Below are 70,942 nucleotides of genomic sequence, written 5' to 3'. Positions count from 1 at the left end.
ATAGTGTCCTGACCCTGGGGGTGAAAGAAAAGAAGAAAAAGCAACTAATACGACGAAAAGAGCTGCATCTCACATGTTAGGCAATGTTTGAAAGCACTGTCCTGGGCTGACCTGTGAGGCTTTTTTGTATTATTGCAAAACAGCACCAAGAACAGGCTTACAAATATTGCCTAACTTTTCATTTGAACCAGACGCTGTGGGGGATATGGATCTTTTGGACAGACCACATGCACTAACTCTCATAAGATCGTCTTTTTGCAGGGTGGGCTGGAAAATGAATCTGTTGAACACAAAGATTCATTCTGCTCAATCCAGTGGGGATGTTTTTGCGTTTGGTAGAAATGAAAGGAGCTGAACTATTTTGAAACTTTCTGTTCCTAAATAGCTCCAATGGATCATACTTACCATTCTAAGTCAACTTTAACAGTGAACAGATTCCTCAGACAGAGCAAAAGATACATCAACCATAAAACAGCAGCATCCAAGCAGAACTGAAAGATATCTCAGTGGTGGCTGCGGTGCTGGTGAAGGACACAGTTGAGTGACACTGGTAAAAGACAAATGTGAGGGGAATCGTGATGAGAAAGGAGGATTATTTCAGGAAAGAGGATGAAGAGGGAGCAAGTTAGGACGCAGGAAAAACCGAGAGGAAAGAGTTTAATGGGTGAGGAAGGGGTTAAAGTAGGGGGAGGGGTGTTCAACCGTGGCTCAGGGATGTTATGAACCCCGTCGTGAATGTGTCCTCTGTTCAGGATCCACAAGTGAAGGAGTGTTCCTCCCTCCTCCTGCTTCATATATCAGCCGCATGTTGGTCAGTGAACCTGATACTATGAGCACATCTCGCATCCCGTTCCCCATTCCTCATCACGGCTCTTCTGTCAGTTTAATGAAAGCTGTCTGGGACCAAAATGCCGCGAGCCATCTAATACACACACACAACAGGCTCTGAGGTTTTAGCAGTCGGATCACACAGCATGGATTGTACAGAGCAAACCCACATACTGAGTGAGTCAGATTTAGCTGTCTAAAGGGAAAACTTTCCTGTCAGCTCCTGAGTGAGGGGAAGTAGGCAGGCAGAGGAAGGTGTGGAAAACTAATTACAGGTGTGTGTGTTTGTTTGTTTGTTTGTGTTTGTGTTTGTGTGTGTGTGTGTGTGTGTGTGTGTGTGTGTGTGTGCGTGTGTGTGTGTGTGTGTGTGTCCCCTTCAAAGTGAAAATTAGTTAGAGTCACATGCATCAGAAAAATGATCACCTCTTTAACAACCTGCAGCCATTACAGGCCAACAGAATACAAACATTTACACCATGGCTACTGGGAGTTACTCATTTCTGATTCACTTGCAGGTGTTACCACAAACAATGACTAACCAGTTCTCTCTTCTTCAGAAAGAAAATCAGCTCATGGAATTGAGTTTTAAAATTATAATCCTTAAGATTTTCATGACATTTTTTATACTTTTCATTGCTGTTTTTCAGGCAGAGCCATTTATACTCTATATTTACATCTATATGCACATTATTCCTGTCCCACCATGATACCTTGAGCAAAATATGGGTGCAAATTACTTCCAGTCACCTAACTGGAACTGGCATTTTCCATGGTAACAGGACGCTAACCGGTGTTCTTAGAGGATTGGTACGGCGTTTTATTCATAGATGACGATATAAATTAACAACTTTATCGAGTGAATACTACAAACACAACTATCATTGTCTATCATTGTGTTGCCCACTTGGCTAAATGTGGCTGGTGTGCGAGTTATCATGATGCTTTGTTCCTTACATAATTTCTGCACAGCACCAGAAGTATCACCCATAATCGTTTCCACAGTAGCCTCCCCAGTGATCTCCCCAAGAAACTCGTGGATACAGAAGTTTGGTGGTGGAGTCCGCCATTCACGCTCTAGATTAAAGATTGAGTCTATATATGCACGAGGGATTCACAGGGAACAGTGCAGGCACATATATATAGTCCTCATATTTGTACGTCAATGATAAAAGCCTCACTGTTTACTGTTCATTCTCTATTCTAACGATTATTTCCATTATCAATTATTTTGGCGATTATATTCAAAATCAAGTGATTAATCGTTGATTGTGTAAAAAGTCTCCTAGAAATTGTGAAAACTGCTCATCAAAATTTTACCAGAGCCCAAAGTGACGTTGCAGCAAAAACGCAGCAAACTGGCAAAACACTGGATGGCGTATACACAAAAAAAGTGTCTGTTTTTTTGTCAGTTTTAATTTTTCAAGGGTGTAATGGAGCCAAAAGTAGCAGCCACAGTGAGCTGTTAGATGAAGAGTTGCAGGCGACAGGCTGCACACCTCTAACTATTTGGCAAGGTAACAACTTCACTGTGTCCTGCTGCTGGATTGAAAATTACTCTCTGGGTGCAGCTTGGAATCAGGTCACGGTTGCTCGTGGCAAAATGAAACAATGATTTTCTTTATTAAAACAACATGAGTGTGTTTGGCTGCGCTGTAATCAGTATTTCTCGCGAAGCAGACGCTCATGGAGTGTTTGCTGTAGTATTAAACCTCACCTGCTGTTACAAGTAGTAACCAACGGTGTCACCAAATCGACCAGTACTTAAAAGGATTACAACTTTAACTCAGTCATTCACATTCAGCAGGCTACAGATTTACCACAAGGCGACGCTGTTGGGTCGTCTACACACAGGCTGCACCACCACACCACCATTAGGACACAGTAGCAGAAGCAGCAGTTTACACCTGTATTTGCCTCCTACAGGCAACATGCTGCAGTTTTGATTACTAGCACCACTTACAAGGAATGAATGTCAGAGCAGCAGTTTCTTTCTCTTTTAAAGCTGCTGTTTCCTCTATGAGTGAAGCTGCGTGTTTTCTTAGTCCTACTTTTTAATGCCTATACCACCTGTCCACCTAGATTTTTACTGGAAGACAAACACACTGCCATATAACTGTCACATATTCCATAAATAGTTTCTAACGAGCCAAGAAAAAGGAGAAAAATAACAGCCCTGTAATAACCATTTCACCTCACCAGACTGTACGACCTGAGAGGCTCATATCCACAATAAACACTCAACAAGTAATACAACAAAAATCTTATGGCGGCTACAGATAAAGAGAAACAGCTGAGCAACCCACATTACAGGATGAAATAAAACATCATCCATATCAATACTTCCCTTTAAGGAGTGGGGATGTGTCCTGTTATTTAATTTCAGTTCACTCAGATAAAGTAGTCAACTGTAGGTGGTGACAAAATATATACCATCCATGAGGAATGATAATCCTACCACAGGCACAGGAGACAAATACAATCCCAATGATTTGGTTTCTCTCCACCGTCGCCGCCCTGCATGCGTCTGGCACATGTTCTGGTGGGTTTTGCAGGTGAGGACTGTTGTTGTAAAGTGCCCTTCTGTCGTCTGGGGACTCTTCTTTTTGTTTTTGCATTTATTACGTTTGTTCCCGATTGACTGGTGAAATATTATTCAATTTTAAATAAATAATTTAAATTTGACAATATGGCCTTAGTGCAGTACATTCCCCCCCCCAAAATATGGTCGTTGTATTGCCTGTATAAAACGTCAATCTAATACAAATCTTCTTGTTTTAAGTGTTGAGCCTGAGATATGTGAACAATGGTACAATCACATACACGACAGAACTAAACACAGAACATTTATTATTAATTCTCTTGAATAGTTGTTGCACTTCTTCCATCTCTAAAAATAACTAAGGAGAACAGAGGACATACGAGGACACTCAGAGCAGTGTGTGAACATTTTGCAGAGCCAAGCCTCTTGTGGTGTGTGAAGTCATCTTTTCAATAAAATAGCCTGCAGGGTGTGAGAAGGTGACATTATCATGCATGTGTTGTGCACGTTAGGTGACCAACCAGGAATAAAAACACTTTTCTGGCGTATGCTCTGGTTGTTACATTAACAGATAAAATGGCTATATCCATTTCTTCATCTTCAGCCGCCTATCTTAAGTGATGCTGCTGTTTCCATTCTTGCCAATAGGTGGCGCAGGCTGGACTGGCCATGCAGGCCTGAACCTGCAGACACTGCAGCTCAGCATTAGATGTAATTGGCTGGCCTTGATTTTGTCCTTTAATATTTGATCCGACTCCTCTGCATTTATATCTAACAAGTGTGTCAACACGAAAAGGTGAGTTCAGCAGTCAGCATCATGCTCCTGCTCGTCTCTCCCACTTCAAAGACGCTCACAGCGAGAAAGATGCCAAAATGTTAATAGTGCAGGAAGTGTAGACGCTTGGCTTCCTCACAAACCTCTGGGAGTAAATCAGCTTTAAATTTCAGAGCCTGATATTCCAATTAGCTTTCCTCTGCAGGCCTGTAATACAAACTGTCATTATGTGGCAGCTCACTCTCTGTAAACATTGAAGTGTAGCTACAGGCTAACAGAGCTGAAGAAAGCAGAAAATAAAATGGGATGTCATTTCTTTATCGCTCAGTTCAACACACCAAGATTACCAGGTTACATAAATCCTTTTGGAGCACTAATGATTTCCGTCCCATTTAAACTGTACACCAACACGTCTGCTGCTGGTTCCTTAATCACATCAGCAGTTTATGACCCTGAGGAACAAACTGCTGTGTTGTTTCCACATTAACACGTTATAGTGAGGCACAAATGCCAAGTAGTTACAGTTATGGACCCATAACGGGCCACAATAAATGGCATCACATATATTATCATTATATATTAACTAATAATCCGACCAGCACCTTGTGTATCTGTTTAACAAACATTTAAATGATAATGGCTGTTCAATATAAACAACATTCATTAGTAAATGAGTTTGAAATCTTTTTACTGTCCCTGGTTTGTGTCATTCATTTGCTAAGTATTTCCTGTCAGTTGCGTAGCAGGAAGAACTACATAACCTAAGAGACACTAACATGAATAACAGTTGTTAGCAGCAGAGTTAATTGGGAATGATTCATTTAGAAAGTGATCAGAATGCTGATTCACAGTTTAAAACTCATCATTACACACTGCTTTATTGGTATAGCATTTATTATCCTGTTGTTAACGCTGCCTTAATCCATATTTTAGTATTAACAGTGGACCAAATGACGATGTGTAATGTGAAAGATGAACCCACAGTGAATTACACCTGACTCAGCAGTGACCCTCAGCTCAACATACTATGTATTCTAGAATCTTTTAGCTCATTGTTTTGGTTTTCCAGCTCACACACTGAACTTACTGTATGCTACCTGATCAGCGCCAAACATCATACAGACACAGTTAACAACTAGCTGGTGAAATCCACAAGTTTTCTCAAGGTAACGCCATGTTTCATTTGGTCGCCAAGAGTGAGGAAGGAAGTCGATGTATGAGACTAAGCATTAAGTGAATAAAACATGACCTCGTGAGCATGAGTCACGTCAGATACATTTTCATGAGCAATGGACGTTGTTTAGTGGTGTGTTCACCATCTGCAAAACTTCACCCTCATTAGTTACACAAATTTGACTGTGGGATCATTTGTGTTTATTCATGTCACTGCTTATTCCCCCTGAATGTCCAGATTACTTTACTGTCCACTAGCCACAAGCTAGCGAGCAACTGAATGCACAGAGGACGTGTCTGTGTGTCTAGATTCAGGTCAACTCTCACTAAACTCAGAACTCACCAGAGACTGGTTCTCCCTCTTCTTTTTCCCCTCTCCTCTCTGTAACGTTGTGGAAAAACAGCCTCAAAAACCATGATGATGGTACAGTGTATTGTAACAGGGTGAATGGTGTCTCTATCTCTTGTTTCTGCACTATGTAACTTCAGTGAGAGGGTAGGATCACAGTGTTACATACATGTTTACTTCAACACATAACATTGTTATGACGTAATGAGTTTTGCTTGTAGTCGGCACCTACATTACGTCTGACAAATTGCGGCAAATCACACAAAATGGCAATTTCTACATAATATTGCTTTAACATTTTTGCCTCTTGTTAGTGTCTCTATAACCACTTGGATGCCTGTTTTCTGAGCTCATTTACCCGGTTAGACTGAGCACTTCAGAGCAGTAACTACTTCATCAGGGACAGTTACAACCTGATTTGTTCCTTCAGCTTTCCTTTGCAACTCTTCAGGATTTACCTTTAGTTGTTGAGTGTTGCTCCCTTTTCTGGCAGAGAGACAACTGAGCACTCACTAGAGTGACTATTCTCCAGTGATGTTGCCTGCTGGCATTTCCCAAACTTGCTCCCTGTGTGTGGAGGATGAATCTGCCCCAGACTTACATCAGCACAAGAATCATCATGGAAAGTATGATCAGGCTTTTACGATGACTTCCTGTAGACGGGTTTAACTCTAAGCACACAAGCTTAAAGATTTCAAAAGAGGCTGAACGGTGCAAAAGTAGTTTCTTTAAAAATTCATTCATTCTGGCGCACTGAGAGCCATGTTGAGGCATGCACACCCAGCTGATAAATGGGCTAATTGACCACCAGAACAAACATAAACACTCCCCTGTAAAATAAACTCCTCAAAAATGAACACACACACACACACACACACACACGTACAGACCAGAGTCCTGACTGTCAGCTCAACAGGCAGTTTTTAGTCTGTCAGTGTAAATCTGCTCTGCTCGCATTCATGTTTCAGCCTGTATGATCATACAGCAGCTGTGGTGAGCCACTCTCTAACCATCTACAGGCACATAGCCACTGTGACTGCACACACACATACAAAGCTCCATCCAGTCTTGAGCTTTGAAGTCATTTCAGCTCCACACTGCAGGCTACAGGCCCCGATTCATATGAGTGGAGAGTCAGATGTTGGACCTCAGATGCAACAAATCATTCTTTTTATTGTTTTGGGCTTAAAGATGAGAACATTTGGAAAATATTTACCCAAAATCTTAGGTGATTCACCATTAAATGTCTTGTCTTTTCAAACCAAAAGTCCAAAACCCCAAAATACTCTATTTATAATGTTTTAAACAAAGCAAAAGCAGCAAACTCTCACAAGCTGGATCCAGAGAAAGTCGAAAAATCGACCAGACTCATCAGTTAATCGACTAATCACTGCAGCTCAACTCAAGTGTGTGTTTGTGTGTGTGGGTCCATCTGTGTTTACTCAACACCAGTGTAGAAACTCATCAGTAAAGTCCTGTAAATACCTCCAGACAGAGCAGCACTAACAAGATGTGAAAGCTCTCTGCAGCAGTTTAATTCAAAGAGTTGATAGATAAGTCGCTCTTAGAAGAGAAAGAAATTAAAGTCAGAGTTGCAGGGCTTTCATTCGTGCCACAGACCCAGCTCTGTGCAGAAAGACGTCCCCAGATGCACACTGCACTCCCCCCGCTTTCCTCCCCCTCCACGTAAACACACCCGCGGTTCACCAGAAACCAGCGGTGAGGATAAGAGACCTCAAACGCATCATGCACATGAAAGTCAGCAAAACTTCTCCTCTCATCTAAATCCAGCCTCAATCCGCTGCTGTCCTTTACTTTTCCACCACTCCAAAGATAAGCTGCTCGATTATCTCATCGTCCTGGATCCATCACAGTGAATCCAGTCAAAGAGGAGGTGAATGAGGGCCTTTGTCAGTGCTTACCTTCATACCCGGAGCACAAGCAGAGCTGGACGCACAGGAGCAGCAGCGGCCACATGTCCATGTCGAGGCGCGGGACGGACGCTCTTCAACATGTGAAGGGGAGCTCGCAGGAAAACTTCCAGCGCATTCCTGCTCTCCAAAGGCCCGCCTCTTGCTCCAGAAACAAGGGAGGATTCTCCTAATACAGTCAGGCCACCGAGCGGCGTGAGGCGAGGCAGATAGAAAGAGGAGGCTGTGCCAACCCCTGTGGGTCAACATGACATGGACTCAATTATCACTGCGACAGAGTGAAGCAATAAAAATCAACCCAAACCCCCTCAGAAAAGTCTCTGACATGCATTTACTCAGTTACATAAGCAACCTACAAAACTGGGGTACTTTTCATTAATAGCCAATCTGTACAATCCAGAGTGAAGTGCTTGTAAAATGCTGTGCAATGTTAAAGGAGCACTATGTAGTTTTGGAGAAGAAATTCAAACTAACAAACTAATGAAGCAATAATACAAACTCAGAAATATTTATGAATAAACAAATTGTTCTCAGAGGAAAATAAGGTCCCCAGAACACTGCTTGAAGCTAGAAAGGTGGCAGGGTCCGCCAAATATGAACAAAGTATGAAACTATGTTGTCCTTTAAGATCACTTTGTTTAGACCTTTCTCCTCTGATAAAAGGGTCGCAGAAAGGGCCTGACCAATACTCTATGTTGGGGGGGCTGATGCTGTTACCGATATAAGAAGCAATAAGGAAGCTATTTGCAATGATATCACGTGAAATCTGTGCAACAGAGGCAGGATACTTAAAAATAAAAAATATAAAAATGCGACACTAGTGCACTGAGACGTAAGGTACTGGGAATTGAATAACTCAAATTTATCCAAAGCGTATGATTGTCGCTAAAAACAGGACTTTTCATATCAGTGCATAAAGGGCTATATATACCCGTTACATCTGCGATAGGCCAATATCAGCCAACTGATAGGTCGCGCTCTAGCTGCAAGATAAATCGAAGGGGTCAGGAAATGAATAATTGCATCGGATGGATTTAGTAATGTTTTCTGGTGGCAGGGTCCGCAAAATATAAACAAAGTAAGACAGTATGAAATTGTGTTGTCCTTTAAGATCAGTTTGTTTTGAAAACAAAGATAGTTTGTTTATTTAGTTTGTTTAGGCATAAAAATTCAGTCAATGAAGATCTTTCTCTACCGATAAAAAAAAAAAATCTTCCCCGAAACTACATAGTGCACCTTTAACCTTGAAGTAGCATTGATACATTTTTCGCCACTAGGGGGCTTAACTGTAAAATACACTCGACGAATGTGACGTGTACATTGATTGCATTGAAAATCATAGTAGCAAGCGACCCAAGTTTATGTTACTAAGATATCACAGATATAAACTGTTCCTTTTCGTGCACGTCTCTCATTTGTTTCTGCTTGATGAGCATCATTTCATTTCTTTAAAAAAAAGAAAAGTGAATGCATTTTGTTGACCTGAATCTTAACAGCTTCTCAGAGCACTTTTGTTTCTTTGCTGTTCTCGGCTGAATCAGATTCAAAGCTCTTTTTCGGAGCAGACATTTTGACAAGGCACTGGCTGAACAGCAATTATTGCAATGAATGCGAATTATATAATCGTATTAGTTACAAAAAGGCCTATTTTCTATGGGGACATGTCGTATCACGTAAACACAAAAGACCTTAACAATCTGCATTTTGTTGTTTAATCTCTCATAATCCGGATCAAATCAAACACATTATCCAGTCTCACAAAAATGTGATTTGGCATGAAATAATTGTTCTGGTCATTATGAACAATTGAAACCACAACACATTGTACATCCAGCACTAAACAGTACAGTACCACTCTGCACCTACCAGCTCATCGCTGGAACTGTGTTCTTTAATAACTGTGTATCCAAGAAACTGTTCAATATCTTTCTGTTTCTCTCTCTCTCACACACACACACACATATACTCTCACACACACACCATCATCAATAAAAAGCATTAATAACACAGTGCAAAGATTTTTCAGTTTGGGTTAAAAGTTTACTCCCAGTTTCACATTTTCCTAACAATAAGAACATGAAGTCAAGTTGCAACCCCATTCTAATGAAATGCTCGATAGCACCCATATTGTTATTAATTGTTTCCATTTATTGGTCTGTTATGGTGCAGCGAGAGTTATGGCTTGACATTTGCATAGCTGTCTTCTATAGCTTATTATTATTCTGCTTCATAAGATCTTGACACATTACACACAAACACACACAGCAGGAGAGCCGCGGCGAGAGAACAGAGCTGTTGAAAGCCTAATCACTATTTAATTTTCCTCTCCACAAGCCTGAGGTCTGGCGGTAGACCCTGTGTGAGGGGGCGAGTCCACACACGAAGGTGCTGAAGTGTTCTTTATCTTGACAGGAAGCAGAAAAGGGAGGCGTGCAGCGAAGCGACTGCGAGACGATCTCCTGAGCTGTAATTACATGTGGGTTCAGCCGAGCGTTACGACTGCTCCATCTGATGTGTTTCTCGCAAGTCGGGTTAAGAAAGGGTTAACTGACTCCATCTTTCTCACCTGGCTCTGGGGGATTGGAGGATACTTTGATGTGGTGTCACAGCCAATGATTTTGGATTATCTCTGGGTTTTGTTTTCTTTAACTGTTGTTTACACAAACTTACACTTAGCTGGTGTTCTCGCTGAGAATTATTTAAGGTTTCAGCATTTATAATCAATGTTTATGATCCAGCTCAAAGACTCCCTCCTACCCAAACATACATTGTATTTAAACAGTATGCAATTACTGCAGGGACCTGAACATTTGACTGCCATGGTTCATTTAAGGTCTCACGAGGTGTATAGTCATATCATCCAAAAATGTAACAGTATGTGTGCAGAAACAAGGAGCCCCTCGGCAATACAAATATTTATATATTTATGAGCCCATGAAGAAGAAAATCAAGAAGAAATCAAACAAACACAATGTCATAAATATGTTATGAAAAGACCAAAACCAACAACCATATTTTCCCCACTAACAAGTAAAGCCTGTTCAGCCAAAACATCACATACGGTAGTTCATTTCCTCTGAGCCATACCACTCCACTGATGTCTATTAAAAGACAAGTGTGCTGAATTCACACATTAAAGTTTGTTTACAGGTCTTGGGAAGTACTACTGCATATGTGAACATAGTTGTATGAAGGCGTTTTGTAGCTCCAGAGGGAACCATGTGAAAGCTGGAAACAACAAATTCAAAAATAAAAAACATTTTAAAAAGTGTGGGGGTGTAGAGTTAGAAAGAAGTGAGTTTACCAGACCCTCATCTCTGCTTCAGGCTTACAGCTCAAGGCTACATTAGCCACTGTTAGCATTACACGCCCACACCTCTGGCCTAGGTGGAGTTCAAGGCTCATTTATTTCATTCTACAACACAGGGTTGTAAATGAAGCTGCTCTGTAGTCTGGTGGTATGGCAGATACTTATGTATGTTTTGCCAGACAGCTGCAGGGTGAACAAACTGTGACTGTGCTGAATTGCATTGTGGGCAATCCTGGCTTTTGACAAGGTAGAAGTACATGTGGAATAAAAAAGATGATATCTCTGGTTCTGCTTCATCAATTTTGGTCCTTTCTTTTTAAAACCGTCCATCATGAGTCCATCATATAGTACGATGTTAAATCTGTGGAGTGCTCACCTAAAAACAAATAAATGAGCCTCTCTGTTGCACTGAGTGACAGGTTCCTATAAATTATGAATATGGGCACTGTAGTTGATTTCGAGCAAGAATTTATTATAGACCTGGATACGACATCACCACTCAGCCTGGCTTACAATTTTGCCCAGTGGCTACTCGCAGTGTTGGAGCGAAACATTTCCACTGCAGCCCAAAAAGCATTTTTTCCCATAGTGCACCATTAACAGAGAGAAGTCTGTAAAACTGTCGACAGGACACCTTGAACTGCGAACATGGTCGATTATGATTCTTTCTGTTATCCAGTTTTGATCCATGGAGATTTGTTATTTGTAAAACCTTCCTTTAGCCGAGAAAAGCTATTTAAAAATTTGACATCAGCACAATGTAAATCTAGGGTGTGAGAAACACTTCTGCACATATTCATTAGGCTGCATACCCAGGAAGTAAACCCTGACGCTCAAATCTTTTCATTTTTTCTTTGGTATATGTGCCAGGAAAGCAATTCTTACTGGACTGAATAGGCGCCATCTTTGCATCCAGTATCTAGTTCTATTGTACAGCTATGATTTTGAGTCATTCCCACATGAACCAATCTGCTGCTGTAAACTGTCCAGTGCACCAAATGAGTTTTAATCAACAACTGAAAACAAATTCACTATTTTCTCTATAGCTTGAGTCAAGTTTGTCAAAAACTACAGTGCCCAGCTGATTAGTGAATCAAAAGAACGGTAAATATCAGTTTTAAAATGAATGTCTTTAGAAGGAATAACTGGACTTGGGGCTGACTGAGGGTCACAGGCAGGGTGGGGAAGTCATTATATATTGAGAGGCAGGGTAATGCACTGTTGGTTTTGGTCTTTTACTGTAATGGAATTTGTTGATAATAACTTTTAGCTTGACACTTGAGTCTGACTCTCAGTGAGCAGGTCTCACTGCATGACACTTTGGCAGCTGATTGCTGTTGGATCTGAAGTTGTCTGTCCTCTCAGTTACAAACTATTTAATAAGCTCACTGCAGGTCGAGATATTGAGGTAGAACATCATTCCAGAACTGCAGAGGGTCGTCTGGTTACTTCTCCGTCTGCTTCGTCTGCTTCGTCCTCGGAGCTGGTTTGGGAGTCTGCTTCTGTTGTTTGTCTTGTCTACCTGAGGAAGAAACTTCAGCAGGCAGCTTCTGTCCGTCCATTTTTTTTGTTTTTGTTGATTTGACCTTTTCCTCCTCTTCCTCTTCTTCTTCCTCCTCCTCCTCTTCTTCTTCCTCTTCCTCTTCTTCTTCTTCCTCTTCCTCCTCATCTCCTTCTTCTTCCTCCTCCACGTTTTCCTCTTTTTCCTTCTCACTATTTTTGACATCTGCAGCCTTTCCTTTATCCTCACTCTCCTCCTCTTCTCCCTCCTCTTCCTCATCTCCCTCTTCCTCTTCATCCTCATCCCCCTCCTCCTCCTCATCATTGCTCTTTACCATCACCTTTTTATTGGCCTCCATACTTTTCTTTTTTCGATTTATTTTTTCTTCCTTCTCACCTTCACTCTCCTCCTCTTCATCTTCTCCTTCTTCCTCTGCTACCTCCTCCTCCTCCTCCTCCTCCTCTTCTTCAGCTCCTTGCTCATCCTCTTCCTCGTCATGTTTTTCTTCCTCCTCTTCAGTCTCGTCCTCAGCTTCCCCCTCATCTAAAGATGCTTCTTCCTCCTCTGTAACCTCCTTACGCTCCTCTCCCTCCTCATCACCTTCTTCTTCTTCCTCTGCAGACTCATCCTCCTCCTCCTCCTCATCCTCTGTAACCTCCTTACTCGCTGCTCCTTCCTCATCACCTTCTTCTTCTTCCTCTGCAGTCTCCTCCTCTTCCTCCTCCTCCTCTGTAACCTCCTTAATCTCTTCTCCCTCCTCATCCCCTTCTTCTTCTTCCTTTGCAGTCTCATTCTCCTCCTCCTCCTCCTCTGTAACCTCCTTACTCCCCTCTCCCTCCTCATCACCTTCTTCTTCCTCTGCAGTCTCATCCTCCTCCTCCTCCTCCTCCGTAACCTCCTTACTCTCCTCTCCCTCCTCATCACCTTCTCCTTCTTCCACTGCAGTCTCATCCTCCTCCTCCTTCTCCTCATCTGTGACCTCCTTACTCTCCTCTCCCTCCTCATCACCTTCTCCTTCTTCCTCTGCAGTCTCATCCTCCTCCTCCTCTGTAACCTCCTTACTCTCCTCTTCCTCCTCGCCACCTTCTTCTTCTTCCTCTGCAGTCTCATCCTCCTCCTCCTCCTCTGTAACCTCCTTTCTCTCTTCTCCCTCCTCATCACCTTCTTCTTCTTCTTCCTCTGCAGTCTCATCCTCCTCCTCCTCTGTAACCTCCTTACTCTCTTCTCCCTCCTCATAACCTTCTTCTTCTTCCTCTGCAGTCTCATCCTCCTCCTCCTCTGTAACCTCCTTACTCTCTTCTCCCTCCTCCTCACCTTCTTCCTCTGCAGTCTCATCCTCCTCCTCCTCCTCCTCCTCTGTAACCTCCTTACTCTCGTCTCCCTCCTCATCACCTTCTTCTTCTTCCTCTGCAGTCTCATCCTCCTCCTCCTCCTCCTCTGTAACCTCCTTACTTTCTTCTCCCTCCTCATCACCTTCTTCTTCTTCCTCTGCAGTCTCATCCTCCTCCTCCTCCTCCTCTGTAACCTCCTTACTTTCTTCTCCCTCCTCCTCACCTTCTTCTTCTTCTTCTGCAGTCTCTTCCCCAACTCCTCCCTCATCCTCATCCTCCTCCTCTGTACCCTCTGCACTTTCTTCTTCCTCACCCTCTTCTTCTTCTTTCTCCTCTGCAGTCTCGTCTTCAGCTTCCCCCTCATCCAAACCACTTGTTTCACTTTGCTCTTCCTCCTCTACATTAGCCTCACTGTCTTCATCCTCTTTCTCATCTTCCTCTCCCTTGGTCTCATCTGATTCTTCATCTTCTTCTGAGTCTTTCTCCTCAATCTCACTTTCAGTGGAATCTTTTTGTTCCTCAGTTCCTTCTTCTTCTTCTTCTTCTTCTTCCTCTTCGTCAACCTCATTTTCTTTTTCTTCAGCTTGAGACTCTGTTGTGTCACTTCCCTCTCTTTCCTCCTCTTCCTCCTCCTCATCCGACTCTTTGCTCTTGCTGCTGGCACTCCCCGATTCTTCACTACATTCATCTTCTTCATCCTCAGTCACCTCACTCTCTTCCTCTTCTTCTTTATTCTCTTCATCACTAGACTCTTCACTTTCACCATCCTCCTCCTCTGCAGTTTCACTTACCTCAGAGTCACTTCCTCCTTCACCTGTTTCCTCACTGCTTTCTTCTTCCTCCTTCTCAGCCTCTGTAGCATCACTCTTCTCGCTGCTGGAGCCTGTTTCCTCCTCATCGTCTTCCTCTGCACTTTCTTGCTCTTCCTCACCCTCTCCAGAAACACTCTCTTTTTTCTCTTCTACATCATCACTACTTTCACTTCCCTCCTCCTCTTCCTCTTCCCCTACCACATTGCTTCCACTCTCTCCCTCTTCATCTCCATGATCTGTTTCGTCTCCCTCGTCATCCTCTGCTGAAGGTTTGTAGGTTGTCTCATCGTCTGTGTCTGAGACACTTTTCTCCACCTCTGTTTGGGAAATGTCTTCACTGCCGATCTGTTCGGACGTGTCACTTTTCACCTGGGACTGATCACGACTGCTCTCTTTACTTTCTTCTTGTGTGTTTCTGGACTCTGACACAACACTCGCCTCAACATCTTTTCCTTCTTCTGGTGGATTTGATGCTTCTGTTGAAGAAAAATGTGACAGTGTTGAGGAAAAGGAAGGTTGCATGACTGCACTCTGCTTTGTGAATTGCTTCATTTTACTGGGTGTTGAGGGAACGGTGTCACTGTCAGACTGGACAAGCCTGAAGCTGGTCACTGCATCACTAAGGACTCCCATAGATGCGCCAGCTATCCCAACAGCAGGGAGAAGAGAGGCTGCGGTACTGAGAATTTCCCCCCACCTGGGTTTGTCTTCAGTATCCTGAGTATCCTGAGTATCCTCTTTGTTTCTGTCAGAAAGAAGGAGATTCCTATCAGCAGGTTCAGGGCCTTGCAGGGATTTGGCACCACTGACGGAAACTGCCTCTCTTCTCTGGGGGCTTTGTGAGGAAATGGGGTTACACACCACTTCAGTAGGTGTATCCTGCTGTGATAACAGCGGGCTGGAAGCTTCAGTGTGCTGACTCGCCGGCTTGGCCCTGGTATTATCCTTAGAGTCTCCATCAGTTTCTCCTTTAACTTCCTCTCCTTCTCGTCCCCTTTGCTTCGTCTTTGCCTTCAATTTAGTTTCTTTTGACTTGTTTTTGTCTGTAAGTTTAGAGCTGTCAACATCCGGTGTCTTCAGCTTATCTGCGGTTCTACCTTTCAGTTTTTGAGCTGAAAACTCCTTTTCAACAACCTCTTCTTTACCTTTAGTATTTTCTTCACGTTTACTTTGATTTTTGACCTTTTGCAGTTTCCCTTTAACTTTCACAGGTGTAGATTTCACACTTGGGGATTTCTTAGTATCAGCCAGCGCAGGTGTGCTTTCTCTCTTCACAGGTGGTGATTTTGCATGCAGTGCTTTACTTTTACCTTTCCCAGGTGCTGATTTAACCTTGTCCAAATCTTTTGTTGGAGTCGATTTGACTCGCTGTGTCTCCACTTCAAGAGGTTTGACGTCAGAGGTTTCTGTGTCTTCCTGTGCAGTGTTTTCTATGGATGTTGAACTACCTTTTCGGTCGGACATGCTAGTTATTTCATTTTCTTTACTAACCATGATGACAGGAGAAGCTGTGTCTAAAGCTGGTGATTTATTTTTCTCCTTTTTTGGTGTCCTTATCAAGTCTTTTTTCAAAGTGCTGGCTCTAATATCCTCTTGGTTTGAATTAGTTTCTTTTAAATTTCTATTGCTCCTGGCATTTTCCTTCACTTCAGTCAGCCTCTGCTGTGCTTCAGTCAGTGTCTTCCAGACAGACTGTGGACTTTTGTCGCTCTTACCACCTGGTGATTTAAAATGGGAGGGTTCCTTTTGAGCTTGTCTTGTCATCTTATTTGACTGGTTGGTAATATTCTCTTTGCCTTTGGATGTGACTCTGGGCTTTTTTAGACTCTTTGAGCTCTTCAGTGGAGACACTTCTTTCCCTACAGGGCTGGAGCCTTTCAGGATCTCTGTGGGTAAGGCCTTGTGGGAATTTTGATCTGCTTTCTCGTTAGACTGGAGCTGTTCAGCAGACTCCTTCGCCTCTTTCACAGCTCTTCTAAGAGCTCTGCCCTTCTTCTTTCCCTATAATAAATCATAGAGAAAATAGGGATTTAGTCAGATGTAAAAATAGAAAAAAAAACAGGCATAAAAAGGTCATATGCCCAACAATACTGTGTTATAAAAAAGTCACAGCAACAGACCTGCAATCAACGTGACTGCACATGCCGTTGTGGCATTTGATGTTTTATGTGGTGTGCTTTACTGCCAAATGCATGTTATCTCTAGTTTGGGGAAGTGGTTTCTTGTTCAATAATACGCTATGATAACACTCATGGAGGCAAGTTAATATTTTACCAAAACAGGATCAGAACAAAGAAACTTGTCTGTAGTTTCAGTAGTTTTTGCAGGCATGGATTTGTTCATTTAAAATCTTTTGAATAAAATGACAAACATACGTTGGCATATCAGTATGTTGGCAACAAACTATATTGCCAGTGTTCAGTATATCATCATCTACAAATAGACTTTGGAACATTTTTCTCTGGTATTTTTGCAGTATCATAGGACATATGTGCATGGTGGGCACACGTAACGAATCAGTCATCAACAAATCAATCATCAGGTCGAATTACAGTTGTGGGTGGGAGGTAAAGAGAGCCACAGTTAGAGTATGTGAAATCCTCATTCTCCTCTGGACCATCTGCACCGGAGAGAAACAGACGGTGGTTAACTGGGGGTCAGCGAGGTGTGATGTGAGAACAGCCTCATTTAATCCAAGTCCAATTCTCTTCTTTCTTTTCTTTAGAGTATGCCAACTATTAATCTTTGTCACAGATTAAAGCCCACGCGTGAGTGCACACAAACAGTGGTGATGAGTACTTCACTTCAGTATTTCATGCTTTATACTTCTACTCCACTACATTTCAGAGGAAAACATTATAGTTTATAGTTACTTAACTACATTTTTCTGACACCTAAAGTTACCAGATATTTTGCTAACTAAGATTTCACTTTCAAAACAAAGTTTTTAAAATATGTCGCACAACATCAGCTTATTGAGTATTTTCAGTCCGTAAAAGACCAGTGTGTAGGATTTAGTGACATCTAGCACTGCTAAAAACAGCGTCAGTGTGTGGTTTGTCTGTTTTGGGCTACTGTAGAAACACTGCTGACTCTGTGGAAGAGGACTCGCTCCCTCTGTAGATAAAAAAGACTCATTCTCAGAATTCTCATTCTAAGGTAAAAAAAAAAAAAAATTCTTACTTTCAGGTGATTATAAACTCAACAAAAAATAGTTATGAATATTCCATTACTGCTTCTGAATCCCACACACTGGACCTTTAACCGAGTCTTCAGGTTAGTCAAATTTTGTTTTTCACTATCAAATCTACCAGTGCTTTAAGAAATAAGCCTGTTTTTATTACCAATGTTCTTCTTGCAAATATTTTCTAAAAATATGTTTTATCATTCTGCTGTAGCAAACTGTCTTTCTTCAAGCCACAGAAATGTCTTTCTAGAGCATTTTTTAACATGCAGTATTGATTTCAAGTTAAATACAAACATATCCTTACTGTGACAACATATATGATTTACAGTATATCAGTGGCTTTCAAACTGTTTGTACCCAAGGAACACCAAAGGGCAAGCCAAAATTTCAAGGCACACCTGTATTCATATCCATGCAAAATAGATTTGATTCTATAAGGTGGTATCTAACTATTCTTTTCACATTTATTTGTGGTTCCCTGGAAGGTTTTAAGGATTTCAGGGTATAAAACCTCCACTGCATTAGGACAGAATGTGTACAAAGGAGTGATATGGTCAATTAAAAACTCATTTCAATTCATTACCTTGCCTTACAGCTGTACACTGCAATAATAATCTATGGTCATAACAAAATCCCACGGTACACCTCAGCCTGCCTCACTGATATATATAATAACACACCATTAAATAAGCCACTTTTTTCCTCAAGAGAATCTTTACTTTCCATACAATTAGTTGATTATACTTCAGTACTTTTAATTGAGTAGGGTTAGGGTTAGGTGTTTCTATATATATATGTGTGTCTTAGTATTTTACAGTGTAGGCATTACCCCCCTCTCTCCCTAGCGTTTCCAAGTGGTATTATTATTAGACCCGTTGTCGCAAAGACAACTGGGATGCTTTCCGTTTTTCTTCAGAGCAGCAACTACCAACAACACAGAACAAAACAGAGTTAATTCATTCATTTAGTCTATAATAGAGATGTGAAAGAAGACAGAAATGGTGCCAGGCTGCCAGCCATGACTGGAATCGCCAGCCGTCCCCAGTGGCAGACAAAACTCCATACTGAAAGTGAACTTTATAGGGAACCAATCTAAAAGCTGATGGTGCAGTTATTCCACAGCCAATACATTCATAATGATAAGTTCTGAATACAGCACATGAATGCACCTACAGACACAAGCCCAGTTAACATTACAGCTTGGACGGGAAAGAGTTACTGAGCACCACAAGATGCACTGTGACACATAACAACGTAGGAGACTCCTTCACAGCTTGCTTCATCACTGGCTGTGGAAACAGTGATGAGATGTGGCAAGATTCCTGCCAACTTTTCCAAAGCATTGTATGTGTATTTCTGTGTGTGTGTGTGTGTGTGTGTTTGTGTATCTGAGGCTGGAGCCAGAACACATTTGTGTATTGGCAGAAGTTTTGCTAATCTGCTTTGATTCATCACACACATTCTTAGAAAAACAAATAAATGCGTCCAAAACACTAAATTCAATTTCCTATTTTCCCGCATTGTTACACAAGGTAGAACATGTCTCCAAGGACACATACAAATGTGTGCTTGCAAGAACACACACCCACACACACACACACACACACACACACACACACACACAGACACACACATACAGTATGTATGCTGAGCTACGCACATTTCCTGGAAAAGTCAGTGAGTGTTCAAAGTCGCTGCTTCCTGCCCTGGAGTGCACATAATCTAGACCACAACCAAGAAGCCTGAAGAGGAAAATAACTTTCGACTGAGTCTGTGTTTGTGACTCAGTGGATGATATTTTGTATTCTGTTCAATCAGAAATAAAACAGTTGCACAAGGAAATATCACTTCTCTCACCGTACTGGGCAACAAGTCAGAGTCAGCTCCTTTCTCAGAGACGTTCTCCTCCACATCTTCTATGACAATTTCTCCCGGGACGGTTTCTCCCTCTGAAAAAGCAGACAATGACTAGAATACACAGGTGTACAGTAGTGTCTAGTGGATTAACTAATGTTATATATTAATGGATTTGCAAGGTAAATGTAAGCTCAGCACTGGATAAAAGAGTCATTCCAGCCAGTTGTTCAAATTATAGGCAGAAAATACCTGTTTGTGGTGAAGCAGGAAGCTCTTCCTCACTGGGTTGATTATTGGAAATATAACTGGAGGGTCTTGTGGGGCTACAGGATTCTTTAGGTGATAGAGGAGATGACTGGTTTTCAATTAAAACCTTTTTAGCAGCTGTCACTCCATACAGTCTTTTTTTCACAGTCTTTTTAGGAGAAACTGGGATGTAAGGGCTAGGTTTAGTTATAGATTTTGGTGAGAGAAAGGGAGAAGGCAACTCTTTGGATTTAGACTTAGAGGAAACCGCGGTTGAGGATTTACTATGAAAACTGTGTGATGAATGAGAATGTGGACTTGACAGCCTCGAGGATTGTCTGGAGGATAACAGTGGACTCTGAGGGGATTTGGACAGGGATCTGGGGGAGAGAGGTAGGCTCGGTGTTACTTCTGATAGTGGTTTAGGGGATGATGAAGGCGTGCTAATGTCCTTTGCGAGCGTTTTAGGGGTTGGGATATTTCTGGATGTTTGCCAGGAGGTGTTGAGGAAGTCAGAATTTAGATGTGGGAGGTTCTGAAACATCTCCCCAAACAGCTCCGCAGAGCTCCCCTGAAAGACAAGAGGAGGAAAAACAGCAAAAACATTACTGAGTGAAAGGTCTGAACCATGTCTATGGAGCTCCCCCAACCAGCTAGTTAGTGGCATTACAGCAGAGCTACACTGTGGTGCAACACTGTCCCCTGATGGATATATACGTTCATTGCAACTATGAACAACTACTAATTTAAGGCCTTTTAATATTACATAGAAGCACCATGAAATGAATGGATGGATTAACCGATGTGAAATGACTATTAAAAGTACATTGTAGCGCTGCAATGATGAGTTAATGAATTGATTAGGCCAGTGATTCCCAAACAGTGATAATGCAGGTGGGCTATGAGAGATCGTTAACAATAAATAAATAAACGTTTTTCAATTTTCAATCGTGTAATTAAGTTTGAAATTACCATGAAATATTTTCATGATAAATATTTACATTTAAAAAGTAATCAGAACTGATAAAACAAGGGAGTTAAAGCAGTATTATGTTAAAAAAAAAAGGCATTTGTTCAATTGGGTTCAAACGGGAGAATATGCTGCCTGTCTTGGGCTTAAATTAGAGTAAACTGAACATTTAGGGGTTTGGACTATTAATAAAATAAAACATTTAAAGACATCACCATGTGCTTTAAAATGATGTGCTCGGCATTTCTCACTATTTTCAGTTTTGTTTATTTCAATTTTTACTGAACAAGTAATCAAGAATAAAAATGTATTCATGGATTAATGGAAAGGTTTTGCAAGCCTTATTTTGTTTGGTAAATAAGCACCATGGTGTAGTTTCTTACTTTTTCTCTGTGGCGGACTCGAGCAGAGAGCGCTGACAGTGGGACCAGTAGATAAGGATCAATCGAAGTGTCCAACAGGAGAATTTCTGAGTAACTTGACTCCAAAGAGTCTGTAATTGTGACATCCTTCTCTAGCAGCACTTCTTTGCTCTCTGGTGGTCTGGGTACAGCCAGTATCAGCATGTGGTTACCACCACAGGACACCTAAACATAAGAAAACACAACTGTAGTCAATGTAGTTTGTCACTGTGTACTGTGTATTTCCTCTTAATCTGATCATCCACTTTACAATCATGTAACAGACATACAGGAGGTGGACTGCACTTACACAGTGTTTTAAACCAAAGAGATGGGGGTTTCTTGTTTTGCTAAAGGACATTTGACATGCAGACGGGTGAAGCAAGGGATGACACACCCACCCTCAGACAACACGCTCCACCACCCTGAGCCCTATCCTCACATTCACTTACTAGTCGAACATTGTTCTTGAGAAAACGTGTGCAGAGTGTCGGGCTAAACTGGTTGATGAAGTCCTCCTCCCCCAAGCCCAGTTTTCCATGACGACCGTCACCAAATGTGTAGAGATGCCCGCTGTCTGTGGAGGAGGAAGACATCCCTAGACATTATTGCAACTAATTCAGCAGCCTCTTGCAAAGAAAGAAAACATCCTTCTGGGCAGTTCGTGCAATGGAAATGAATGTTTTATTTAGATGATCAGGAACACACATACAGTAGAATCTCAAAGTTAACAGGCAGTTACTATTTTTATACACTATCGTGATGACTAGAATGAGCTCAAAGGTTGCTTACTTGTGATCACAGCGGTGTGGTTCTCTCCACAGGCGATATGCTTGATGCTGCTGTTACTAAAGTGCTCCAGTGGTTTTGGCAAATCGATCTCGAACAGAAACGTACCATGGCCCAGCTGACCGTACTGACCCCTGCCAAACGTGTACACGCTCTCCTCTGGCACAGCAAAACAGTCGAGATGAAACAGACCACTTTGATTAACAGCAGTGGTGGACAGTAACTAAGTACATTTACTTGCACTTTACTGGAGTATTCTAATTTAGATTTCAGAGAGACATATTGTACTTTTACTCCAGTGCATTTAACTGCTTACTTGAGTTACTTTGTGGTTCAACATTCATTGAAAACTGCTAAAATCTTCATCTTACCAATTAATTTCTGTCTATCATTTAGTCCTTAATGATTATTTTGTTAAAACAAGAGAGGAAATTTCAACCTGTTTTGCTAGAAGTCAACGAGTTTTATGAATTTCGTACAGTAAGGTGACATTTTCTTGAAGCTAAAGAAGCGACCCATTCTGTCTTCTTTTCTTTTCTAAAAGCTAGATACTAGATGACATAAAAAAGCTTATTTTCTCAAGATATGGAGATAATTAACTTGTAATGTTGAGCTAATGGCATTTTAAAAAATTGCAATCACAGCGTTCTCAGCCTCTGTAGGTGTCAGTAGAAATGTGTCAGTCTTTTCCAGTGATGATGTCTCTTTTTGGAACAACTTACCTGTGAGTGTCACGGTGTGCTCTCCTCCACAGGACACCTGAGTCACATGACCTAGGATCCCTTGCACCCGCTGCGGGACCCTGTGATTGGCCAGCTGCTCGCCCTGGAGACCAAGTCTTCCATTTGCTCTCTCGCCAAACGTGTAGAGAGCTCCATCCGCTAAATCAAAGCCAACACAACACTCTCACTACACCAAATTCAACCTGAGTGATGGTCTCTTGTGCTGTGTTTGGCTGGACTGTGTTGTACCTGTGACAAACGCTGAGTGTTGGTACCCGCAGGATACCCACGTCACTGCCTCCCCAACATTCACCTCCCTGGGCTCGGCTGCAAATCCCTCGTCCCCTAAACCGATCTGACCCACAGAGTTGTCTCCCCACATGAACAGCCTCCCGTCCTCTACCGACACACAAACAAAGTGTAGAATCAAATATCATACACATACAGTTTGGACCTTGGCATAACATTACTACAAGTCAGTGTTTGAACCTGTTAAGGCAGCTGAGGTGTTGCATCCTGCAGAGAGCATTTTGATTGCTGCATGGTCACAGAAGGGATGCAGCAGGTGAAAGGATGTGGTGTTGTTGCAGTGGCCCAAACCGAGCTGCCCCTCCTGGTTACTGCCAGCACCATACACACTACCACGCCCTAAAAATATACAAAACCTAACTTATAGACAGCTTTTAGGCTCTGCTGTTCTGTCATATTCAATGATTTATTCATCATCTTACATGTGCAGACAATTGTGTGATCTCTTCCACAAGCTACGAGCTTCACCTTCTCAGACTTTAAGGCTGAAAGGAAAACACAAAGAAATGACAGCGACTTAAAAATACATCAAAACACCGAGAATAATGTTTGAATTAGAGGTGGCACAATTACTTGATAAATTGATTAGTCAGAACATTCATCAATTATTTAGATAATCAAGCACTCTCTGCTTTTAGCTTGCCAAATGTGAGGATGTTCTTCTCTTTTTCATCTTATGTTATAGTAAACTTGATTTCTGGGTTTTGGACTGTTGGTCAGCCTTAATAAGTGATCTGAAGATGTCAGCTTGGGCTTTTTCACTGTTTGACTTCTTATAGACCCAGCAATTATGGGATTAATGGAGAGAGTAATTGGTGTGTTAATCAGTATGAAAAATGGTCATTAGTCGCAGCCCTTGTTCAAAATCACTTACCTTTCACAGAGGCAGGTTTGCTGGCAGCGGGCTTAAACCCAAGCCCTAGTTGGCCCCGAGTATTACCACCGAACATGAGCAGCCTACCATTTTCTGCAGACACAAGAATAGTCACAGAGATGGAAGTTTGATTCAACTGCAGGTAATCACACAAATATTTGTAACTTAATACATGTGCATTAAAATGTGCTGGGATTGTGCGCACCTGTGATGACAGCAGTGTGCTCTCCACCACAAGAAACCTGCACTGGCTGGTCATTCTTCAACCAGAATATACTAGGCACATTGTCAGCAAAACTGCTCTTTCCAAATGTGAAGATGGCTCCTGTGTCTGATGACAAATCAAAATCAGAAACAGAAATATTTTATTCATTCCTGAGGGGGAAATTTGGGACATTATATTTGTTCCTTCTAGAATAGAAATATCACACTAAAGATCTAAACAAATATAAATAGAGAGAGATAATAAGACATAGGAGCAAGTAAGAATAATAAGGATAAGTAATAAGTACTAAAATATAAAATAATTATCGAAAGATATATGCATTCAAAATATACTATGTGAAAACATATAGATCTAGAAGTACTACTAGAAATAGTGATGGATATGTGCCTCGTACGTCAGTGTAAGTATAGTGTAATATTGAGTAATCCTGCAATATGTAATTATTGACAATGGTTAAAGGGGCACTATGTAGTTTTGGAGAAGAAATTCAAACTCAGAATTTTAATATTTACAATATTAATGAGGTAATAATACAAACTCAGAAATATTTATTTTTTCCATAACTGAATAAACAAGCTGTTCTTAAGCTTAAATTATTTTATCCTCATTCAAGTTAGCCAGTTTACTGATTTTAATTATCTTGCCGATTACCTAGGCAGTGGAAAAGAAAGACTGACAGAGGTGTGCCTGCCAATGTTTTAAAAGCAGCGTCTGATGAGGTCACAAAGAAGGGCAAGTCAGTCAGATCGGTTGTGAAGGCACATGGGATCTGCCATGTAACACTGAGCAGACCAGGGGTCCAGTGATCTTCCCAGTGGAGGTTACAAAAGCAGCAACAACGTTTTCTCTGAACTGACTCCATGTGAGGTAAGGTTAGCCACTGGAGAGCCACAGAGAGAGAGACATTGTTCTGAATTGTTCTTTTATTTCAATATTTTGAAGCATATTGCATGGTGTGGCATCTGTTTGTTGTTACAACTTACCCCAGCATGTGTTACAACCTACGCTAGTAGTGGGGTAGGTTGTAACAAAGGGACACCATGTATTTGACATCAACTCCACGAGGTCTGCGATGTTCTTGCAGAGGTTTGAACTGGTTCCATTTGTAGTAAATACATGTGGGTGCTTTGTATAAAGGTTTGAGAGCAGTAGCTCAAAAAATTCAATGAGTAACCAGTGCTAAAGCAAAAGCAACAGCAGTGTTACAACCATACCTGTTCTCCCCTATAAATAAATGCCACAAACAACAGCAGAACATTGCACACTGAATACTGGAAATGTGTGACTCATCTCTAGACACACTTAATAGAAATAAAATCACTCTGCAGGACTTTGACACACTAACTTAACGTCACCCATCTCTAACCTAACACCGGCTAAATCCCGACCCAGCCTGCTGTCACATCTCAAGCTCAGCTGACAGAAATAGCAACAGGTTTTACCACACAGTGCTGCAAACCCTTAGCAGAGCGGACAGGTAGGTATAACGACCGTGTGTACAGATACATGTTGCATGTTCCTGCTGCCAGGTGTGAAGGGTACTCTCACCAGGTATGTCCACATCATTCTGTCCCGTCATGTTCACTCCTGTCCCCGCTCACACCTCCTCCTCCTCCTCCTCCTCCTCCTCCTCACCGGGCAGCTCGCTGCTGACTGACAGGTAGATCAGGGAAACGTCACAGAGGGGCAGGAGCTAGCTAGCTAGCTAACGTTAGCTGTCCTTGTGCTAACCTCAGAAGTCACTGATATTCACGTGACGAATATCGATATATTTTACTTTTAAATGTATTTGGTAGGCAGAGCAGCATGTTGATACTATGGAGTGATAAAACACACAAGGAAAATAATCTATCGAAGCACTAACACCTCAAAAACAGCTTTTTGTGGAGTTGGAGATACCAAGCCTGATTCATATTTGATAGAAGTAGCATCCTGACATATTTGTGTGTGTGTGTGTGTGTTTTGTTTGTTTGTTTGTTTGTTTGTTTAGTTTGCTTACCTTGTATATAAAACATTTTCCCACTGATGAACCTCTGCAGTTATTATTGTGTTATTAATCACAGCAATTATGTTAAACTCATCTTTATGTATTCTGTGGTTATTCATTATTACAAATCTATTTTGAAAAAATAGATGTGTATTTATCTATAAAAAAATAAAATGTATTTATTTATAAAAATTAAATGTATTTATTTATACAAAATAAAATGTATTTATTTATAAAAATAAACCAATGTGTTGCAACAAATCATTTTTTATCTATCTATCTATCTATCTATCTATCTATCTATCTATCTATCTATCTATCTATCATGTTTTGGAAGAAGCCACGCCCCGCCTCTCCGTGTTGCGGTGACGTCAGTGGTAGCCTCGCTTCTGATTGGTTGTATCTCAGGCAGCGTGTGTGGAGCAGGCAGTGAGTAAAAGTTGATTTATCGCTGATGAAACATTTACACTACATTACACTCCAGTTGTAGTATTACCCCCTTGAGCTGCGATGTGTACCAAACTATTATCTGTGAACAACACAGTTTTCAAATGTTTGAAAACTCTCCTGAACAGTCGGCCGCGTGGGTTTAGGTAAGTCACTTCACATAAATTTCATGTCGATGTTTTGTCTGCAGTGCTGGTATTGTTAATAGAAGTAGGAATGAAACAGGTAGTTTGTCTGCGTGTTTCAGCACCGGAGCTGCTTCTCTGGGTTCAGTGAGTTTAAAGGGTCGCAGCTGTCTCACTCTGAAGGACTTCAGCTCAGATGAGATCAAGAGGCTGCTGTGGGTGTCAGGTGACCTAAAACATCGGATCAAGCATGAAAAGCAGGTAGCTAATATGAGCTAAACCAGTGTTAACCATTGGTCAAGTGTCCTCCAGTTTTATTTTGAAACTTCAGGGTCATTTAGGGAAGCTAACTGTTGTTTCTATTTCAGTATCTTCCTCTTCTGAATGGAAAGTCGATTGCAATGATATTTGAGAAGAGGAGCACCAGAACAAGATTGTCCACAGAAACAGGTGTCTGTTTTGTGTATTAGTTACGAATCTAAACAAGTGTATGTTATGTGCTTCAGTCAAACACTCCTCACCATGCAGAACAGAGTAGTGCTGTGGGCACATTTTTATAAATGCAATAGGCAGCTTACAAGTGTCAGATTTACACTTTTCATTTACATTACTTGAATTTACACTTTTTAAACCTGACTTTTTAAATTTCATCTATAAGCATCTAACTGAAATAAAACACCTCATACTGTTCACTGGGCTGATACTATTCATCAGTGTGTTCAGCGTGGTAAAAGTCATTGTGAACACATACACAAAAGATTTGCTGAAAGGCGACTTTCAGTGCAGCGCTCCAACGGTCTGCATCTGAACTTTTCCCCATTTGCTGTCACACTTCAACGCTTACACAAGGTTGTGTGCTGATTTTTTTTTTTTTTTTTTAACACAATGGTCACTAAAGTTGCCTTTAAGGATAAGTTGCCCCAAAAATGAAAACGTAGTCACTATCCACTTACCCCAATGCTGATGGAAAGTCAGGTGAAGTTTCATAGTCCGCAAAACATTTCTGGAGATTCACAGCAAAGCAGCGTTGCAGCGTCCTCCTAAACAACTGGAGTAGATGGGGACTTGTTTTAAAATGTAAAATAACAACCATAAAGAAACAGTAGATGAAAAGTAGCTCCATGCAGCTTGTCGTGCATAAACCAACTCTCTGAAAACCCAGCGATCCCAATCAATCAATTTGAGGTCTTGGAGCTTCTGAAGACTTGGATTACGCCAGACAACCTGTATGGAGCCATTTTATTTCCCCATTTTTTTTACATCTAAAAACAAGTCCCCATCTACTTCAGATGTTTTCAATCTGCATGAGGGTAAGTAGATAATGACTGAATATTAATTTTTAGCTGAACTTCTCCTTTAATATCCTAATTCCAGGTTTTGCTTTGCTGGGTGGGCACCCTTGTTTCCTCACCTCTCAGGACATCCACCTGGGAGTGAATGAGAGTTCCAGAGACACAGCAAGGTGAGTCTTATAATTATGCAATGACACAATGACATTAACGTCAGTCAGTGGTTGGATGTAGGTTATTTATGTGCACTCATTTGTTTATCCAGGAAAGCCTTAATTAGCGTGGCATTTTTCAGTCTAACTCTGCCTCACATGTTGAAATTTGCATGAGTTGTTCAAGTTAGTAATGTTAGTAACAGCATGTTGTCCACTGATGCTGCTAATATCTGAAGGGAAAGAAGAGTGTTTGTGGGTCAGTGTATGAACCGCAGCTCCTGCGTCTCCCTCTGTAACCTCTAAACTCCCACCACAGGGTTCTCTCAGGACTCTGTGATATTGTCTTGGCACGAGTCTACAGTCACTCCACACTGGTGGAGCTGGATAAAGAGGCCTCCATCCCCATCATTAACGGTCTGTGTGACCTCTACCACCCAATCCAGATTCTGGCTGACTTCCTCACCTTACAGGTACCGCAACCCTTCAATATACTGCAATTTTCATCCAGTAAATGATAATGTTTACTAAATTACTACCATTCTCTTCCAGGAACATTATGGGTCTCTTAGTGGACTAACAGTGAGCTGGATTGGAGATGGAAACAATGTCCTGCACTCCTTCATGATGACTGCAGCCAAACTGGGAGTTCATCTTAAGATCGCTACACCAAAGGTTTGCCTCGCTTTGTGTGTTCATGTACATCTAACGTCTCATTTTATACTCCCCTCTTCTTTCTGGTTTCTTGTTTTGTAGATGCAGGTATAAATGCATGGCATCAATATTAAGCATCTGATTTCTCCAATTGCTACTTGTGAGAAAATATACTTGAGAAACAAACACCTGTGGTTAACTATATCTTGATTTTCAGGGGTATGAGCCAGAGCAGAGTGTTATTCAAGAGGCACAAAGACTCTCCAGAGAGGTGAGGTCTTCTTCTGGTGTAATTCACATAAAATCCTCCTCTTGTTAAAGGGCTGCTTATTAATTCATAACATTGCCCTTTGTCTCAGCATGGGACCCAACTGGTTCTGACCTCTGACCCGATGGAGGCCGCCCACAACAGCAACGTTTTGGTCACAGACACCTGGGTCAGCATGGGACAGGAGGAGGAGAAGAAGAAGAGGCTCAAAGACTTTCAAGGCTACCAGATAACAATGAAGGTAAATAAAAATCCTGTCTTCGTTTTATGTAGAGGCAAAATCCCATTTTTTCATCAGTTTAGAGCAGAACTCTCTGTCTCAAATGTGCGCCTGCTGACTGCCTGTACAGAAAGCAGTAGAATATAACATTCTACTAATTGTTTACATGATAAACTCTAACACTAATTACAGACTTCATCTGACATATAAATCATCGTGCAAGCTTTAAATAAAACTCTTGCACAGACACATAATTATATAGGTGACACCATTTTCTGAGAAAAAAAAATACAGTAATCATTTTGGTAAATATAAGTATGTCTTTACGTCTTGCCAGTAAATATTTGCAATATTTTCTGTCCCTGAGCAAAGGAGCAGAATTTTAATTTTTGACAATTTAGAGAGAAAGTTTGAGTTGAAATAAGTCTGAGCTCCATGTTTTGGTACTGGTCCACTACAGACAGGAAGTGTGACCAAACCAGACTGGACCTTCCTGCACTGTCTCCCCCGGAAAATGGAGGAGGTGGATGACGAGGTGTTCTACTCATCACGCTCCCTCGTGTTCCCCGAGGCAGAGAATAGAAAGTGGACGATCATGGTGAGAAACTTGAATAAACACATTATTTAATGTATAATTTTGTACTGTTACTGTTTTAACTTGATCCTTACAACTGTCCTCTGTTTCAGGGTCTGATGGTTTCTCTTCTGACTGACTACTCTCCACAGATCCCCATGCTCAAGTTTTAACTTCAGGTGGACTTTTGCTTGTGTGTTATGATGAATGTCAATAGTACACCCATTGATAGCACTATCACAAAACTAGAGTGATTACCAAAGTGTTTGTGTTTACTTTGCTTAATTCAGAGCATTGTTTGCTCTTAACTATTGCTGTTTGATCATTATTATCTGTCATCTGTCTACATTCTACATTTACTGTTACAGAGAGCAAGGATTGCTGTGGTCATGAGGCTAACAGTGTAAATGTCGTTGCTATACTTGTGTTACGGAAAAGAATAAGATTACTGAGCCTTTCATCAACGTATTAACAGTCTCCAACACTATCAGCCCGAGCTGACCAATCACATTGCTTGCAGTCTCTACACGGTGTTTACACAGCCGCTGAAACTCCCAACATATAGTTACATTTTTGAGAAAAAGGCACAGCATTTGCTGTGCCCCTTTAATGCCTATGTATAAACCTGGCTTTACTGCCAAATGCTTTGTTAACACCACACTCCTCAATTATCACACCACTACTTTTTATGTTTTAATTAAAACAAATCACATATATATACTAAATTTCAAGTTACAGCGGACCATGTTTTCAGAATACATCATACTTATTGAAAGTACTGATTCGGCACAGTAAGAAAAACAATTTGGAAACACTTGAAACTGGCTTGTCAAAGGTAATCATCATAGATCACATGGTATTTAGAGAATGGGCTGAAAAATGGACAGAAACACAGGTATTGTAGATGTCATAAAGCAGGTGAACATTGTGTTGTAAGATGAATCCCCTCCTGCATGGTTAAACCTGATTTCAATATCCTTTTTAAGTCTGAATGTATGTAAATGTGCCTTTAACGTCATGCTCTTCACACTTGTAGAGTCTTGTGTATTGCTCCTCTAGAGCCTGAAGAAGAACAAAACTGAGAGAATCAAATTGTTGTTCACTAATTATAAACAATAAAACATTACACTCTATCCATGGTTTTAGTCAAAGTCTACAATAGTCCAGTTTTTGTTACAGTGGAGCCTTAACAGTGTCTCAAATCCAAGGTTTAATTATTGACTGCTCATGTCTGAAAGCACCTGTAATTACAGGCACAGGTAAGGAATTAATTTTTTTTGTGATCCCCTTATCTGTACTTACTTATACTTAAGTAAAATACTCATAAAATACAATAACTGTACACTTTGGGTGGGTTATTATAGTACTCTCCCCAACACACTAAAAAACAAACTGCCACATAACTTTTTTGAACTTTCTTCTTGTTGAGATTTTCTTTTTGTGAGCACTTTTTATTTTTTACTGAGGTAAGCAGTAAAAAGATGGTGCAACAAGCTTGTCAACCAAAGTAAACTCCACAAACAAAGACATAAAACAAGAACTGAAAAAAAGGGCCTCTTAATTTCAATTCCTACTGGCAGTTTATTCTTTTTTTTGTCCATCATGAGTTTGTGTTTGTCATATCTTTTTAGAAATTTGTTCTCCCAGACACATTACACAATACTTTTGTGACTTATTTATTTATGTATTTTATATTTCTCCTAACAAAGTTCCATCTATGCCAGGGACCACCTTTGACACAGTGTTGTGGATTGTGGTGGTTAGTTTTACTGCATATTATTACATAATATGGCAAGGCAAGTTTATTTTTGTAGCACGATTCAGACACAAGGCAAGTCAAAGTGTTTTACAGGGGCATACAATTACATTAAAAGACCTTAAAGATTGCATTTAAAATACATTAAAAACAAGTAGGAAGACATGAAGAAACAAAACATTAAAACAAGTTAAGAAATAGGAAAACAGGCTAAAATTGAATAGGTTTAAAGGACACAAGACTAAAGAATAAAAGTCACAGTGCAGTTCAAAGCTTTAAAATTGCTTCAATGAAAGGCAGTGGCAAACAAAATGGTCTTCAGCCTGGATTTAAAAGAGGTGAGAGTTGGAGCGGACCTGCACTTTTCTGTGACTTTGTTCCAGATATGTGGCGCATAATAACTAAACGCTGCTTGTCCATGTTTAGTTTTGACTCTAGTGACTGAAAGCAGACCTGTACCTGACGACCTCAGAGGTCTGGATGGTTCATAACGAAGCAGCAGATCAGAAATGTATTTTGGCCCTAAACCATTCAGTGGTTTATAAACCAACAGCAGGATTTTGAAATCTATTCTTTGACAGACAGGAAGCCAGTGTAAAGATCTGAGAACTGCAGTGATGTGATCTACTTTTTTGGTTCTTAAGCCAACAAAGTAAATAAGCCCTGCAGAGCTCAACACATCACTCTTTTAGACCAGAGGGCGCCATCTTATGGGCGGAGTCGGTATCGTCCCGCTCCTCTGATTGGATAACGAAAAGATAACTTGTTTGTGCGGGAAGCTTTGATCTACGTGGGTGGTCCAGCCGGTGAAAACGACGCTGCGTAGTGCTTCATTCATAAACATCTGCAGCCTGTTATTAAAGAGACACGCAGGATTACATGGGCTGAGTTTTTTTGTAAACATAAACACAAACGCCTACACTAACTACACGTCGCATCTGAAGCAGAAGAAAGTGCACTTTTATTGTTTTCAACACACTGAGTGTCATGATGATTAAAAAGTGCCTGACTTCAATGCAACAGCACGATAAGCTCCTCACGTTAATGACAGGAAAGTCATGTTAGCAGCTGTAATGGCGTAATGAAAACAGGGCGATTCTCCTCGACGACCACCCACACAGCGAAGGAGTCTGCTAGGAGAGGGAGTAGGAGCTGAGGTGGGAGGAGGACGCCATTGCAGCCGCAGCTGGCCGCCTGTGATTCGGCTGAGGAGGGACAAACGTTACCAAACTCAACAATGTCGGGGGGCTTTCAGAGGTTTTTCAACCGCAGCCCACAATTACTTGGCTGTAGCGTGAAAACGGACTAGCAGGATGGACGGTTTGCCTTTAAAGAGGAAAAAGATGTGGAGCCACAGCGCCGAGCCGAAGCAGGTAAAGAGGGATAGCTGTGTTTCAGGGGGACAATGGGAGAAAGTTTGAGCTAACCTCGGCTAACTAACGGTAGTTGCTTTAGCTAAGTTAGCGTCACTGCTAGCGAACACAAACTAGTGCAGTCACAGCTCTGCATCCTCTTCACACGTCTGCTTTTGTCAGCGGCGAGCTGCACAGAAACATTAAATGTCCGTAGTCTTTGGCTTAAACCTCCGTTTTCTTGCCACTTTGGGTTATACTGTGTAAAAAGTTAATTTAACCCGAGTACCGTCATGGTGAGAGATGGAAACAGATATACGTCTCTGTTGTAAAACAGCGGCCGTTTGAATCGTAGACACCTTTCCACGACTGTGTAAGGTCAAATGTTGAGCTAACTCGATATACACGTGATTTATTAGAGGGGGTTTTAGCCTCTAGGCTTTTGACTTTGGTGTATCTAACGTTAAAACATGTAAATGGCTCAGTTAACGTTACATGACGGCCAACATATAAAGTCAGTATCATATGAAGTATTGCGATCTTTGAGCAACTTAAAATGAAGCTAAACTAGCAGTACGACAGTTCATGAATACTTCAGTCACTTCGAGGTAAAGTCCTGCATTTAAAATCTTAATAAGTAACTTCACGTTACAGTTGTTGTCATTGTTATGTTATTAGATCATTATATTATTACTACTAATGTTCACAAGTGTAAAGACTATTTGAACTGTGTAGCTGGTCGAGTAGAAGACATTGTTGACATTTCCATATACTACTGTTGTGTTAATATTTAATTTAATTTAATAAGTTTATAGTGTTTTATATATACATGTTTATGTTTGCAACGTGCTCACCTACAAAGTAACTAGTAACTAAAGCTGTTAAGATACATGTAGTGGAGTAGAAGTATGACAGAAATGCAAATACTTACATTAAGTCATATACCTCAGAACTGTGTACTTGATGAAATGCACTACTGCTTTAAAGGTGCTGTGTGTAGTTTTGTAATAATACAAACTCAGAAATATTTATTTTTTCCATAACTGAATAAACAAGCTGTTCTCAGACGAAAATGGCAGGGTCCGCCACATATAAACAAAGTAAAACAGTATGAAGCTGTGTTGTCCTTTAAGGTCAGTTGGTTTATTCATTTTATTCAGTCATGAAGACAAAGAGAGTTTGGTTATTTAGTTTGTTTAGGCATAAAGAAATCATTCAATGAAGATCTTTCTCTTCTGATTAAAATGTCTTTCCCAAAACTACATAGTGCACCTTTAAAGCCATGAGGCTAAATTATGTTTCAGCAGGTTTACTTAAAATCACATGCACACCGCAACTACCCCTTTTTTACTAACCATTTTTGCAGCCACTGGTTTCAATTCATATCTATTGAGTATGAAAAGTAAATAGCAGGCTCTTAAAACTAGCCTGAGATGTGTAATCCATTACTATGTACATAAAGTCTGCTTACATGTTTATCAAGTTACAATATTGTTATGAGGCTATGTAGTGCAAACGTCTCATGTCAAAATGCAAGCTGACATGAAAAAACTATTCTCAGTTATCAAACAAAAATGCCAAACCTTTGCTTCCAGCTTCTTAGACTTGCTGCTTTTCTATTTTTTACATCATTATATCATCAGGTTTTGGTCTGTTGGTTGGAGAAAATAAACAGTTGGAAGACATAGGCTTTGGGTCTAGGAAATCGTGGCAGGCGTTAGATTGAATACTTGTGAAAATAATCGTTAGTTGCACCCCACCCTCTTACTTCCTGTGATGGATTACGCAACTCAAGGAAGTTTCAAGATGCCACCAAATGATTTTCGTAGTGTACAGGAATGAATGGAAAACAATGTTTGCCTGGGAAAATAAATGATACGTTAACTTACAATTACAAATTGTAAGCAGAAATATTGATTGTACAATATTGTGGCCCTTTTAATAGTCAGACTTTAACAGTTTGTTAGAAGATTTTTAGCAATCCTTTATTTCTAATTCTGACAGTGTAATCATTCCTAATCATGCCTTTCTCCTGACAGTCTCCTACCATTCCTACACCTGTCTGGTGGCCCACTCTCTCACCATGAACACCAGTAGGAACTGCACCACGTTGGGGAATGGTGAGGGTATGACTGCCCTGGAGTCAGTCTCCATTGTGACCATCACACTCCTCGCCTGCCTGGGGAACCTCCTGATAGTGGTGACCCTTTATCGCAGGCCTTATCTGCTCACACCCAGCAACAAGTTTGTGTTCAGCCTGACCCTCTCCAACCTGCTGCTGTCCATGCTGGTGCTGCCGTTCGTGGCCGTGAGCTCAGCAAAGAAAGAGTGGGTGTTTGGGGTGGTGTGGTGTAACTTCACTGCTCTGCTCTACCTACTCATCAGCTCTGCCAGCATGCTCACCCTCGGAGCTATTGCCATTGACAGGTTAGTGCTGGATAATGATTGTAGTCGTGAGCACTCGGATAATCATGGTATCGTCATATCTGGAAAATGTATTATTTAGCCACTGTGTGGCAGTGCAACAAGCTACAAGGACAACATTAACACAACCCTGATCCAAAAAATTCAGGACGCTGTGGTTCTTCTCACTTTGGGTGTAGGAGCAATAAAATTCACAATAAGTGTATATTTACAAAAAAGTAAGTAAGTCCTTTCTGACCACCTGGCAAAAGTCTTTTAGCTCTGTTTTTGGTCTCTGCCAACTTCTGAGGCAAATTTCTGGCTCTTAAGCTACTAAATGCTCCACTATGTTCATCAGCTAGTTGCTAACTTTGTATGTCTGCTGTCTATCAAAGGATTATCAGGTGTTTTTGCTAAAAACAGCTGAGTACTATGACTGGGAACAAAGGTAACGGGAGCGACGAGAGTGAACCAAAACAGTTGCGTTGCAGGAAGTAAATTCAAAACAATGAGCTGAAAGACGCTCTGTTAGGCTGAGGGGAACTTCAGAGTTAGATTATACATGTCCCATTACACACGTTCATTTGATCCATTGTTAAAGGAGCACTATGTATTTTGATATTTACAATATTAATGAGGTAATAATACAAACTCAGAGTGGGTGGGAGCAGCTTTAAAGTCAAACATAAAACATAACATATCATTTTCATGCACAAAAAGCAGTGGATAATGGGTACAAATGTAGGCACTTGTTACCAGAATTTGTTCGATTGCCTTTGAGTGAGGCACTTAACCACCATGACCAGTGCATGTGCTCACTGACCAATGGTATCAGATTGTGGTTGTACTGGGCAGCTCCCACATGATGTGGAAAGTGCAGTTTTGTGAGTGATGTCTCTGTTTACACAAATGTTGTTGCCAGTGTAGTGAGTAGTGTTGGTATTATTGTCTGCAAAAAATACATCAATCCACAGTAAATAGAGAGATGCATAAAAAATACAAAGATAGTAGCTGAAGGAATGATAAAGGCATCAGTCTTAAGTCGGTGGTTGTTATATGATTATCTATAAAACTGAACTTGGGTATACATGTAAGGTCAAATTTGAACTATTGGAGAGGACCAGACATATTTAACTCATTTCAACAAAATATCCTATTCATAAAGCACAAATGGAGACATCCTAGACATTTCAATTTTATTACAATCACGTCTCATGTTCTTTACAGTGAAAGTTTTATTTTAAAGATGTAACAGCAGATATTTCAGATAAAGGTTTGACTCGAATTTGTGTTCAGTTTACTTGGATCTATCATGAAAATTTCTTCCCAACCACCTTTAGAAACATATGGTCTGTATGAGATTAGCAGCAGCTAGATTACATTTGTCAGTATTTATTTAACCCCATAAAAAGGACATTTTTTATATATTCAAGGAATAATTCAGTGTAGTTTGATCTCCTTAATTTTCCTCAAAATCAGCACAATTGTCCGACTTTTTTAATAAATGTAATATGTGTCTTTACCTTGTTGCCTAAGTAAATATGAGATTCTGACATTTCTGGCTTTCAAAGAAACATACTAATCTTCTGTTGTGTTGTGAAAATGTAGTGTTTCCCTTTAAGGTCAGTATGTAGCCTTATAAATAAGATTGGTTAACCACACACTTAGGTCATGGTACATTTCTGGAGATTTTCCCAGCTCAAGTGACAAGCATTAGTCTGGCTTATTACACAGTAACCTAAATGTGGACAGGCATGAATGAACCATTCATCTGCAGGGCTGAGATTATTTCCACTGATTCTTATTTTTAGAAACAAGAAACTGATAAACAAATACAAGCTGACACGGATGCAGCTAATCCATAATTCTGGACTCGACTTTCACCCCTTTTTTTTCTTTGCTTATTCTTTGACTAGATATTTACTGATTTGAATAAAGTCGCACAACTATTTTTGAAATAAGGGCTCACTTCTGTCAAATAGAAAAAAAGAAAAATATTTATATTCCTCAATTTAGGTTATTGGTACTGTAGCTGGTATCATTAAAATTATACCCAGTCCTACTGAGTGAACATAATTTATGAAGACTATACAGAAAATTATAGTCATAAACAGCAGTAATTGACATTCATGTCATTTATGAAGTAAAAGAAAGTAATGCCCCCTAATACCCACCAAACATTTTGTGGTTCCCTGATGTTATGCTTTTCTGTTTTGTGTCACTGTACATGTAATACATTTGTGTTTCGGACCATCAGTCCTACAAAACAAGAGATTTGACATCCCATGGGACTGTGGGTAATTATCCTTTTTTGTGGCCATTTTCCTTATATACTGTATAATAGACTAAAAGATATAACAGTTAAAAATTAATTGAATTTAAGTTGAGTTATTTATTTTATTAAATATTTTTGTTAAAGCACTTCAGGTTGCAATTGACATTTAAAAACCACCCTGGTTATATCATACTGTTATTCCTGTTATTGTGGATCACACAGGACTACAAAATGCAGTTACTAAGCTCTTCTGTAAATTAGCTCAGTAGCACACAGTCCTCACTGTTCTCCGTGCTGTCCTAATTACTCCCAGCACCTTCGGGAATTTTTGATTACAGTGCATGTTTGTGTTCTTCCTGCCAAGCCTCTCCTTTTCTGTTGTGTTTGCAGTTTTTCAGAGAACTTTTTCCAGCATTGTTTGGAGGAAAAGTGCAGCTTTTAGCTTCACTCAGATATGAGTAGTCTCTGTGGACCAGAAGGCTCCCATGAGACCAGCTTTGAGTTTTCTTTCTGCAGGGTTTCCTCACTGTGCTCCTCTCTCGACCCAACAGGTACTACGCAGTACTTTACCCGATGATCTACCCCATGAAGATCACAGGAAACCGGGCAGTCGTCGTCATCGCCTATGTGTGGTTACACTCCCTGGTGGGCTGTCTGCCTCCTCTGTTCGGCTGGTCCTCCTTTGAGTTCGACTGCTTCAAGTGGACCTGTGTTGCGTCTTGGCACAGAGAGCCGAGCTACTCAGCCTTCTGGGTCACCTGGTGCACCCTTCCCCCCTTCTTTGTCATGCTGGCCTGTTACGGTGTAATTTTCCGTGTTGCCCGCATGAAAGCTCGTAAAGTACACTGTGGGACGGTTGTTGTGGCCCAGGATGACTCCAGTGGAGCTCAGAGGAACGGACGTAAAAACTCAAGCACCTCCACCTCCTCTAATGGAAGCCGGCGGAGCCTTGTGTACGCGGGGAGTCAGTGCAAGGCCTTCGTCACCATCTTAGTGGTGATCGGCACCTTCCTCATGACCTGGGGGCCATATGTCGGGGTGGTTTGCACCGAGGCTCTGTGGGGTCAAGGGAGTGTGTCTCAGGGACTGGAGACTCTGGTGGCTTGGCTGTCTTTCTGCAGCGCAGTGTGCCATCCGCTCATCTACGGTCTGTGGAATAAAACCGTGAGGAAGGAGCTGCTGGGGATGTGTTTCGGAGATCGCTACTACAGAGAGTCGTTTGCCACAAGGCAGAGGACATCTCGCCTCTTCAGCATCTCCAACAGAATCACAGGTGAGAGAGCAACAGTTGCTCTGTATGTCATGCTGATCAATTCAAAGGAGTGTTTACATCATTCAAAAAATGAGATGTAGATGGTCTCATGATGTTTTTAATCTAACATACTAAAACATAGAGCAAAAATCTGAATCAGCCTTATTAACCAAGTACGTTTATAGCTCTAAAAGACAAGCCTGAACAAAGATTTGCAAACAAAGATATAACTCTTATGTACAGATAAGTTGGTATATAACTAGATGAGCTGGTATATAACTATTATGTACAGACTATTATGGACATTATGGGTGTTAGTGCAAAGAGTGCTGTAATAAATATTAAATGGGTAGTGCAATAAGTTAGTTACATGCATAATGTTTCTATGTAGTTTTTATGTTTATGTGTTTAGATTTACACTGTGTTACTGTTATCATTTCATGTGTTGTATGATGAGATCTTGCTTGTGTTCTTTCAGACTTGGGTATGTCCCCACACCTGACAGCCATGCTGGCGGGTGGAGGGCACCTGCTGGCCCCAGGCAGCAGCACAGGAGACACCGGCTTCAGTTTCACTCAGGACTCATGTAAGTGTTGCACACAGAAAGCAGAAGGAATGGGGAGTCTGTCCTCAATTCATGCCATATACTAATTTTACACAGTATATACTATATACTTATCACGGTATACTGTTTTTGACTTTGTGGCTTTGTACATTTAATTTGAAGTGATCCTTCAAAGACAGTAAAATGTCTTTCTCAAAATGTAACTCTTAATTTTTGTGATGTTAGAATTGTGCCACCACCACCACCACCCACGATTACAGTAATGTGATACTGTAATTGTGGGTGAACAGTTTCTCTGTTTCCTCTGTGCATTGCATTGCAGAGAGGATAGTTTCCATCAACAACACTCAAAAATAAAGGATTTTTAGTCAGTTTCGGGCATACCTTATTTTGTCACTGTGTAAACACACTACACACTTAAAACCTGCGAAGAATGAGTTCTGGGACACACATACTCTTCTGTCTGATAATACATTTGATACTAGTAACATCTACTAAATAATCTCCATTTAATAGTAACTTGAATTTACCAGATTAATTCTGGATCTCTTGAACAACCTAAATTTACTCATATTTGAAATGCAGTGAATACGTTGTTTGATTCCAACAAAATAGTTTCAGTAATCAGTTACTTCTAAACAGACAGTGAAGCATCTGAAGCCTGGACCCTTTAACAGACTAATGAAGCTTCCTGCTAAGAAAAAGTGTCTAACAGAACATAAAAGTCTGAAAATGTGTTCATAGGTCTTCTGTTGGATTGAGTTTGGGCTGATTGCTTTCTCGATTATTCATTTAATTTATTAAAATAAAAATCCACATCATAATAGAGCCCAAGGTGACAGCTTCAAATTACTTGTTTAGTTTGACCAATAGCCTCAAATATAAAGATATTAAATTTTGACATCTTTTCTGATAAATTGCTTACGTCAAATGGAAATAATGTGATTCATGGCACATCGTGCGAACATGAGGTTTCAAAAGGCTGACAGATGGTCTTACTAACTCGATTGCGTCATGCTCCCACAGCTTTGTTACAGGCAGCCTCACATTCCTGTTTCACAGCTCATGTTTTCAGTTCAGAATGGCATTCGGTAGGGCAAGTAATGTCATGTGTAATACAAATAACAACTCATTTGTGTCCTTTCATTAAGAATGTAACGTAGTGTTTTCCCCACGCAGGCACGGACGTGATGCTGCTGGATAACTTCTCCACGGATGGCTCCTCCCACCCACAGTACCATGGAAATCTCTCCGGGAAGAGGAGGAGCTCTGTCACCTTTGAAGACCAGGTGGAGCATTCCAAAGGTATCTGTCGTCTCCAGCTACACAACAGATTACAGGGAGGGGAGTCGCTTCATACTCACTGAGGGTTTAGAAAATAAGTTTGTGTTCAGCGAGCTACAAAGCAAAACATCACACTAAACATAAGATGTGTTTGTCTGATGGGCCTAACAAAGTAATTCTGTTTTTATCCTCAGCTGAAAACACATCCTCTGTTCAAGTCCACGCAGAGGTACACAAATCTCTCGACACCTTTGCGTCCTGTCTGGCGAAGGCGATAGAGAGCGACGCTAAGCTCACCCTGTTTGGGGAGGATCTGGGTCTGCCGGGGGGACTGTTTACAACCAGGGCAGCACCCAGACCCAGATACCTGGATGGTCAGAGACTGAGGCTGGAGAGTATCGATGAAGGGATCGTTAAAGATGACAGAGATGAAGAAGAGCAGGATGTGGAGGAAAAACCAGCCTGAACACAGCTGGTCTGAACAGTCTTATACACCAGTTTATAAGTAAACTCTGGGGGTCCTTCACCCATCACACTACTACATGTGACCATTCATAGCGGTGCTCATCCTGCTCTGTGGTGCAGTGTAAGAAGTCTGATCTCTCTACACATGGTACTCCATACTTGAAATTATTAGGAAACAGGAAGAGGCACATTATTCATTCCACTATGTTGGACCAGGTGCACACCATCAGTGTCTCTGCAAACTTTTATATGGATCAGTGTAATCACATAGGAAGCCTTTACTACTGTAGCCTAAATGAGCTGATTGTTGTAGTCCTTTTATTACTATGTATTGTTGCGTTTCCTCTTGTAATAACATGCCTCATTAGGGCTGGGCAATATGAAGAAATAGAACCGCTATCAGAACTGTTATCAGATCAGTTTAAAATTTCTCCTTTATTACGTTAAGAAAAGGATGTTTCAAGCCCAGAATCTCTCTTAATCAGGTGCAAAGAGACAGTTTATATTTAACATACTGCATACTGATGCTCCACATACACTGGTGTTTCCTCTTATTGAGTGTGATTGTTGAACCTTTATTGTGTGACTGTGTGGGCCTGAACAAACAGGACTTAACACTCTGTTAGTCTGCTTTCCTTGCACCGTTGACCTAAAATATTGTTCAATGACAATATAGTACCATATCCATTACACTGGGTTTTAAATACCTTAAATAACAGACTTCACAGTCATTCTTACGACCTCACTCATTACAATAACTTTGATAGGACAGAGAGAGCGAATCAGAGAAAGCTTGTACGTTGGCGTTTAACGTGATACAGCAGACATTTTAAAGGGAGCACATCACATTGTTGTGAGTCCTTCTGGTGATAGAAATCACACTTATAGTATTTGGGGGTTTTTACAGTAGACATTTTGACATGTCACAGTAGAAAAAAATCACAGGTATGAATGAATAAAAAAATGGCTGAATTCCATTTAGCTGCTTCAATATCAGGGTCCTGGTATTGCGCATGCTGGCTCACTGACACGACATACAGGGACATTTGAATTGAGGATTTGTTATTGTTATCAGTCAAAATGTCTGCTGTGGAAAAAAAAATCTCGGGTGGATTGAAACGTAGGTGTTGATTTGAATGTCTTTGTTTGTTAGCCCTGACTTCAACCCCAGTGCATGATGGGATAACCCCACCAATCATGATCCAGAATATGGAACTCTCAACATGATTATAGTGATGCAGTATGTGTATGTATTGCCCAGCCCTGAGCTTCATCATGTGAACAGAGTCTGTTGGCCAACATTTGTAGTCTTGATAAGGTACTTACAGTGTAACTACAGGTTTACTAGGAACAGGGATGGTCCTGATGTTTCATGATTATCTGCTACAATAATTGCACTTGAACATGTTGTGTGTACATGTTCTTATAGAAACCACTCTCATTGCGTGTCAGATACTGTCTGGTCAGTATATTGCACACTGTCCAAGGTAAAGCAGTATATAAGCTGCGATGTACGATGATATTAACCACAAACAAATGGGTTAATGAGTAAATGAAGTCCAGAATATGTCATTAACAGATGAAATCAGTATCTCAAGTTTGTTATTTTAATGAAAATGCATTAGGAGGGCCCTAATTTCATTATATTGCACATACTGAGCAGTGCAAAGCAACTATGTCAGAAAGTCAAATTAACCGAAAAATAAGTCTTATTGGAGGATAAGTTCTGTGTGAGGGAAGAACTGGTCCTTATGTACAACACTGTGTCTTAGTAAATATTCATTAGCACAGGTGCTTTACCTCAGTTTATACACTCCATCGCTCCCTTACTATTATTAAAGGAACTCAGTGGACATTTGTAATATGTAGAGCACAATTCCAATGCTTCAGCTTTACCTCGTGTCTTATGTTTAAAAGGTACTTTCTTACTTTTGTAAGAACATTTATACACCTGAGAAGTGATGTAACCTTTGCTTTCCACTATACAGTAAGTATTAATACAAGTATTTGCATTAAAGTTTTGTATCAAGATTCTTCTATTAAAACTTTTTACATAAATATTTCAGAAACCAATTTATTTTTTCTTTGTGTTGCTCTGACCCTGAGAATTAAGCTGAACCATGTTCGTGTCAGTACAACAGCAACCTGTCCTGAGCCTCTTGTGTATTACTATTCTATTGATGTGAAGTTAAATGCCTGGTGGTGTCTGAAAAATCTCACTGAACTATTTTCGAGAAAGAAAGTTTCCAAACGAGCCACAATGTTAGTCTGGTTTGAAATCCAGGAGCAGACCAGCCCACGGGTGGCATTCCTCCAGTCCGGTGCAGCCAGTAAGCGTATGAGTGCTTGTCAGTAAGTGTAGACTGTGTGAGACACCCCTGTGGACACATACCATCAGACCTGGAGTGTCATGGACCACGTTGCATTGTGGGTAATGTAGGTAACAGGTTTTGACAAAATAGAAGAATGTGTAGAATAAGAAAGACTATCTCTGGTTCTGTTGCATCGACTTTTTACGTGGTTTCATAAAAGTATACAGTGCAGGATTTTCTAAAAAAGACTATCAAATGTCTTGTGTCTGACAATGTTATAGGAGTGTAATGCTAAATCAGTGAAGTACTGTTTTAAGCACCTATGTAAGTCCTTAAAGACTCTTCTAACAATTGGGATGAAAATATAACTGCTGTACAGTCAAACAGAAAAAGGTTCCTACCAATGAGAACAAAGATGGCAGCTCATCCCTCAGTTTGTATAATTTAACTTGCCTTACAACTGATCGTATTGTTCTTTTCTTCATCCTGATGAAGTGTGTTTTCTGACGGCTGCCTGTATTTATTGTTTGGGAAAAGGGATGCTTAGTTCTGTGATGCAAGTGTAGTGATACTAAAAAAATAGTTCAACACCTTTGGTAGCTTTGTCTTTATAAGATCATACATAATGAAAGACTGTTCATGTCCGTCTTACAAGTAAAAACCTGTTTCAATGTTCATATGGGCACCTGATTATTGTTTAAGACGGACTCAAAAAGTTGTGAACCTACACTATCCATGAAGTTTTAGAAATTAATACAATTATCTCAGCTTTAGAAATCTGCTATTATTCTGAATTTGATGACCTTTAAACATCAGTTACACCATGTCTGCACTAGGTTTAAGTTAGGCAGAGACGGGAAGGATGTTTAGTCTTAGTTTTAGGAAACAGCTATGGGGTTTAAGAGAACAAGGCTTTGTTTCAGACAACACAGCTCGTCTTAAACCTGAACTGAGGCTAAGCTAATGACAGAACAAGTCATGTCAACCTTCTGCATCACAGGACAGATGCCGTCTGTTTCTGCAGAGTAATAGACTGTCTACTGCCTATAAAGAAATCAGTGTGCAAAGTACAGATTGTTGTTTATCTCTGAAGTGATTTTGAATTCACTTGTTTGCTTTTTGCAGTCGTCTTCAGCTTTTATCTTCCAGACCCGTGTGCAGACATCTTGTTTAGACGCCATAGCTTAACCCTAACCCTCCAAATTCTGTAAAAGATGATAATTTATTGACATGTCCCTTTGGGGGAGAAGAAGAACCACAGCTTTGTTTCTTTTCTGTTTCTTCAACAACAAAATTAAAGCATTCTTCAGGTATGTTTTACTTAAAAGTCCTTGCTTACATGCGTAACTGCCGCAGCAGCACATCAACATTTCTTAGCTTTGTGCTACAAATTCAAAAAGTCACACGTTAACACTGATCAAAGCTCACTTTCTCCTAACAAAATAATATTGCACTTAACATTCTCGCACACCAGTCGCCATTATTCTCACATATGTATATATATATATACTGACGTCCTTGCCTTTTGCATTCACACAGATCCTCATACAGAAACATCAGTAAGAAAGTCATCTTAAAAAAACACAGGGGGGCTAGAAATTACACTAATTTCAAAAGGAAGTATTCTACACTATACTTGTACAAATTTCAGGTGTTTTTTTCAAGTGCTATACAGCAAAAACAAATAGTGTTTTCTTTCAAATAAAACGCCAGCAGGCTACTGCTCGTCCTCGTTTTCCTGACCCGAACCTTCTGAGCGATCACCTTCCAGTCGATCTGCAAAGGAGAGAGAGAAAAAGGCAGACATTAAAGAAAACAAGAAGGTCCTGAGAAAGGCACAGCCAGTTAACAGCATCCGTACCTGGGCATTAATATTAAAACGTGAGAGAGTTTGTGTGTGTGTGTGTGTGTGTGTGTTTACCTGATCTGATGTGATTTAGGGAGGCCAACATTCGGAGCATGAAGGAGGCAGGGACTGTGATTGTGTTCCTCGTTTCCTCGAGCATCAGCTCGTTCCGAGTTATTACCTTGATATATAAAAAGAGTTGAGATTAGGACGTATACTGGATTCTTTGAGGGTACACAAAGAGACAGTTTAATTTGACTGACTGAATGATTAAGTGGGTTGGGGATGATTCCCTCTCTGTTTTGGAAATCTCTGATATCTGATTTTGTGACTTTAGAGAAGTTAAGATATGGCATCGGTGGGAGAACTCGTCTTTTTGTAAGAAAGTAGTACAGAACACTAAATCTCTTGGGAATTAAGTGCAGTTTGGCATAAAAATAAGTAGCCGAGCTAAGGGATTGCTCTGTTCATGTAAGACACCACTGATATATATTTTTGTGCCCTGATGACTAACTGAATGAACCTTTAATAAAAAGTTCAACATTTTCGAAAACAGATTCTTTACTTTGATCACAACCGTTGGATAAAAAGATCCAGTAAATGTGAAGCCAACAGTCGGTTAGCTTAGCATAAACTCTTGAAACAGAGGAAACATTTTGCCTGGGTATGTCCACAAATAATCACCTACCAGCACCTCACACCATATATAACACGATAATAAGTTCACTAATTAGCACATTATATATTGTTTGTTTAATCTGTGCAAAAAACGTGTAAAAACAAAAACTCGTGGTGTCACAGATGGTTATGTGCTGGACTAGTTCTTGGCTGTCTTGAGTTGGGCTTTTTGCAACATAGAAAAGTACATTTTATCCTTCAAACCTGCAGAATGTAAATCAACCTTTTTGAAATGTTAGTGGAACTATATATTAGGGTCTCAATCATCATTCAGTCAATTCACTGATCTCTTTTCAGTCGTACCTCACTAGCGAGAACTCTGTTAAAAGATGGCGACGCTTCCAGCGGCGACCAAATCTTGATATCATAGTCTATCCCTGAAGAAGCCAGAACTGAAACAGAGCAGAAGATGAACAGGAGGTTGACACACATTGTCGTGTCGAATGATCTGCAGAGTGAAGGCGGACCAGGACTCACTGGGGTCAAAGGGGTGCGGCTGCAGGCAGTTGACCACATGGTTGTCGGCTTCGAGCAGCATGAGGTGCTCCGCCGTGTGTCTGTCCCAGATGAAGATGTGGCCGCAGTCTGAGCCGCTCATCACAAAATTGTTGCCCCAGAAACACGACTCCTTTATCTGAAGAGGAGGGAAATAAAAACCACCATGAATTACTGCTCTGCTGACCGTTAAAGGAATAGTTCAACATTGCGGGACACAAGATTTTGTTCTCTCTGAGAGTTCGATAAGAAGATTGACACCACTCTCTTATCTGTTAACTACAGAGCTGGAGACAGGAGCGGATTAGCTTAGCTTAGCATAAAGACCAGATAAAGGGGAAGAGCTAGCCTTTCTCCGTCCTAAATTCAGATATACACAGATCAACATTTTTCTCACCAATGTGTGCTTGATTTGTAGACATTTTTGGTGTTTAAATGCAGCTTTTTTGGCCAAAACAGGCACCGTAAGGCAACACAACAGTTGGCCCCCGTCGCCACTTGTTGTGGGTTTGGTGTCTCCGGTCCCTTACGAAACTCTGATAAGACTCCAGGAAGTCACTAAACCCGCCTGCTGTTTACCAAGAAGTAGTTACAGTGCTTTTTTTTTTTTTTTACTCCACAAACTTTCATTATATTTTGCTTTAAAGCACACAATAAGAGACAAGGTGTTAATTACTGAGATTTACAGCTTGAGGTTGATGTGTTTTTTAACTTTAGACAGACTGGGGATAGCCGTTTCCCTGTTTCCTATCTGTATGCTAAGCTAAGCTAATGAAAATGCCTGGTACGACCACTACAGTGGTACATCTTTTCATCCAACTCTCAGAAAAAAGCAAATAACTGAATTTCCTAAAATATTAAACAATTGCTTCAAGGGGTCTTTTTCATAAACTCCACACTAACATGATGTAAAAAGCGTGACACGTACCATTGTCCTGGAGTTACGGTGGCCTTTGTAGACCATTTTGACTGACGGTCTCCTGATATTCTGGGTCTCGCTCTCCTCCATCTCCCTTCTCTCTTTCCTCCGGCGGAACAGCTCCTGGATACGAGCGGCTGCTGAGCGTCTGTCAAACACAATAAAAATCAATAAATGTCATTATGGAGCATGCAGAAAAAGGAGACACAAACCCATGCTGTCACTGATGCTCATGCTTTGAATCTTGAGTGAAATTTATATGCTGTATTATCAATTCAACCAATGACAAGCTTTGAAAGCAGCCACGATCAAAGCACAACGCCTGCCTGCTCCATCAGAACTGAATTTAGCCTTTAATATTGTGATGCAAAGTCCATTAACTACATGACGGCAGTGCCACTGAATAAAGCAGATGGTTCATGTTGTATACTTTTCTTTTGAGAGGTCCTACTGAGGAAATCAACTTAATTTTTTGGGCTTTTTTCCCGTCATGCACACATTCTCTGTTCATTCTCCATCTCTGCTGTTACGCTGCGACCTTCACCACTCGTGGAGTCAGTACTCACGTGCACATCACTCTCACTCTACAGTCAGCTGTGTGCATATTAGTAACTCTGTGAGTGAAATGACCAAACCAACACAAAAAGTTTTGCTGTTGAGTTTTAATGCTCTGCTGCATGTCACACACCTGACAGGTTAGATGCTTTTGGGTGCAAAAACATTACCTGATCATCCTATCTCCTACTGCAGATCCTCTGGAATTAAATCTATTATGCAGTGAAACAGTCAATGGCAAGGCACAACAAAAAATCCTTTAAAGAGGTAATATCAAACAAGAGCAGTGTCTTAATCAAAGAGATGATAGCCTGTCGTCTAACATACCTCTGTCCCTGTCCTCTGAACCTTGTCGACGGGATGAGAATGGGATCGTCGTCGCTGTCGTCAGAGTCCTGGTTGGGCCGAGCAGGCTGACTCTGGCCCTCCTCTCCCTCCTCTCCTGTGGGCTCCGCTCTCCTGCAGCCTCCTGATGTGTCCTCCTCCGGCTGACTCCTCTCCAGTGGCGCAGACGCCACGGCACCCCCCTCGGAGGAGCCCTCCGCCGGGCCCTGAGCTGATGAGCTGCCGAGGGTAACGGAACAGGAGGCGTCACAGGGCGGCTCTGTTGAAGTGGCGGGCACAGTCTGCTGTCCCAAGGACTCAGAGGGAGCTGAGGGGAAACATATCAATACATTTAGGACTATTTTCACCGTGCTAAGTGGTAGACATGCAGGTGAGCTGTGTGTGCTTATAGTAGTAGTATGCTGACTGATTAAGGTGCAGCATTTCACTCACCTGGTTCTGACACTGAACTCTCTCTGCTCTGTACAGCTGCAGCTTCAGACGCTTTGGGACCTCCACTGCCCATAGAGCTGGATGTGTTACTGCTCCTGAGGAGGAAGAAGATAAAACAGCGACTGAGTACCTCTCAGGTTGTGGGCACATGTTTGACTTTAGTCTTTAAATTGTTCCTCAATGAGGAAGATTTGGGTTCCTACACCTTCTTGAACATCAACTTCAAGGATTGTCCAGGGCCAGTTCCCTCAAATTTAAGGACCCAACATGGCATAGTTTCATTTTTATAAAGAGAACTAGCCGGAGCTAGAAACCATCAGCGTGTAGATTGATTTTCTCTATAAACCTCACTTTCACCATGCTGTTCAGTCTGCCACCAGGCTCGATACAACAACTGGAATAACTGTGGAAACTCTACTGTACACTGCAAAAGAAAAAGAATCCTGCTGATGGAGGAGGCGAAGAAGGTGAAGAGGGAGAGTGATCGAGAGAGATCTGGATTTTTAGGTCAGATTGGGATTTGTACGGTTGTTTTTTGCTCTGGACAGTAGCCAGTAGCCATGTTGCTAATGCCGTCACCACATAGAAACACTAAGTAAATAAATATCTAAAGAACTTCAATTCCTATTCTTGCACAAAATTCGAAAAAAATTCAAGCACTATCAATGATCCATGTCTATTTATATCTATTTAAAAAAAATAAGGCCTTGATTTCCCCACAAAAAAAAATCACAAACTTTCAAGGATTTCAAGGTACCATAGGACCCAGAGTCTGTATCCACAACATTTGAGTCATTCTTTATTGACGAAAGGGTTAACTTTCTGGAACTCACTCATACATTACAGAGTCAGCACGATCTGTTTATTGATTAGATTTTTATGCTTTGCAAACGTTTTCCATCCTCACAGTCTTTCTCATCCTGTCCTCAGTGAGTGTCTAAGGTTGGTGCTGCCAGGTGGGAATGACAGCAGTGTTAACGATGATGCCTGCTACTGATTGTCAACAATTTGGTGCCTCATTTTTTCTTTTTGATGCCTCGTATATAATTTGCATAAGGTGCTTACAGCTCTACAAAGCTGAGGTGCAGCAAATATGGATTCTTTAATATGAAAATAATGAAATAAATAAATTGGTTTGTTAAACTGTTCTTTCATCTCCGCATGCTCTGGCGTTCACTCACCACTCATCAGTGAAGTCCAGCTTTATGGTGCTGGTGGTGGTTCCCTCTGAGCTGTAGTGTAAGCTGAGGACCGGCTCCGCTGTACTGGGTCGACTGGTGCCTGTTGTGGAGGTGGAGCTGGTGGAGGTGGAGGTGGAGGAGGTAGTGGGAGCGCTGCTGCTGACAACTGGTACTGAAACAGGCTGATCAGGAGGTGAACCTGCAGCTTCTGCAGCTCCTGAGAGAAGAGAGGACGACACACAGGTACAAAATAGTAAGTAATAAGCAAGAATTATTTAATGATGTTGTTGAAAAACATATGCTCTGCTTAACCCAATAAGTCTGACAAAAGGTTTTAGCTGAGAGTATTGTTCCTGTTGTTCACAGCATGTTACTGATTGTTTAAAAGCACGGTGGGAACATGCAACCTCCTGTTGCATCACTTCCTTTTGATTTACAACAGAAAACATGCAGCGGACATCAGCAGAAACTCTGTAACAGACGTATGGACGACCACCAGCCACAGCAACAAGACACAAACACACAGAGACACAAAATACACACAAGTGAAAGCCCCTGAAGGATCATAACAAACACCTCAGCTGGTTATTACAGTCATGCTACAACCTGGTTTATATAAGACTTTTGTGAAAGTTGTTAGGGACAGTTAGCTTTACCTAGTAAACGAATAAGATCCCAATGAAAACTGATGACATTTGTGTATTGTCAAGAGTAACAGAGTAAAGGGCCGTCCAGACCAAGAACAGTTACTATAACAATAACTGTAAATATATCGTTTTAAAAATCGTCCTAACTCAAGTGGATGGTGGAGTCCACACCACAACTGTAACGACAACGACAGAAGGGAACGACATCGTTGGAATGATAGAAACACTGACAGCCAATCAGAATCCATCTGAATTTACAGGACCATTAATAAGCTTGATTTCAAGGACATTTTCCTCCTAAATAATTTTGCAGGAGTTCTTCTAATATAGGTTTCCGACTGTAGCCTGCCTAGTTTATGTAAGCTAACTAATTGCTCATTGCACAGCGCCACTCGGTGCCACCGCTTACAGAACTTCATCTCTATCAGTGTAGATGCTCACATCCTTCTCTTTACAGTTATGGCTATAGTTCTTGGTGTGGACAGCCCTTAAGATTGTGTGTTTCATAAAGTATTTTAGCTTTGGGAAAACAAAACCAATTTCTCTTCTTCTCTTGATGTCAAAGGAGAGGGCCCATAAGTACATAACCACGGCTGCAATGATTAGTCAATTAGTCTATTAGTATAAATTGGGTGTACATTAGAACTAGACTGATTGATTGGCTGGAATATTGGTTTATTTTAGATGTTCTGTTATCACTGTACAGTACATGTTGGTGTAAAAGTACACGTTTATGTATCACATATCTTGGCCACAACTCCTTACAGTGAACAAATGTTAGCAAACCTAATGGAAAATGCTCATGTATGTTCATCACATACGTTATGTGTTTCAGATAAGAAACTAAATATCAGCTGATGTATTGCTATCAAGTATTGGTCAGGCACTGGTGTGATTATTTCTTAGTTTTTTGTGATATGAAACTTCAAAGTTTTCTTGTTTGTTTTGTTTTTGATTTGTTGTTTTGTTTTTGGTGTAATTCAGGTGACGTAACCCTGTAAGTACTGGTAAAAGCAGTTATATTAATCTTAACCCTAAGTACAAGGTCTATTTGAATAATCAAGGTATCATAGTAAAGGGAACACTTGAAATATTTGTTCAGATGTGTAAGTATTGTAAGTATATATGTCACTGGGTCTGAGTAAATATCCGCTCAGGCTTCACAGGTTAAGGACCCCCACCTGCACCATGTATACCAAAACAGTTGATATTCAGACAACTGTCACAGTAAAGAATAAACAGACTTTATTTATTCTATTATTATCATTATTATTGTTGTTACTGTTGTTATGATTGTTGTTGTTATTGTCATTATTATATCCTACAGTCCAAGTAAAACAAGTGACTTGGTTCATCTGTGGGCACTTAAATATGCATCTGGACAGATAACGGGAATAATCGGAAAGTAAAGTGGTGGTAAGAGAGAAATAAAAAGCCTGACAACAATGGCAGACAGACTGTGCAGAGGTATGACAGGAAGTGTTTATGAGGGAGGGTGAAGAAGACACAGCGAGTGGCAGGGTGGGGGGGAGAGGACGCACCCTGCTGTTCATCCAGAGTCATGGATCCCAGCTGTTTGTTTACCACAGACGAGGGGGAATCTGGAACACAAATGACACCGACTAAACATCGGACACAGAGGTCAAACCACACAGTCAAGGCGTACCAGGGTTAAAAACTTCATGTTAAAAGAATAAAAACCCAAAACGATCCAATGCCAAGCAGGAATTGCTGTAAAATCAGCCAAAGGAAAACTAGCGTCATCTGATCACAAGAGATCATTTCACACACCTCATGTGCAGCTTTTATAAGCAAAGTGAGTGTCAGGGATTAGTAAGCCTGAACGAAAACAAGAATATAACAAGTTCACAGATGCTCACTACGTGTCCTAGGTATAAATGGTTAATTCCTACAGCATTATCTTAACTATCAAGCCTGATGTAAGACACCACAATACACCTTACAACTATATTCTGTATGAAACTTCACAACAATCCAAATGTGTGCTTGTTACACACTGAATTTTCACCGACTAACTCTTAAATTACATTAAATTAGTGATAAAAAATATTTCAGCCATACAAAAGCTCCAATTCTTCTACCCATCAGTGTAGCCTGATGTTAACATAAACAATACAAGCAATGGCCCTTAAACTGAAGAATTGTTGGTGTCAGATGCATCAGTGAGCTCAATAATAATTAAGTCCCAGTTCAACATCTTGTTTGCATTAACAATTATTATCTTCAGTTCACCAACAAAAATATTATTTTCCCCTTGCAGGGCAAAGGAGGTTGACACTTTAAAAACCTTTGTACAAACAGTAACAATTGGACCTGCATTCTCTCCTAATATTTTCACAAATGCAAACTGCATGAAGGCAGAAATGAATATGCAGCAAAACGCTTGACACACCATGTGAGCTAATAGGAACTGTATTTCTATGCCTCTGCACTGTCAGACATGAGTAATTAGGGGGCCGAATCCGCTCGTTAATAAATGATAAAACTGAGAAAATGTACAAGTGACAAGCATCCCTGAAGCACAACGGGCATTAAAATTACCCTCCTCTCTTCAACATTACTTTTACATTGTGCTTTTCAACTTTTCGCTATTTGCACATTACATACTACATATTATATTATATATTTGAGATACTGTGCAAGCATCGTGGCTCTTTCTGTAGTATGACAGTGTATTAGGGCCATAGTAGGTTAAAATACAACATGGCAGGGGAGTGAGTAATATTCAGAGAAAACCCTCAAAATGTAATGAGATTACAGTTACGAGGTAAAAACTTAGAAACACATTGTGATTGTTTTGGTTGTCAGTGAACCACATGATTTCATAAAGAAAATGACTTTAGCCCAGAATCACTATATTGTTTTACAGTGAATTTCTTCATTGTCTGGATATTATGGCAATTCTTTTTTACAAGTGTTGATGTCATTCATTTGTGACCGTATAAACAATAACTTTTTTTTAAGCTACAATGCCCCAATACGCTGTTTTATTGTAGAGAACTAAACCATAGAGAACATTTAAGTAATAGACACCTACATGTGAATGACAAAAAGCCCTCACTTTAACAGATACAGTAGGTGAAGCCAAGTCATGTTACATATTCCAGGCCTGAAAAGGGCTTTAGTTCTGACTCTCAAGTTAAAGTGAGATCAAACTAAAGCGAATCAAAAGTCCTAATGGAGTTAAGTCAACTTAGGCCTCATTACAGAAAGTCTGAAAGCCTGTCTGAACTCAGTTTGGGATGACTTTTATGATTTTTGCTATTCCAGAAACACACTTCCTGAAAGTAATATTATCCTTTTGGAGAAGCTAATATTGATATTAGCCTGTAGGAGTAGCTGACAATATTAGCATTTTGGAGAGACTAACATCGATGCTAGCTTGTTGGAGAAGCTAACATTAACGTTAGCTTTAAATGTCCTAGACTATGTATTAATGGGTATATATCCTCTCCTCCACAAAATTGAACGTTCGTCTTTTATTGTCCATAACAGCGAACTAGCAAGCCAATGACAAGTGAAATGAAACAGCTGTTGTCATGAACACGTGTCTCTTATACGATGTAAACACATAATATCTGATCGAATCAAGATTACATTTCTACTTATGATGTCTTAAGTTCAGATACCATAGGAGGTCTGAGATACGACACGGTCATGAGTTTAGGAATTGCTTCTGTGATAGGAAGATAAGATTGTTCCCATCTTTGAAATTTTAAATAGGAAAAAGCAGTTTGGAAAGTTTTCTGTAATGAGGCCACTGATCGTTACGTATCACCAAACACGGGTGAACAACCATAAAAGCAATGAGGACGCCAAAGCAGAGCTCAATACTGGCTGGTGCCACTCCAATAGGAGATTTGCAGATGAAAACTAAAGCAACACGTGGAGTGATGATGTGAGAGCAGCAGTGAGTTAGGGGCTGAAGCAACACAATGACAGCTATGGAGGTTAATGAGTACAAGGTGCATTATTGGGGAATGGAAAGAGGATCACTGGAGGGATTAGTGGTCAGTTCTAGCAGGATCGGGTCTTTCTGGAGCCTAGCAAACAGACATGTCTGCCTTTCCTACATAGAGGGGAAGATGGCAGGGGAGGGGGCCCAGGCAAACAGCCCGTATGGAGGAGGTGCTGCGGGGGCAGGGAGCTCGGAGGGGAGGGTAACCTGTGCAGGGTTGCGTCTCGGCAGCAGCGGCAGTAGAAGCAGCTCTTTGTGACTGTCTCTCAGGGGCTGCAGAGGAAGAAGAGGAGAAGGAGGAGGAGGAGGAGGAGGAGGAGGAAGGGGCCGCTCGCTGACCCCGTCCTGGTGGGTCGGCCAGCCGGAGTAACCTCTGCAAACGCCTACACACTAAACTTATGGGCAGCCGATGTGGACCGTACTCTGACAGAGAGGCAGAGGGAGAGAGGGAGAGTGGATGAAAGATTAGAAGACTGAGGGGAGGATGTGAGGAGAGGAGGGAGCAGAGAGTCAGGCAAATAAACAAGAAGAAGGACAACAGGATGCTGAGGGAAAAGAGAGTGAAGTGAGGCTGCTGCTTGAGTGGAGTGGCTCCAACAAACACACACACACACACACACTGACACACACTCACATACACAGGGGAGTTGATCTAAGGATACCTACTCGCTGTACTGAGGAGTAACATTTCTGGAACATTTGTGGTGGTGTGTGTTTTCAGGTACCTGAGAGTGCAGGTTCTGAGGTGGGCGTCGGCGTGGGGGTCCCGCTCGTGCCGGCCTGACTCCTCTGCTCTGAGTCGGGCGAGGAGGTGACGGGGGAGGTGGAAGGGGCCGAACTCTCCACTGATGAAGAGCTGGAAGGAGGAGGTGCTGTGACTGTAGATGAAGACCCTGAGGAGGAGGAGGAAGTGGATTTAGGCATGGCGGCGGCGGCAGCGACGGTATCGGTGGGTGCCTCTGGGGCGTCTGTGCCCACGGGCCTCGCGGGGGTGCTGGACTCCTGACTGGAGCCTCCTGCAGTGGCAGCTGGAGGATTCAACGCCCCCTCTGGACGGACAGCTGTTCCTGGGACAAGAAAATAAAATTGATGTTTAGGATCTCATGACATATGATTTTTTTAACACGTTCAAAGATTTAAAATGAAATTCGAATAACTAGTTCTACATATTATCTCTCAAAATGAAACTAATTTACTATTTTGTGTTAATAATTTACAAACATGTCCTCAGGTCTCTAGATCCACACTGTAGCTGATGTCCTGCCTTCATCTCCTCAATGAAGAATACTGAAACTGGTGCTTGACTTATCATCACAGTACACATTTTTATGGATTTCATCTTTAGTTATTTCCTATTTAATGTTTTTGTAAAGAGAAAACTATAAAGCATGAGCCAATGACTTATATAACAGCATTTATAGCCTAAAATAATAGCTGGGTTTTTTTAAATACACAAAATTCAACAAAGAAATAAAATGATGCTTTACAAAAAAAATGCTTTAATAAATTTACAACAATAACAAACAAAACAAACAACACGCACACACAACAATAATTTAAGAACTTTCACAGGCAGTAGCAGTTACCTCTGGGTCGTGGCTGAGGCCTCGTCCCTCTGCTGCTCTGAGCTTCGCTGGCCTCCTCAAACCAGCGCGACAACATGTCCGACATCCTCTGCATCAGAGACACGTTCGGGCTCTGCTCTCCTACAAGAACATGTTTACAGGTTTGTGGCTGCTTTTTTACAGCACTGGGGTTGTTAATACAGACACAACAAAGGTGAATATGTTGGGGCAATGTGGCAAAACTAACTGTGATGACACCACACGACATCCTGTTCACAAGCCATCTCATACAAGATGCTGCTATGAGATTTTAACAGCATATTTCAAAGGGCTTCTTTTATAAGAAATGAAACAGGAGAATTAATCTGAGCAGAGGCTCATGCTCGTGACAGCACGGGATGTAAACATTCATTCAGAATAGTTCCTACATGAAACTGCTCACATGAGGTCTGTGGATTATCTTGAGTAACTGGGTCATGATTTCTGGAAAGAGACATCGCTGTTGAATATATATTTTTTGGCTCTTTGAGCACCTCAAGTGTTTGCTGTTTAATTCCATTGTATGTGAGAGAAGGCACACATGTCTGCGGCCGATATCTCCAAAACTCTACAACTCACGCAACGGGACAAAGAGCCCAACAGGCAAGAGGGAAAACGTGTATTTTGATATTTAAATATTTAGCTGCAGGTTTAGATTTAGATTAGATTGGATCAGATTGATGTGTTTAGGTCGACAAGTTGCATTGTTAGGCGCAGCTCGCTGAATGTTAAATATAAGATGAAGACACATTTTTCTGATCTGATTTTACATCCTTGCAAGAAAATGAAATTATTACTTTAAGATAAAAAGACAGAGGAAAAAATCTAAATGTTACAAAATGAACTTGCACATCAGATTTAACAATAAATCCTCAACACGTGGGGGGCTTTGGGAAGTTGTCTCAGAGGCCGGATCTGTACTTTGTAACTTGAGACCTCTGCTTTAAACTGCATGAACAGGAAGACACACGTCAGCTGCCGTACCCACTGCTCTGATCTTACCATCTCTCTCCCTCTCGCTCTCAGGACGAGCTCGAGGTCCAGTGTCAGACCAGTCACCTCGCAGACGGAGGCGCTTCACTGGAGGCTGCCTCAGCTGTGGAAACACACACACACACACACATACATAGAGAAAGATTAGCAGTTTGTCAGTCAAAGCATGGTCAAAAATAGCTCCGCTGCCAAAGCAAAACACTGCTCGTCTCTGTCAGTGTCCTCTTTAAAGTGCCCCCCTCCCTCCCCCCTGACTGCACGACTGAGGTTGCCTTCACTTTCCAGTCCCCCTGGCTCTCTCTGCAGGGCAACAGGCTGAGAGCCAGAAATAGAAAAAGGGGGTCTTAGTGCAGGGACTATCAACTGCTTAACTCAGGAAATGTCATCAGGTCTGGATATGGGCTGGAGGTGGTGAAAAGGAGCAGAGGCTGAAAGAGATAGTGGAATAAACCAGAGAGGAAAAGACCCTCGACAAATTAGGTTACAGGTGGGGGAACAGGAGACGGGGGTAACGAGCCTCTGCTTGGCTGTCCCCTCCACCTCAGCCTGAACTATTTTGGACGATGGAGGAACACTGCCTGCGTCGGTAGCTGTATTTGGAAAGGAATGTGTGTGGTGGTTGCATCTCGACACAGCTGAACTCACCACGGGGCTTTGAAACACTGGCACCATGATCCAGCACATTCAGACACACGTGAAGACCAGTACTGGCAGTAAACACTTCAGGTCAAATCTGTCTGGTTCCTTATGATTTTCAATGTCCTACCTAACAAATACGATGACCTAAATACATCGAAGAAAGACTACATCGTAACAAACGCTTCAGATTTTAATCAATAACTCGTCATGCGTTTTCTTCCACGCTCTCCTCTGTTCTTCAGGGTCATTTGTTCCCTTCACCGCACTGCATCAGTACAGATTTAGCACTGATGTCCGCAGAGCTCTTAGAGAAGTAGACAGCCACAGCAAGGTCACGTCTTCTGTTTGTATGCAAAAGACAACAACACTCCACTCATGCAACAAAATCCTTTCTGCCTGTATAGATGAGTCTCCATGGTGATATGTTATGTTGTGTTTATTGTCTCTGACACTCATTATAATTCTATAGACTACAAAGGGTTTAAACACTTGAATATAGACTGTAGACATTATGTTTAAGGGTATGGTCTATACCGGCTCAATAACTCTATCTGCAACAGTTTATGACTATAAATTTCAGTTAGAGCTGAAACTAGTAGATCAATCTCTTAGTTGATCGACAAAATAGAAACAGAGCAGCATTTTTGATACGCGACTAATTGCGTCAGTCGTCAAGTCAAGAAAAACATTGTCCGGTTCGAGCTTTTCAAAAGTGAGCGTTTGCTGATTTTCTTTCTTTACAACATATTGAATTAAATATCTTTTAGTTCTATAAGACAAAACAAGCAATTTGGAGATGTCACCTCAGGAATGGTAATCTTAGTCAGGCAGTCCACCACTTTGGTCCAGACTGAAATATCTCAGCGAGTAGCTGATTGACTGTCAAGAAATTCTGTACAGACATTCATGGTACCAACTGGATGAACCTCTCTGACTGTGGCAATCCTCTGACTTTTCTTCTAGTAGATCATTGGGTCAAATATTTAATGTGCCCGGTACTTTATACTTCATGACAAATCACTTCAAAGCTAATGACTTCACCATCAGCCTCAGCTGTGCTCCGTCTTTAGTACTAATTAGCAAATGTTAGCATGCTAACACACTAAACCATAACGATGAACATAAATATCAGCTTGTTAGTATTGTTTTGTGAGCATGTCAACAGGCTATTCTACGATTTCTTTCTCTTTCAAGCCATGCTTTAATATCCTGTGATTGTCAGAGGAAACAGAAATACAAAGCTACGGTGTGCTGAACTAATCACACTGCAATCGTTTGTATATTTAATAAGGTAAAGTTAATGTGTTGTGGCCCTGGAACATGGCCACAACCAAATAGCTCAAAAAATTGCTCAGTCAATTAAAAAAAAAGGAACATAACATGTACGAAAAATACTGACTACTTAATTTACTAATTTACTTAGCTAGAACCACACAGTTCCTCTTAGGGTTCATGTGATGTCTGATGTTACGAGAGCCATCCTGTTCACTCACCTCCTCCCTCCTCTCCTCAGACGGGCCCTTCAGCTCTCGGGCCTGGTCATCTTTGGGATCAAACAGGTAGATGTAATCGGAGGAGTAGCTGACCAGCACCTCCTGACCGTCCTCGCTGTAGCAGAGAGACGTTACGCGACACGACTTGTTGGACAGGTGAGCAGGAACGAACCTCACGCACATGCCTGTCGTCCCCCGGCCCATGTAGTTACCTGAGAATGAAAGAAGGATAGTGTCAAGTGATAGCTACAGTATCAGTGAAGTACATGTAGTTGTGGAGCTGTTTCTCACTATTTTATGCATTTTAAGACTAAGAAAGTGGATTTCATTAAATACAGTCCTCAGATCTTTGCACTGACTTCCTGTGTTTATTATAATAATTTTTCATCCGTTTTATTTAACTTTTGCTTATCTTAAAGCTGTTTGTTTTTGCTTGACTGACATCCAAATGCAGTTTCAAATATATTTGATTAGATAAATGTATACAAAAATATTTAAATGTTTTACATGAGGAGAAAAAAGTGAGGGATTTTGATATACAACACATATTTATGTAAGAGCCAAGAGATAAACAGAACAATAAAAACAGGGACAAAAACTTGGAAAATGTAATTTTTTTACCAACTGTGTCTTTTATGTATTTTTATGTCTCATGTCTTCGCACAAGGAGACATAAGACAATTCGCACAATGCCTTGTTGTTAGAATACAAATGATGTCTTGTATTAAAGTTATCTCCTCTTTCCTGTCTTTTGTTTCCACTCTTTGAGTAATAGCTTGCTATAAATAAAGTTTTTTTAATTCATTCTGTTTGTCAGGAGCATTTCAGAAGAAGATGATAAAATTATATTCTTGTAAACATCTTACAACAGACAGCACAGACAGAAAGCCCTCAGGTCTGCTTTATCACCTCCATCTGTCACCTTGACTTCCTCATAATAACTGAATCAGCACATTACAAGAACACTCCCAAAACAAAAATAAAGGCAGATTTTGATGCAAATGTCCCTTTTTTTCCCCTCTCAGGGTCATCTGTGGTGACCTTAACTTAACTCTTCTGTTACTCCTGATATTTGATGCAATGACTTCAAACCTAAAAGCCTAAAAGTCTAAGAGAATATGGAAATGTACTACATCAAGACCAATATAAAGACAGAGGAGGCTGAGTGAATGATGTGAGCGAGCAGGACAGCTTACCTGTCGCTCTGGTGCCCAACATGCGTCTGTCGTAGATCCGCACCGAGCTGTCAGAGCAGCCCACGGCCAGGTAGTACGGCACCAGGGGAGAAATGGATATAGAGGTCGCTGCCCTTCGACAGTTTATCAGGATGTCCTGAAATCAAAGCAAACACAATTAGGAATAATTCTTAGGAATACGTTTATAAAGTGATATACAATAAAGGACAATCAGGCGGCTGAGCAATACAGACAAATTATCCTAACCAGATTTTTAAATGTCCCACTGTGGACATCGACTCTTCACACTGACAGGTTATTGATTAAGAGGGGGAAGTAACAGAGTCTGGTAAAACTACTCTGACAGTTTTAAGGTCACAGGTACTGATCTGGAGCGTGAAATATGAGACAATGCAACACAATCTAGAAGGAACAGCTTCTCTCACTCACACACACACACACACACACACACACACACACACACACACACACACACACACACACACACACACACACACACACACACACACACACACACTTCCCATCGACGCAGCGAATTGTTTTCTGAATGACTCCAGGGACAGAGAGCTGTTTGTGAAGAGAGCTGCGCTGAAGACAAACTCATATAACAAATGTTGGAGATGAATGCCTGACACATCATCAATACCAAATTACTAAAAAAGTCAAACAGTCAATAAAAAGAGATATAGCAGGGACATCAATTCAATTAATAATACAAGACTAAACATTCGAGGCCATTAGATTTTAAATGAGACCCTCTCGTAATTAGAAATATGTGCAATGCACATTATAATGTAATTACCACTTTAAAGAACTAAAGATCAACATCACTGACCTGAAAATAAAATAAAATAAAACAACTAATCCTCACTAATTAACATGTAGACAGACCTCAGTGATTCTAAGACCTCCACCCTCACTGCAATTCATAATGAATCATTAACTGAAGGAGAAAGATGTGACGGCTGTCAGCGTACGTCTTTGCAGTCTTCTTTAGTGCAGCTCGTCTTCATGCGAAGGTCAAACCATCGCACCGTGCCGTCCTCCCCACACGACAAAAACGTGTAGGGGTCGTTTGGTACCGTCATAATCTGGCAAAAAAAACAAGAGGCTGAGTTGAGGAGGCAGAAACCACGAGAGACAGACATGTACGCTCTGTGAAACATTTCTTTTGTGCAGTACCTCGTAAGCTGTTCCATAATGGCAGGTGAACTGACACTGTCTGTTGTACTCCGGACTCTTCTCGGTGTGGGTGTAGTAGATGATGCCGTCTCCGGAGCAGGAGACGATCTCCTGACCGTTGGTGTGGGGCATGAACTTTGCACTGAAGATGTTTGCCCGGTGACCTGAACGTATGGACTTCTTGACCTAAAAAAAAAAAACCACAACACATTATGGCGAAGAGATCTCTACAGCAAAACATCCTCCGAGGTCCTTACTACGAGCCTAAAGATACAAAATGTAACGTCCTGGAGAAAGACAGATGATTGTTGAGTGTCATCCCAAGGTCGTCAAATACTGATGCTTTAAATTGGTCAGTAATTGTCTTTCTCCAGGAAGTTACATAATGTTGCTTTAACCATATTAAACCTATTAAACTCATGCTGCTTTCAAGTGCAATGCCTTGGTTACAATGTGGAAAGTCGTTTTCATCATATGCTTGAGGTTCAAGTGGTTAAGTTGTGAGAGCACTGCTGCTTGGCAAGAGTGTCTAGAAGCCACCAAGGCTGACGATATAGCAAGCTAGCGAGAGAATGATGTAATGCAGGAAATACAAATGCATAAAAAAGATTAGGCAGCGATGAGGCTTGCTATAAAATTACAAAGAAAAACTCTATATGACTAAAATTACAATATATTATCTTATCACCATGGATCTAAACTACAATTCAACCACCTTCCACTGCGTGTGAACGATCCTTCATGTGCCAGTTTGGTTGCCAGCTTGTTGCTCACATGTTTTGGTTTTGATGATTTTATTTTTTGATGATTCAGTTGGAGAAAAAGTCAGCTTCATCTGATTTTATCCAACATTCAGACGTTTCTAGAGGAGGTGCAAACAACTGTTGTCACTTTATTGATGACCTACCTTTTTGTTGTACGGGTTGCTGATAACCAAAAAGGTGTCGTCTGACCCCGACAGGATATATTCACCTGTGTCGTTCCAGGATATAGTGTTGACCTGCAGAGAGACAAGATACAGATATTTACTCTGCAGTTAATATTAGGGTTGAAAGGATTAGTGGAAGAATCAATCACAATTATAATCAACAACATTTTTGATATTCGATTCATGAAGTCAGTTATCAAGACAAAAATGCATTCTAACTTCTCAGATGTGACGATTTGATGATTTTCTTTGTTTTTAATGGATAAAAAACAGGTGATTTAAGACATTTTACGGATAGCAAACCAGAGGTTCCTGCTCTGAGGGGTCGCAAGATGAATCTAAGGGGTCATGAGATGATTATTAGGGGAGGAAATAAAAAAGACACAAACTACTCCTACACAGAATTACATTCATGTTTCAGAGTTGTCTGCTTTTTTCCAATCTGTGCTTTTGTCTGTGAAATCTGATATAGTTTTAGGCCTCTTCAGGCCTCTAAATCTATTTAAATGAAACAATCTGTGACCAAAAAACTCAATTAAACTCCTCACAACATGCAGCTAGTAATGAGGGGTTGCAAACAGACATTGGTTTGTCTGAAAGGGTCACATGCTAAAGAGGTTGGGAACCACTGGTCTAAAAGATTTATTGATTATGAAAAGTGTTAGTTGTGGCCTCAGTTTCATATAACAGGGCCAAATGATCAAAAGCCCTGAAAAAAGGAGAGCTTTTAAAAACATGAAATTACAAACTAAACTTCTTTCAAAGATCAAAATGCTTTAATCAAAAACAAAAAAATCCACATCTTCTTGTCCAATTCAAATTACTGTCATCTGAATATTCATTAACGTTCAACCAACTGGAATTACCATCACATTATGGACGCCCAGTAACATAATTGTAATCCATCCATTCATGAATCTAAAGTAGAGCACAAGAACAGAGCAAAACATTGTGTTCACTATCACTGTGTGGATCAATATTTCATTAACAGCTGCTTGCTGTGGCCCCAGTCGGTGTTTCATCATCACACCTCTGCTTCTCATTTCCACACACTCTGTCGACTGCAATCGGTGGCATCACGCTGCCTGTAGGGGCGAGTTCATTTTACTTTTACAACATCCTGCAAACTGAACTCAACAAACAGGTTTAAAGTCAGCTTCTGTGAAATTGCACATCATCTGAAGAAGGTGTTGTGGAGTGGAGGTGAATCTGTCTTGTGTCTGTCATGTGATAAGAGATGAACAGTCAGCCAGAGGGACAGAGGAGGAGATGATCTGAAGGAAGAGTATCATTATGCCTTTTTTAAACACAGGTCTGAGTAACATGTTACAATAAAGAGGCACAACACAGTCTTCACCAGATCAATTGCGAAATATAACGACTTCCTTATTTAAACTGATTTTGCAATGTTCGGTGTGGCTCTTATTCGGCCGTCAGGCTCCGAGCCACCATTTCTCCCATCCAACAGCTGACATGGTTGAGGCGTGCTCAGCAACAGAGACATAAAAATTACTCAGAGCGTCCATCCATTCTTCTCTTTAAGCCTTTTAGTTAATACTCCAGTGGTGTTGTCTTTGTGAACTATGGCATAACTTCCTGATGAGCCTCTGAGGAGAAGAGATGACGCATCATCCACTCCCCCGAACTGGAAGCTTATATGGGCTTAGAGAATGAACCTGTTGATTATATCTTTCATTATTAGTTATAAAGAGTCAAAAATCCTGAATAATGTCCATCACATTCTGATTCTGATTCTGATTCTGACATATTACCAGGGCCCAAAGGGACATCTTATACAACTTATACTGAAATGCAACGTAGAAAAAATAAATGAAAATCCTTTTGTTAATCAACAAACTGATTAAGTTACTAATAGTTCCAACACTGATTTAGTCACAAAAAAAAACAATAAAAATGTTCTGGTTGAAATGTTTTTCTGGTTAAGGAGAGCCCGGTGTTGAACTGAAGCTCTCCCTGGTCTTGCATGCTGTGGTTGTTTTGATGTTTTGGACTGAGGGCCGGGCTGATAGTGTGACAGGACGTGTGACAGTTCTGTCAGCGTCAGGTTTCTCTGAGGCATTAACCAGCTGGCCTCACGTCAAAGAGCCGCTCTCTGTCCGACACTCAGGCTTCACAGGCCGACTTAGGAAACGTGGCGTGATGTGTTTTTTTACCTAGACGATGCACACTTTTATTTTTCTAAGACATGAACTAATAAAACAGAGCAAACAGATCAAAATGTGGGGGCACTTACACAGCCATCATGTACATTCAGTGTCCCTTCAAGTTTAAGCCTCTGGACAAATTCTCTTCTACCTGTGGAAAGAAAGAAAACAGTCAGGTTATCCATTTATCCATCCATCCAGGCTGTACTGAACAGTCAAAAGCTTCATTTCCCTTAACATTCAAATTCTAGGTTGTTGGTTTTTTTGCATGTCTCTTAATTCTGTTTAACCTGATATCTCTGCACAATCGCAGATAAAGATTAGGCTACACTCCTGTTAATAGTGTTGTGCTATTTGTAAAATTAGATTCCAGTGGTGGCTGCAAAGGATTGTTTCCAATTCCTGTGATTCGAACATTTCCAATAACTCCAGAGCTTTATAAAGAACAAAAGTCAAAATTTGTTGATAAAAAAAAATAAATAAAAAAAATCGACTTAATAATTTCCAAAATTCTCGACATGTTTTTAATCGGACAAAATATTCTCCGTCAATCCATATTTGTTTAGCCTTTCAAAAACAGCATTTTCACTGCACATTTATATAACCACAATGACAAAAAAAAATGTATTTCAGTTTTGACAACATTAAAGATGAGGATTTTATTTGACAGTTTTTAAATTTCTTTTCAGGATGATGAGAAGAGGTCGGCAACACTTGTAGTATACAGATCATAAAAAATGACTAGATATTCAAAGCTTCACTCTAAACCTCAAAATCAGCTTTAAAAAAAATGATATTCAGTACAGCCCATCCATCTATATATCTATCTCTGTCTCCATCCATCCATCCATCCATCTCTCTTTGCACTTGGCTGCACTCTAGTTAAGTGCAGTGGGAGTTCTGTTGACTGGTATAAAATATCACATTGAACATTTGCATTCAGTATATCCGTAGCCTGTACTGTATTATTAATGCAGACGAAGCCTCCCCTGGGCCAAAAGATGAAAAACAGAAGAGAAATGTTCGTGCTGCCATGAGAGGAGAGTATAAATGCAGGAAAAGTGGTCTGATAGGTCTGTAGTAGATAGTAACAAGAAATTCTGATACGAGTTCAGCTCATCTTTCTGCTGCGTCATAAAATGGGTGACAAACATTTTCTGTGAAGCTCTCCGGAGATTTAACTGACAATAACGAGTAAGCAACATGAAGTGAACTCGTGAGAAGGAGCACCTTCAGGATGATACGACATATCACATATGTAAGTAATATTTTTTGGAGTTTTCTTCCTGTGAAGGGTGTTTACTGGTCCTATCAATAATCAACAACTGTGGAAGATGTTCCTTCACACCTGAGATGTGACCTGCTTGAAACTGAAGGATCTAAAGTGAAACACTGAGACTGATGAACTCGCTCTAAGGTGAGCCTGAAACTCTGCTGTTATTTTCCATCTAGAGTGAGGCGGGGAAACTAAAAACAAAAATGACAAATTAATGACAACTAATAAGCTATTCAGTGATGAAATATTGTTCATCATGCTGCCCCTTCTTCTTGGAATGATCTACTGAAGGACCTAAACTGTCAGAGTTGATTACTAAAGGGGGATTTAAGTCAATTTCATATGATCATGTAAACAGTACTCCTGTGGTTGCTCTTAAATCTCCATTGAACTCATCATTAAGAGTTTTTTGTCCCTGTATTGCAATTTAGCTGGATATTGTCTTCATGCATGTTTGTATTGTGTTTACGGTTGTGTCACAATGTTTATGCTGCCCTCTTGAAAAAAGTGACTCTAATCTCAAAGAGGCTTTTACCTGGTTAAATAAACAATACACTTTTATATCACTTTTGAGTTTCAAACCCCTGCGACACACTATTTCTACACAGCTGCTGTGTTGCAGCGTGTTCACACTGTAAAAGCGACAAAAGAAAACCAAAACCAAAACAAAAAATAAAATCAGTGTACTCAAAACAGTCAGCATGTAGACTAAAAAAAACCCCTTCATCTTTGAGAGGCTGTTGACACTGTTCTCCCACAATGCAATGCACAATGGGAAGTTGAGGAGCTGCTCATAGAGGCTAAAAATGAAACAACTCGAGGAACATCTTCAGAAAACAAAAAATACAGTTACAGTTGCATCCTTGTTGCCTCTTTTTTTATTTAATTTTAAGTTAAGTAAGTGATTTCTTGTCTTCTAACTGTAAAAGCGATACTCCATTGACGATTAGTATATTACATACTGAATAATGCGATTGGATTGGGACACAGCAATAGTCTCCAACATGACAAAGGTCCCGCGAAAACGGCACGTAGGTAATAAATGCTATTCGTTCACTGTGAGAAAGATTTACGGCTCTTCTAGGTGGAGCTACCTTCCTTCATTCAATGTGTCCCTGCTTTGAAAGAATCAAATGTGTCAGAGAATAGCTGTGAAAGCCAAGTGCTCTGCATTCAAATGAGAGCTTTGACCTGCCCTGACAGGTTTCAGGAGTGTTGCAGCAGGAGCCTGCATTTGTTTTCTGTATAACGTAAATGGCAGATATAACCTCCTTAGGCTCCCGATCACAAACAAAATAGTAATGCCACATATGAAAAAATGTTGACCTAATTATGTGAAAATCTTCCCACTGCAGTCGTGTACAGACTGCCCACACAAGATGTGCACATTTGGTATTTGCGGGCCTGTCACAGTAATGACGTTGTTTATTTATTGTATATATCTTATTGACATATTGAAGTTATGTGCATGACCTTGATCATTTTTGCTGACCTTGATTGTGTTTATTGAGGTGAGAATGTCACCAACATTTTAGCCAACATGATGCCAGAATATTCAGCAGGGTTTTCCCATTTTATGTATTGTTTTGGTTGCGTGGTTTTATTTTATTTCTTTTTAAACCAATGTAATATATCAATTACTATATTATCATTACATCAGTGGAAAAATGAAAATAAGATTGTTTATCGCAATTATTTCTGGGACAATATATCGTCCGGCAAAAAGTAGTTAACGTGACGAGCCTAGTTATTCGTTATTGTGTTTTTTTTTAATGTGTCATGTGATATCTTGTTGTGTAAAATACATTTAGTCTAAAAGATTCATTGACAGTTTTATGTCAATGTGATAATACAAAGCCTGTTAGGGAGAATACACTAAATGCCAAAGTGGATCCAGACGTGTCGGCTAAATGCATCCATCTTATTTTTGCTAATCAGAGTTACTAAGACAGGATCCAATGTCTTTAATAATCCTGAAGTTCGGCAATAGAGACACGTTTTTTTCTTAAGTGTTTCTGTTGGAATTCAGACCACTCCTCGTTGCCCCCATCCCCCTTTTTGAAGCTAAATATATCCTGACCCACACACGCATCCTCTCCCCATACACAATAACAGCTCCAACCATATCTCAGTCAAGCTAAATACAGCACTGACTAAACCTCTGTGGCACCTGCCCCACCTCGACAGGCTCCATTCAACCACTGTCAGGTGCTGACTGGGAGACAGGCCTCTATGCAGACAGGTCTTATAAAGCTCTCTGTCCAGCACTGCTGTCCTCTGTTTACACCACGGTCATCGCTGTTGTTGTACCACACTGGAGACAGAGGGATGACTTCTATCCAAAGATCTCACTAATGAGCACTCTCACTTCAAGAAACTCAAACAAGCGAGGGTTAGAGTTCTGGTTAAGATTATAAAATTATAAGAAGGATTTGAAACATGAATGAAAGACAAGCTACCTCTAGACACTCAAACATAGACTGTGAGTCTTTCTACCATGTAAACGAGTAATGCTTTTGTTTCCTGATATTCTGAATAATATTAGATTATTTAATCCATATTTTCTTCATTGATTCTACTGATCTTGTGTCTGTTCTCATTATTACACTATTAAAATGTGGATGATGATGATGTGTTTTGATTTGAGGTTAAGAAGATTCTTTTTTTCAGTTTGGATGACTTGGAGTCAAACCACATGTTACACACTAAGTTTGCACGACTGTACAAACTAGAGGCCGTACATCTTCTCAGAGAGTAGGGGCAGGAATCAGATATTAATTCACGATACAATACCATCACAATACAGCGATACTGTGATACATTTAGACATTGCAAGACAATCATTTACATTACGATAACGGCAAGAAGAACAGTTCTGGAGTTAAAAAGTGAAAAGGAAGGATATAAGTACAACTATGCCCAACTGAAATCTTTTCAGTGTGTGTAAATTAAGTTTATATCAGAAGGAGTCATGAAGTAGTGACTCAGTAAAAGTCAGTAAAAGTGGCAGTTGAATCTGTTGAATCCGCCTGCATGTTTTGATTAAAAAAACAAAACAATTTTGGTGCCAGTGTATCAAAAGATAGCCCAATAAGGAAACTAGTATAATTACAAATGCCCTCGTGGTGCATTGTGTGATGAATGTCCTTACTTTACAGAGCGGAGTAATAGTCTAAGTAAGTATCTAATACTAAATGTACTTATGTATCAAAAAAGTACAAGTAAAAGTCCATTACACATGTATTCACATGTATTTACACTGTAAACTCGGGGTCCACTGATTTTCAGCCTGAAGGTTTATCTGATCAGATTTTCAGCATTTATCTGATTATCAGAATCAGTGTTCTTAAAATCGGATTGCTGATAAAATGAATGTATTTAAAAATGCTCTCCTTTGGCTCTGATGCAGCATGCAATCTGAAAACTAACTAGTTTATCAAGTTATCAAATTAGTGTAGAGGAGTATAAAGTTTGATACTTGCATCTAAATGTAGAGGGGTGGACGTATAAATGAGCAGAATATTGAAATATTTAAGCGAAATAAGTGCAGTACTTGAGACGTTTGCACTTAGTTACATTCAGTCATTAGGAAGATGACATTTTGAGTAGTTTGTTGCACTTGGTTTCACTTCCACTGCATATAAATAAATTCCTGCAAAACTGAAAGCACTTTATAAACACACTGCATGATTCACCACTGCTTTTAACTACAGTATTTTACTGTTTCACAGCCATACTGTAGAGTTCAGATACATATTATGATCATCATGATATAGCCTGTAGATGGTTGCCTTTCTGTACGTCATCTAAAGCAGACTGTTATGTGATTGCACAGAAAATCCCCGTGCAAAATAATGTGATCTCTGAATGAGGAGATAAACATGATTTTGCTCCTCACAGAGAGCTGCGCTATTAAGGATTACACATAACATTTAATCCCATTTATCTGGCGCTTCAGCTCTGGACTCTCACACAGACAGGAGAGGATGCTGCTCAAACTGCCTTCACTGCTGGTATCTGCTGGATCTGTCTACCCTGCACGGCTCTGACTTCGCAGGAGGAGGAACCGAGCAGCTCTCCCTCTCTCTCTGTTATTAAGTAGATATAGCCTAATGGCTCTGGGCACTAGCTGTCAGTTCATCTCAGCGCCACAGACACAGCCTGCAGTGGAGTTACCTGCCAGAGACAATGTTAAAATAGTACATGTTTACCACCTACGTTACTGTTAGCATTAAAGAGGCGTGTTGTGTTCTTACCTAAATAGTTGGTCCTGATGGTGTTAGGCTGGTTGTATCCAATTAAGCGTTTATTTACATCCCAAACCAGATTGCCAGGGCAGGACATTGTGACCATATGTGGTATTTAATTAACAATAACATTGAAACTAAGCTAACCCTTTCTTGTTGATGTCGCCTTTTATTATTATCGTCGCTTCGGTTTTTGCCATCAAAATCAGTCCCCGTGTGTCGGGACAGCGCTGCCGTTAGCTCGCTGCGACACTCAACGTTTGCATTGCTGGAGGTGAAAGACTCGCTGCTGTCCAGTCTCCGCTGTCCTCCTGAGTTTACACGGACTGAATCCCTGCTCTCTGCGCGGCTAACTATCTGTCCTGCTAGCCTAGCCTGGTTTATTTCTTCTAGCAGACAGCGGACAGCTGTGTCCAAATACCGCGATAAACTACGTGTTTTTGACGGAGTGGATGGCAACGCTCGTTTTAGGAAGCTGGGCAGCTGTCGGGGCGGAGTGAATTTGAGGGTTTGATGTTTTTATATCCCAGGAAGTGGAGTTGCTGCCTTGGTAATTGCTAATAAATATTATATTATATTATATTATATTATATTATATTATATTATATTATACTATATTATATTATACTATA

At 40.7% G+C, this 70,942-nt stretch overlaps 5 protein-coding genes across 7 annotated transcripts in view; 2 read left to right on the top strand and 3 right to left on the bottom strand.

Moving 5' to 3' along the window:
• Positions 1-7,790, bottom strand: part of srpx (sushi-repeat containing protein X-linked) — a 19,063-nt gene extending 11,273 nt beyond the window's left edge. Inside the window, exons 1-2 of the mRNA XM_073473033.1 lie at positions 7,587-7,790; positions 1-14 (exon numbers count right to left, since the gene is read on the bottom strand). The exon at positions 1-14 is cut by the window's left edge and continues 43 nt beyond it. Coding sequence (XP_073329134.1) covers positions 1-14; positions 7,587-7,647 — 75 coding nt within the window. The 5' untranslated portion in view covers positions 7,648-7,790. The remainder of the gene's footprint in view (positions 15-7,586) is intronic.
• Positions 7,791-12,350: 4,560 nt separating this feature from the next.
• On the bottom strand, positions 12,351-25,709 carry rpgra (retinitis pigmentosa GTPase regulator a). The gene is made up of 15 exons (XM_073473127.1): positions 25,679-25,709; positions 24,110-24,235; positions 23,905-23,997; positions 23,453-23,515; positions 23,211-23,369; positions 22,971-23,120; positions 22,722-22,880; positions 22,003-22,158; positions 21,663-21,787; positions 21,193-21,396; positions 20,249-20,410; positions 19,594-19,704; positions 14,564-16,550; positions 13,437-14,281; positions 12,351-13,160 (listed from the first exon to the last, which is right to left on the bottom strand). The coding sequence occupies exons 1-15, from the start codon at positions 25,707-25,709 to the stop codon at positions 12,351-12,353; spliced, it is 5,181 nt and encodes a 1,726-aa protein (XP_073329228.1).
• An 857-nt stretch (positions 25,710-26,566) lies between these two features.
• Positions 26,567-30,979, top strand: otc (ornithine transcarbamylase). The gene is made up of 10 exons (XM_073473675.1): positions 26,567-26,710; positions 26,812-26,950; positions 27,058-27,139; positions 28,064-28,151; positions 28,450-28,603; positions 28,683-28,805; positions 29,002-29,055; positions 29,144-29,293; positions 29,733-29,870; positions 29,960-30,979. Exons 1-10 carry the CDS (start codon positions 26,628-26,630, stop codon positions 30,017-30,019), a joined length of 1,071 nt encoding a protein of 356 aa, XP_073329776.1. The 5' UTR covers positions 26,567-26,627; the 3' UTR covers positions 30,020-30,979.
• Positions 30,980-32,896: 1,917 nt separating this feature from the next.
• gpr161b (G protein-coupled receptor 161b) lies at positions 32,897-43,262 on the top strand. The gene is made up of 6 exons (XM_073473902.1): positions 32,897-32,975; positions 34,994-35,381; positions 38,184-38,905; positions 39,363-39,470; positions 40,629-40,754; positions 40,928-43,262. Exons 2-6 carry the CDS (start codon positions 35,038-35,040, stop codon positions 41,197-41,199), a joined length of 1,572 nt encoding a protein of 523 aa, XP_073330003.1. The 5' UTR covers positions 32,897-32,975; positions 34,994-35,037; the 3' UTR covers positions 41,200-43,262.
• A 1,451-nt stretch (positions 43,263-44,713) lies between these two features.
• dcaf6 (ddb1 and cul4 associated factor 6) lies at positions 44,714-70,701 on the bottom strand. 3 transcript variants are annotated; one of them, XM_073473465.1, is made up of 20 exons: positions 70,320-70,508; positions 64,877-64,938; positions 62,602-62,694; positions 61,695-61,880; positions 61,490-61,603; positions 60,513-60,648; positions 59,317-59,528; positions 57,194-57,287; positions 56,174-56,293; positions 55,313-55,654; positions 54,795-55,010; positions 52,150-52,209; positions 49,962-50,178; positions 48,781-48,875; positions 48,331-48,655; positions 47,458-47,596; positions 46,512-46,668; positions 46,338-46,426; positions 45,432-45,537; positions 44,811-45,286 (listed from the first exon to the last, which is right to left on the bottom strand). In XM_073473465.1, exons 1-20 carry the CDS (start codon positions 70,414-70,416, stop codon positions 45,228-45,230), a joined length of 2,919 nt encoding a protein of 972 aa, XP_073329566.1. In that variant the 5' UTR covers positions 70,417-70,508; the 3' UTR covers positions 44,811-45,227. The 3 variants fall into 3 exon arrangements, with proteins under 3 accessions (XP_073329568.1, XP_073329566.1, XP_073329567.1); XM_073473466.1 differs by lacking the exon at positions 54,795-55,010 and having other exon boundaries at positions 70,320-70,669; XM_073473467.1 differs by lacking the exons at positions 52,150-52,209; positions 54,795-55,010 and having other exon boundaries at positions 44,714-45,286; positions 70,320-70,701.
• Positions 70,702-70,942: the final 241 nt, after the last annotated feature.

This window comes from Pagrus major, chromosome 9 (genome assembly GCF_040436345.1).
Source record: "Pagrus major chromosome 9, Pma_NU_1.0".
NCBI lineage: Eukaryota > Metazoa > Chordata > Actinopteri > Spariformes > Sparidae > Pagrus > Pagrus major.
Note: the sequence above shows the minus strand (reverse complement) of the source record. Positions and strands in the feature narration are given on the sequence as shown.

What these genes read in the sequence shown, in the direction of transcription:
- rpgra (XM_073473127.1), bottom strand. Translation starts at nt 25,709, where the DNA reads ATGACGGGACAGAATGATGTGGACATACCTG. An exon ending in ACACTCAGCGTTTGTCACAG is followed by an intron (nt 22,881 to 22,970) that starts GTACAACACAGT and finishes GCTTTGATTTAG; the next exon opens with CGGATGGAGCTCTCTACACG. An exon ending in TCAAGAACAATGTTCGACTA is followed by an intron (nt 21,397 to 21,662) that starts GTAAGTGAATGT and finishes TCTTATGTTTAG; the next exon opens with GTGTCCTGTGGTGGTAACCA.
- otc (XM_073473675.1), top strand. Translation starts at nt 26,628, where the DNA reads ATGTGTACCAAACTATTATCTGTGAACAACACAGTTTTCAAATGTTTG. An exon ending in TTAAGATCGCTACACCAAAG is followed by an intron (nt 28,806 to 29,001) that starts GTTTGCCTCGCT and finishes CTTGATTTTCAG; the next exon opens with GGGTATGAGCCAGAGCAGAG. An exon ending in CACAAAGACTCTCCAGAGAG is followed by an intron (nt 29,056 to 29,143) that starts GTGAGGTCTTCT and finishes CCTTTGTCTCAG; the next exon opens with CATGGGACCCAACTGGTTCT.
- gpr161b (XM_073473902.1), top strand. Translation starts at nt 35,038, where the DNA reads ATGAACACCAGTAGGAACTGCACCACGTTGGGGAATGGTGAGGGTATG. An exon ending in CAGTTTCACTCAGGACTCAT is followed by an intron (nt 39,471 to 40,628) that starts GTAAGTGTTGCA and finishes TTCCCCACGCAG; the next exon opens with GCACGGACGTGATGCTGCTG. An exon ending in CCAGGTGGAGCATTCCAAAG is followed by an intron (nt 40,755 to 40,927) that starts GTATCTGTCGTC and finishes TTTTATCCTCAG; the next exon opens with CTGAAAACACATCCTCTGTT.
- dcaf6 (XM_073473465.1), bottom strand. Translation starts at nt 70,416, where the DNA reads ATGGTCACAATGTCCTGCCCTGGCAATCTGGTTTGGGATGTAAATAAA. An exon ending in CATCAGGACCAACTATTTAG is followed by an intron (nt 64,939 to 70,319) that starts GTAAGAACACAA and finishes TTCTTTCCACAG; the next exon opens with GTAGAAGAGAATTTGTCCAG. An exon ending in GCCTCAGCCACGACCCAGAG is followed by an intron (nt 55,655 to 56,173) that starts GTAACTGCTACT and finishes TTCTTGTCCCAG; the next exon opens with GAACAGCTGTCCGTCCAGAG.